Source organism: Cervus canadensis, chromosome 13 (assembly GCF_019320065.1).
Source record: "Cervus canadensis isolate Bull #8, Minnesota chromosome 13, ASM1932006v1, whole genome shotgun sequence".
In the NCBI taxonomy this organism is placed as follows: Eukaryota; Metazoa; Chordata; class Mammalia; order Artiodactyla; family Cervidae; genus Cervus; species Cervus canadensis.
Genome location: NC_057398.1, coordinates 75,482,230 through 75,552,563, shown reverse-complemented (window position 1 = coordinate 75,552,563; position 70,334 = coordinate 75,482,230). Strand labels below are relative to the sequence as shown.

At 49.7% G+C, this 70,334-nt stretch overlaps 2 protein-coding genes and 1 pseudogene across 4 annotated transcripts; all 3 read left to right on the top strand.

Moving 5' to 3' along the window:
• Positions 1-40,313: 40,313 nt before the first annotated feature.
• On the top strand, positions 40,314-53,996 carry LOC122452000 (proline and arginine rich end leucine rich repeat protein). The gene is made up of 3 exons (XM_043485262.1): positions 40,314-40,479; positions 47,755-48,737; positions 51,430-53,996. Exons 2-3 carry the CDS (start codon positions 47,771-47,773, stop codon positions 51,603-51,605), a joined length of 1,143 nt encoding a protein of 380 aa, XP_043341197.1. The 5' UTR covers positions 40,314-40,479; positions 47,755-47,770; the 3' UTR covers positions 51,606-53,996.
• Positions 53,997-54,138: 142 nt separating this feature from the next.
• On the top strand, positions 54,139-66,549 carry OPTC (opticin). 3 transcript variants are annotated; one of them, XM_043485264.1, is made up of 8 exons: positions 54,139-57,082; positions 57,422-57,523; positions 59,002-59,233; positions 59,962-60,097; positions 62,604-62,762; positions 63,456-63,658; positions 65,323-65,418; positions 65,858-66,549. In XM_043485264.1, exons 3-8 carry the CDS (start codon positions 59,009-59,011, stop codon positions 66,026-66,028), a joined length of 990 nt encoding a protein of 329 aa, XP_043341199.1. In that variant the 5' UTR covers positions 54,139-57,082; positions 57,422-57,523; positions 59,002-59,008; the 3' UTR covers positions 66,029-66,549. The 3 variants fall into 3 exon arrangements, 2 of the variants coding, with proteins under 2 accessions (XP_043341199.1, XP_043341198.1); XR_006272562.1 differs by having other exon boundaries at positions 54,139-57,523; positions 65,091-65,418; positions 65,858-65,910; XM_043485263.1 differs by having other exon boundaries at positions 54,139-57,523.
• Positions 57,935-58,020, top strand: LOC122452624 (annotated as a pseudogene).
• Positions 66,550-70,334: the final 3,785 nt, after the last annotated feature.

Here is a 70,334-nt window from a genome sequence, read left to right as displayed (position 1 = left end):
TCTCTATCTTACCCCGGCCCCTCTCTTCCCTGGTCTTCTCCAGGCCAGACCAGCAGACTGGCAGAGAAAGCTAACCAAGGTTTATTTGAGGAGTGGGAAACTTGAGGAGGGTGCCTCACAGAATTTTTTTCTCATTCCCTAGTTTCAGTGGATTGCTCCAGTGAAGGCTATGGTGCCAGCATTAGACTCTAGCAAGATCTGTCTTCCCCTCTCTCCTTGCCCTCCTAGTTATTTGCTAAGCCTGATTGTTAGCTAAATTCAATTCCCAATAGAATCTACCACCTGGAAAAATACCTTTCAGCACACCCAGTGAACAAGGAGCACATTAACAAGAGAAGGAGACCAGTGGCAGGCACTGGATGAAGTGATTCGTCAGTTCTGGAATCTGGTTAAGTCTTTCAGTTGTACCGAAGACATGTTGCTGTGCCCAGCCTGTGGGGCAGACACATGGGCCCAGCCTTAGAATGTGTCCCCAACATTCCACACTCTCCCAGAATCTGAAAGGACTGTGGAATCAGTGGATCATTGCTGCACTGAGTTTCCAGGTTTGACTCTCTTCACAAGCCTTTGCTAGGTGCCAGGGTCACCTTGAAGTTCAGCTCCCCCCATGAACAGAGTCCAGTAGGTCCTAGGAGAACAGGTGGAGAAGGAGAGGAACTCCTGCATTACACGACACTTCTGTGGGAGCTCTCAGCCTAATGGGAGACCCCTGAGCTCAGGAAGTTAGAGAGGAAGAAGAAAGAGGAGGAGGAGGGGAAGGAGAAGAAGAAGGTGAAGAAAAAGAAGAAAGAAGGCTCGTTAATGTGTGCAGTTAAGCATGAACATCAAAGCCACCTTCCATAACCATGAGGAGATAAACTCCAAGATGCGGAGGGATTTTGGAAAGGTTCAGAAGAGAGGTATAAATAGAACAGAGCACAGATTTCCTCAGTCAAGATGGAAAAGGTCTTCTGATTGGTGCAGAAATGGTAGGTATATGGTGGGGTGGGTGCGCAGGGTCGGGGTGTGGTGCCTAAACTCAAAGGGACCCAAGTACACATCCACTCTACGGAAGTACATGAGAGGAAAGAGGATTCCAAGGAGATGTGCATCTCTTTGGACTATATTCTTCTCTGGTCTGGAGTCAGACGATGTGATGGAGTGGTTTGGAAAGAGGTGAGAACGTAAAGTGGAGGGGCCTTTTGAGACAGAACTGGGGCCCGAGTCCTAGATCTGTGTCACGGCCAACCCACTAAATGACCGTGAACAGGTCCCTCTGGCCCTACATTTCAAAACTCAAAGCCAGTACTGGACTTGGGAGAAAGGGCTCCAAGATGGTTGTGCTGTGTCAGCCTCAGGGCAAGACAGAGCACGGCTGTATCCCAGCTCCATCCCAGCCCTGAGCTGCCCGCACCTCCCCTCCCAAGGCCAGGGCCACTAAGCTGGCGGCAAGAAGGTGGTGAAAGCACCATCCATTATGCCTCTGTAGCCACCAAAATGAACTTAGCATGCATTGTTTGACCTTTCATTAAAATCCGAAGGAAACTGATAGACTGCATCTAACAAGATGGGGTTTAACAGGGATCAATGTCAGCACCTGAACTTGAGTTTAAAATCCAAGTGCCCAAGCGCAGAATGATGAGGCAGGACTGAGCAGTGGCATGCATAGGAAAGCTTTTAGGGTTTTTGAGGATGGTAAACTTTGTGTAGCCTTAAGAGCTGGTAAGAATAACCATTCACCCTATGAATGGTAATTTTCACCATGTGCTCAGCACAATCCCAGGTTCTCCTCAGAATAACTTATGGGGTAGGTACCTCCTGATTATTTCCATTTTGCAGAAGAGGAAATGGAGGCACAGAGAGATTCAAACAATTTACCCAAGATCTCATAGCTAGTAAGTGGTAGAGTCAGAGTTAATCTGGACCCAGACTCGATGCTTTGGCATGAAAGCATGGAATTTAGAACAGAGAGACAACAGTCATTCTCTGTGCTAAAAATAACCCATTTTCAGGAGTCTTCTAGTTTGTCTAAGATCAGCACTCCAAGTCTTCATTAGCAGCAAATGGAGCACATTCAAAAGATGGGGTTTAGGAGTGTTGAGGAAAGGAATGTTTGCAAGTGTTACATTCTTCATCTTCACCTACCAGGGTGCTCCAGCCACAATGTGGGGAGGCAGCCTCGATACCACCTTCAAATCCATTCCCCCACATCCACCCATCACCAGCCTGAGTCACACCCAGCTTTTGTCCGTGTGTGCTGAGCCTCTCAGTCATGTCCGACCCTCTGTGACCCCCATGGACCGTAGCTCACCAGGCTCTTCTGTCCATGGGATTCTCCAGGTAAGAATACTGGAGTGGGTTGCCATTTCCTCCTCCATGGGATCTTCTCGACCCAGGAATTGACAGCTTTTCCCACTTTTTCCACATCAGTCCCTTATGTCTCCTGCATTGGCAGGAGGTTCTTTATCACTAGCACCACCTGGGAAGCCCCACACCCAGCTTAACACCCATGAAACCCTAAAAGCTTCCTCACACGTGCCACTTTTAAGCCCTTCCTTCTAATTCCAGACCACGTCTCAGCTTAGCCCATTCTCTCCCCCAGCAGCCATTCCTCCAGCTCAAGTCACTGTCACATCCCCTAGGGCCACTGCTCACTCTCCTACTCACTCCCTTCTTCACCACTTTGCCAGCAAGCAGCTCTCCACACCACAGCCAGAGAGCTCTGAAAACCAAAATGGGACCAGACCACTTCACCACATAAAACCCTTCTGTAATTCACACTCTGCGTTACCTGCAAGCCCGAATCCTAGCTCTGGTTCTACCTAACTCTCCAGGGTCCACTCCCACAGTACCCACTCCATGACCTCTCACCATGTTGCTTTTCTTTTGTTTGTTACATGTCCCAGTTCTTCTTACTCAAGGTGCAAGCTCTTCTCTCTGCCCAGAAAGCTCATATTCAGCCCCCAACTTCTGTAGCTGCTATTCCTTACCCTTCCAGTCTGGGCTCAGGGTCATTTCCTGGTTTAGGGGTGTTATGCCCGATGTCCGAATCCCTGAGCGGGAAGACAGAAGGCCTCCAAGACAATGCAACTCGCAAAAAGGGAAGTTTATTGCTGACTCGAGTCAGGGCTCCTGCCACGTCCAACGCGGTGGTGCGGGGTCAGAGAGCCCCGAGCCCAAGCTGTTACACAAATTTATAGGGTGAGCACACGCCGTTGGTAGTTGGTTTAAGCAGATTGGTTACAAGTTTGCAAAGCAATTTCATTGGTCAAAACTTTCAGGCGCGCAGGACTTTCCTGGGGGTTTCTGCCCCGTTCCTAATTTCCTAATTGGCAAACAGTGGTCAGTGTTAAGCGAAAGCTGATTAGTTGTATCCAGGTGGCCTGATAATCTTAACCACCCAGAAGTTGGAAGGCCTACTCCTTCCTAATCTAAGCTGCCTGCCATGGCGTTACTTCTGCTCGCCTCACAGGGGCTCAGATCTTCTTACCGCTACCCTCCCCCAATTAGTCTCTTGCACAGCTTTCTACTTTTTTCGTTCCTTCATGATACACCACAGTTTGAAATTATGTATTTATTTATGCATTTGCTATAAATTCCATGCACACAGGGACCATTTTGTCCCACACACACAGCACACTGAAGGCCAAGGCACACTGTGAGTGTTCAATGGACATTTCTTGAGCAAATGGAGAGCTTGGCTAAGAAGCGATTCAGGGAGCCATCAGTGCTGTCCGTGGCTGAGGGAAGGCTAGGACCCCTGTGACACCATGTTTCAGAACTGGGACTAACTTACTGAGCAAACACTAATATGGCACTTACTGTGCTAAACACCTTCTAAACAGTAATCAATAAGTCCCTATAAGAGAAAAAGAAAGATATACCCATCTGAACACAGAGTTCCAAAGAATAGCAAGGAGAGAAAAGAGACTCCTAAGTGAACAATGCAAAGAAATAGAGGAAAACAATACAATGGGAAAGACTAGAGATCTCTTCAAGAAAATTAGAGATACCAAGTAAGCATTTCATGCAAATATGGGCACAATAAAGGACAAAAACAGTGTGAACCTAACAGAAGCAGAAGATATTAAGAAGAAGTGACAAGAAAACGCAGAGGAACTATACAAAAAAAAAAAAAGAGCTTAATGACCCAGATAAGCACGATGGTGTGATCACTCACCTACAACCAGACATCCCGGAGTATGAAGTTAAGTGGGCCTTAGGAAGCATCACTATGAACAAAACTAATGGAGGTGATGGAATTCCAGTTGATCTATTTCAAATTCTAAAAGATGATGCCGTTAAAGTGCTACACTCAGTATGCCAGCAAATTTGGAAAACTCAGCAGTGGCCACAGGACTGGAAAAGGTCAGTTTTCATTTCAGTCCCAAAGAAGGGCAATGCCAAAGAACGTTCAAACTACCGCACAACTGCACTCATTTCACATGATAGCAAAGTAATGCTCAAAATTCTCCAAGCTAAGCTTCAACAGTACGTGAACTGAAAACTTCCAGTTGTACAAGCTGGATTTAGAAAAGGCAGAGGAACCAGAGGTCAAATTGCCAACATTCGTTGGATCATCAAAAAAGCAAGAGAGTTCCATAAAAACATCTACTTCTGCTTCATCTTCATTGACTACACTACTTTGACTGTGTGGATCACAACAAACTGTGAAAAATTCTTAAAGAGATGGGAATGCCAGACCACCTTACCTGCCTCCTGAGAAACCTGTATGCATGTCAAGAAGCAGCAGTTAGAACCCAACATGGAAAAACAAACTAGTTCAAAATTGGGAAATGAGTATGCCAAGGCTATATTATCACCCTGCTTATTTAACTTCTATGCAGAGTACACCATGGAAAATGCCAGGCTGGACAAAGTACAAGCTGGAATCAAGACTGATGGGAGAAATATCAACAACCTCAGATATGCAGATAACACCACCTTTATGGCAGAAAGCAAAGAGGAACTGAAGAGCCTGTTGATGAAGGTGAAAGAGGAGAGTGAAAAAGCTGTCTTAAAACTCAACATTCAAAAAACTAAGATTATGGCATCTGGTTCCATCACTTCATAGCAAATAGATGGGGAAACACTGGAAACTGTGAGAGACTTTATTTTCTTGGGCTCCAAAATCACTGCAGATGGTGACTGCAGCCATGAAATTAAAAGACGTTTGCTCCTTGACAATCCTAGATAGCATATTAAAAAGCAGAGACATTACTTTGCAAACAGAGGTCCATCTAGTCAAAGCTATGGTTTTTCCAGTAGTCATGTACGGATGTGAGAGTTGGACTATAAAGAAAGCTGAGTGCTGAAGAATTGATGCTTTTGAATTGTGGTGTTGGAGAAGACTCTTGAAAGTCCCTTGGACTGCAAGGAGATCAAACGAGACAATTCTAAAGGAAATCAGTTCTGAATATTCATTGGAAGGACTGATGCTAAAGCTGAAACTCCAATACTTTGGCCACCTGATGTGAAGAGCCAACTTATTAGAAAAGATCCTGATGCTGGAAAAGACTAAAGGAGAAGGGCACGACAGAGGATGAGATGGTTGGATGGCATCACCGACTCAATGGACGTGAGTCTGAGCAAGCTCTGGGAGATGGTGAAGGAAGGAAGGCCTGGATGCTGCAGTCCATGGAGTCACAAAGAGTTGGAGGCGACTGAGCGACTGAACAATAAAACGTCCTCATAAGAGCCCTATGAGTTAGGTACAATATTACCACTGTGTTACAGACAAGGAAACTGAGACACAGAGGGGATAAGTAACTTGCCCAAGGCTTCCCAGTCACTCAGAGGAGAGTCAGATTTTGAACCAGAGTCCATGCTCTCAAGAACCTCAGTGGGAGGCCAATATGTGCAAGCTTCAGGAACTTTGTCTCTGGATCCACAAAAGACGTTCTCTAAAGGGATGGTTACAGATGCCAATGGCTAGGAGGGAGTTAAGTGTGGACACAGCTGACCTCTGTGACCTGTGAGGCCTGTCTCTCACCTTACACCCTATCCAGGGCTGCTAGGGGACTAAAACGGATTAATGGAAATGAAGATGCTTTGATAAAGTTGGACCGTATTCCCTGAACACAAGGTCACGCCATTCCCCAGGCTGGCCAGCACTGGAATATCAGTGAGGTCTTCTAGTGAGACTGAAGACCAAGAACAGTACCAGACAGTGAAATTGCTTCCCTTCTGGCCCTGCCTGCCCGCCCTCCATTCCTGACCTTCCCCAGTGCCAGGAGGGGAGAGGAGAGAGTGAGGCAAAAAGAAGCAAGGAGGCAGTCAACACAAGGAAAGACAGGCTGTCAAAACAACAACCGAAAGGCCCTCCAAACTTAGAGGTCTGGTCTGTGCTCTGAGCTTTTGGATTAAACTGAAACCCTTTGGCCCATCCTGCCTTGCTGGGCAAAGGGTTTGTTTTCCCAGCAGATTGCTTTAGCCTGCCCGGAAATTTTCCAGCGAGGGTTCAGTGCAGCCCAGAAAGAGGATCTGGGGCAAGGAGAGCTAGTAGCATCCATTGTGTGGAGAAGGCAGAGGCCCTGGGGACCATGGGCAGTTTGTCAGAGCAGCCGGGAAGACAGCCTTGAGCCCTGCTTCTCCTCAAGCAGACGGTTGACAGAGACAGCTGCCGGGCCCAGCCTGCAGGCTCCGTTCGGCTGCGCTGTTTCCGTCTGCCCCAGACAGACCGCCTCGGAAGCTGCAGTGTGGTGGGCAGCTCTGAGTGTGGCTGGGAAGACGTCTGGGTCAGGCAGGGCTGTGTCCAGGGGCCATTGCTCAGCTGCCATCTGTAGACAAATCACAGGACAGGGAGGAGGAGAGAAGGGGTGGAGGTGGCTCCTGGAGCCTTGGAGAGGGAGGAAAGGAGGCTAGATTAGGACAGTGAAGGAAAAATAAACACACAGACTAGAAAAAGGAAAGGGGAAGCTTAAGAAAACAAAACAATGGAGCCATTCGCATCCTCCTGGAGGGCAAGAGAGAGAAGACAGCTTCACTGCTAAACTTCAGCAAAGACTCTGAAAGATCCCAGCTCTCAGGATGCGACCTGCCCACCTTTATCCACTGCCATGTCTTCCTTAGAAGCTGGAAGGAGAGATGGACCCTGAATCCATGGAGGCAAATGGGCTTAGGGACCTCCAGAAGCACTTCTCATCAGACGTTACAAGTTCCCCAGAGCCAGGGAAAGGACAGAGAAGCAGGAGCTGGGAGGAAGGAGAGCAGGACTGACGTTGATTGAGAGTCACAGCGTCGGCTGTCTGCTGACACTCTGTCACTAAGTTCAGAGGCTGGCCCTCATACAGGGGCTCGATCTCTCTCTCACAAGAGAATAATCTGTATATCACATGAGGTCTAATGATAGTTAAGTAGCAGAATCAGGATTTGAACTCATGACTGGCACACATGACCATGATCTTTCCACCAGGCTCCTTCTTGGGAAAAGGCAGTAGGAAGAGGCTTAGTGGTGGTCTGCTACAATGCAAGGAACACTGAGCCTCAAAGTCCAGGATCAAATATCTGGATCTGATGTGCAAGAGATGTCTTGTGACCTTAACAAATAATTTCCACATCCTAGTCTTAGTTTCTCATCTTAAAAGTGAAAGCTTGGGCTAAGTGTCTCTTTAGAGGACCTTTACTATCTCTAAGCATATAATGTTTAGTTGGGAACCTGCTTTCACTTACTGTAGTAGCCTTCTTATTTCTGCTTCTGGTTTTATGTTCTATTCTGGGCATATTCTCTAGGGGTGAGTACCCCTTCCGGCAGAAGGGAGAATTAAGATTGAGAAATTCAAGATTGAGGGCAGAGACAAGAAATTATGATGACACCTTCTCTAAGTGGGTGTGACCAATTAATTAGCCAAATAAGTAAACAATTAAGTATTAAGCCTACAATGTGGCTGGTATAGTGCTTAGTTGGTGATACAAAGGAGAATGAGACTTTTTCTCAAGGTCCAAGGAGCTATACGGGCTAATGGGAAATCCACATCCACCACTGTGATCAGAAATCACACTTGGCTTTATGGAAAAGCTTGGTAAGTCACGCTCGGTTCAGCCCAGGCCCCTCCACTTACAGACGTATGTGAGCCAAGGTCAAGCGTGTTTGGGGCCACACCTTCTCATTTTGTCAGCCTCCTGGATGCTGGCCACCTCTGACATTGGCACCCAGTTTGCTGAAGTTGTAGTCGATTGCCAAACTGTGATTGGCAGTCTCTGGGGGAATCTGGGATAACTTACTCTTGGCCAGGGATGGTGACAGAGGCAAGCGTGGGGCGGTGTGGCCACACTCGGAACTTAGACAGGCTGGACCTGGAACCCGTGGCTGAAAAGCTTGTGCATCTGCACGTCTACTTGTACAACAAAACACAAATAAACATAAGGAATTATAGTCTGCCTCCCCTCCTGCCTCCAGCCAGTGAGCAAGCAAAGGAAACTACTGTTTGTTCTTGTTCCCCGCTGCTGCTCCAGGGGGAATAAAGCCTGGCTTGGATTTCTTATCAGGACTCTGATCAATTTCTATTGATTAAGAAAGCTGAGAACCTTGGTCAGTAACAGGCTGACCAACCTAACTGAGAAAGGGAAGACCTTGGGAGGAAGAGACCGCTGATGTAGAGGCAGGGGTGCAGAGTCTTCCTGCCAGAGGGGGTGAGACTTTTTTCAGGCCTGGAGGAGAGGGAATAAGAGTCTTGTTCCAAGGATTGCAAATAAATACTTGAGTTGCCTGGAGGGTAGAGATAGTACTGAAGTGAAAGGCAAAGCCAGCTTCAGAGGGGCTCAGAAGAGACGCTGGGGCCTGGACTTTATCCTAAAAGTAACAGGGAAGCTGTCCCTCCTCCCTTGTCTAGAACAGCTCTTCTGTGGCCATTTTCCTTTCCTGCTTCTCTTTACAAGGCTCCCAGGTGCCTAGGATACACTTCCTTTAAGCTTGGCCTGGTCAAATCCTGCCCATCCTCCAAGGCCCTGTTCAGATTCCCTTTAGTCCAGGAAGCTTTCTTTGACTACCTCATTTCATTTATTCATTCATTCAACAAATGTACATTAAGCTACTCCAGTGGGCCAGATGCTGTGCTAGGCACTGGCCATGAGCAAGCAGATAATGTTTATATCCTTGTGTAGTCTGTGGAGTTCAGTGGTTTGGAAACTTTGGTGGTATCTCCTCTTTTGATCTCCTCCAGGTACATGGCCTCAGGAGATATGGGTTCAATTCCTGGGCTGGGAAGATCTCCTGGAGGAGGAAATGGCAACCCACTCCAGTATTCTTGCCTGGAAAATTCCGTAGATAGAGGATCCTGCCAGGCTATAGTCCATTAGGTCGCAAAGAGTCAGACACGACTGAACATGTAAGCAGGTATCAGCCAGTGAGGCTGTAAAGACGGTTCTGTGAGCAGTCCCCTCCCTCCTAGACAGACAGCAGCTTACAGCAGAGACCAGGCCTCCTCATCTCTGTACTCTGGGTGTGGCTGGCTCAGTGCTGGGCGCTTGGAGTGCTCAGCCCACTTTTTAGAGATAACTGGCTTTCCAACAGCCTGAAGCAAAGTGGAAAGTTCCCCTGGCTGACACCCACCCATTTCCCTGTCCTCTTCAGTTCCAACGCAGCCCGTCTGCAGAAAAGAAAGACGGAAGCTCCAGCTGAACCTTTGGCCTCAGGACCCAGAAAGAGTATGGAGGGAAGAGGCAACGCCGGGCTGGATGCCAGTCCAGACGTCTCAGGCCGAGCGAGGTTCTCGGTCCTGTGCTCTCTGGAATGTGACATGAGCCTGCCAGGGCGGCTCGGAGCAGCTCTGCCCCAGCCACGGCCTCCTCAGGCTGGACCGGCCACGCTGGCAGCTCCTCCGGGCCTGCTCGCAGCGCACGGGTGCCCCGCGGTGGCCAGAAGGCAGGCTGGCTCTCCTGCTTCCTGAGGGCTCGGGTGTCACCAGCGGAGGCTCACCTGAATGGGGCGAGCCATGGCTGTGGCTGAGTTTCCTCCACTCTGACCTGACCGCTCACCTGGGCTCTCTGGGAACGTTTCTCGCCGTGTGCAAATCCATTATCAGGAGAGGCTGACCTCACCGCTACTGTCTTCCTCCAAATCAGGCACAGACCCACCACCAGCTTGTGGGCACTCCCCAGTGCAATCTGAAAAACAGGCTCCTCAGAGGCCTTTCCAAATGCCCACAGCAGGGCTGGGGCACCCTGTGTGAGATCCCCACCTTCAAGGCTGGGGAAGATGAGACAAGAAACCCAGGCTAACCTGCAGCTTGCCATCCCCATCTAGGCAGAGGCTGGAGGGCAGTCAGAGAGGCTGGCAACTGAGGTGGGGCTGAAGGCTAGGGGAGGAGGGGCTCCCAGGGCCGAGACAGAGCCCTGGAGTCCTGTGAAAGGTCAGTGCACCTCATTTTAAGTTTTAGTTCCCACCCCCCAACATGCTGTGTGCAGCCACCGGAAAGATGGGCGTTACCCTTCCTGAAGCCATGCAGTGGACAGTCCTATCTCTGCGGCTTTGTGTGGGCCCCTCATCTCCTGGGAGCCATGCTACCACAGTCCTACCAAAAAGCCTGAGCAGAGCTAGCCAGAGAAACGCGGCAGGAATATAGGGTCAGGGCCCAAGACTGACCAAGACTGGAGGACATCAGGAGGAAGCAAGGCCAGAGACGAGAGAGAAAGTACAAGAGGGCAGCTTGAAGAGATGAAGTGTTAACAGCGGTCAGGTTAGTTAGTGAACAGGACTGTGTTTACCCACCAGAGAAACGGAGAGCTGAGTGTCTTCAGACCCATTTATTTGCTAGAGGTTGTGTCAGGGCCTTTCAGGCACGTGTCATTTAACTCTCATTTCAGCCAGTCTCTTACAAGAGACCGAAACTTCTGTAAGGAATTTCAGTAACTAGTTTGCCGGCTCCACAGTTCCAAGGCAGATTGTGAATGGCTTCCCTATCATCCAGTCTTCACTGTGAGGAGAGGCATGGCTGGATCGAGAGCAGATAAAAGGAAATCTAGAACTCTGAACACTTAGGACTGAAATCAGGGTCTTCTACTCCAGCTCTGCCTCCAGGAGAAATTAGATTTCAGTGAGAACAACTGGATTCTTTACCAACTGAGCTATCAGGGAAGCCCAAAGAGAACAATGCCATGTCTTAATTAGGTAGCCAACTAATTTTGAAGGGAGGTCCCAGAATCAACCAATCTTCCTTCCCTTCCTCCCTCTAATATTAATTATGGAGCAATTACAAACTGTCGAGCATGGTGTTAAGTCTGAGAAACAAATGCAGAAAAGAACCAGCCCTTGCCCTTGAGGAACTCACGATCCCCTGAGAAATTTCAGAAAATTGAGGGAGATCTTCACATACACACCCTTACTCTCGGGACAACTTTTCCCCATCTTTACTTTTGAGTTCCTCGTTGAGGGCCCTGAAAAGCTCCTGCTTCTCCCCACAGCCCAGCATCTTCTGTTTGGTCAAGCTCTGGCCAAGCCCTCCTTCCCCATCCTCTCCTGGAGCTGCTCCAGGGGCTACGCCAGAGTAGTCAGTGATGCCACAGACAGTTAGTTCTCAAAAAGCCTTGAAACTTTCACATATCTGGGCTCCTTTCACATATCTGGACATGGCTGGGCCTAGGGCAGCCCGAATTCTCCAGGCCCTAAGTCACACAGGCTCCCAAGCCTGAAACATATAAACGTTCCTTTGGCTTTCAATTTCTTCCCCTCACAGTTACTGATCCAGCCATCTTCTTACACATAGAAGTGTTCACCACACCCCACTCTCTCTCTGCTGTGAAATCACAGCACGGCCTCCAGAGAGCCGTTACCCACATGGTCCATTCTCAAAGCATTTACCATCAAATAAACTCAATCTGGCAACCAAAAAAAAAAAAAAAAAAGTTTCAAAATAACTCAAGTTCTTGAGAATCCTATGAGAAGGATCAAAACAATACATCTCAAAATTCTGTTTTTCCTCTCCTGTTTATTTCTCTGTATACCAAATCTGATCCTGTGGTGCTCTTTTCCAAAATTCTTGCCTCCCAAACTCCTCTTCCAACTCTAGGCACATCCCTTCTTCACTTCTCTCCTGATTCTGCAACTCAAAGCCCAAAACACACAGACCCCCACTGGAGAGGTGATGGGAAGATGACTGAGCAAAGCCCTCTCTCCCAGACAAGGGAGAGGGTGAAGCCTGGAAATATTCATGCAATCTTCACTTTTTCGCCATCACAGTAGCTGTCACCACAGATAGCCCTTAGAGATCACATTAAGCCCCAACTGGACAGGACAATTTCTGGACAAAGTGACCATACCAACCTGACTATTCTGGTCAGTCTTGATCTAAATATTCTGTTCCAATTCAAAGCTACAATGGGCTACCATTAGACAATTATCCCAATTTTGAGTTGAGGAAAATACGGTCACCGTATCTCTGGACCCACCTTTCCTCTTAGTAACCTAAATATATCCTGACTGCATTAAATACTTCCTGTATTGCTACAGACTGAAAGTCTGTGACCCTCTTTATCCTAATTGCCAATGTGATGGTATTTGGAGGTGGGGCATTTGGACAATGATCAGGTCACAGGGATAGAGCCCTCATGAACAGATCAGTGCTTCTGTAAAGGAGACCGCAGAGGGCTCCCCGGCCCCTTCTGCCACGTGAGGACGCAGTGAGAAGACAGCCCCTTGTGAGTCAGGAAGTGGGCTTTCATCAGATACCAAATCTGCAGGTAACCTGCTTTTGGATTTCCCAGCCCCCGAAGGATGAGAAATAAATTCTTGTTGTTTATGAGCCACCCAATCCATAGTATTCTGTTGTAGCAGCCCAATGGCCTAAGACACACATTCTTGTTGATTCCATTAGTGTCTGTTTGGTCACCTGGAGACCGTAGGGTCCTTAAAGTCTCAGACCATGTGTATTCTCACTCTGTCCTAAGCCTCATGAATGGGTCTGTAGTAGTTAGCTAATGCTGCACAACAAATTATCTCAAATATTAGTGACTTAAAATGATAATAATCATTTATTACCATTCATTGTTTCTGTGGATCAGGAATCTGAGAATGGCTTGGCTGGGTAGTTCTGATTCAGCTCTCATGAGGTTGTAGTCAAAATGTCAGCCAAGGCTACAGTTTCTAAAGGTGTGATTAGGTCTGGAGAACCTACTTCCAAGGTTGCCTATTCACACGGCTGACCAGTTGGTGCTGGCTATTGGAGGAAATCCTTGATTCCTCTTCAAGGGGAAATTTTCATGTGACCTGAGCTTCATGAACATGGCTACTAGGTTCCAAAGTTGAACATTTTGAGATAGAGGGAGCCAGGCAGAAGCTGAAGTTTTTTGTGACCTAAACTTTGGAAGTCACATGGCATCATTTCTGCTGTGCTCTATTGTTCAAGGCAATCCCAGGACCCTGCTGATTCAAGAGGAAAGGGAACATAAAACCTGCCTCTCACTGGGAGGAGTTCCAGTCATCTGTTAAGGAAAGCTTGTACATGTTCAGCCACATCTGACTCTTTGTGACTCTGTGGACTGTGGCCCTCCAAGCTCCTGTGTCCGTGGATTTCTCCAGGCAAGAACACTGGAGTGGGTTGCCATTTCCTACTCCAAGGGATCTTCCTGACCCAGAAATTGAACCTGCATTTCCTGTGTCTCCTGGGAAGCCCCGGGAGAGCTCATACGATTGGATAAATATACAGATGTAGCCACCTTGGGAGAATAGAGAGCCCCCACATCTCTGGCCCTTGCAAACCCATGACAAATGCTCACAGGTGGGCTTTGTATTCACTGGCACCTGGAACTGAAACAGCCGTGTCACAGGAGGAGGGAAATTAACTCAGAGTCCTACCTATTCACCACTCTCTGTACACACATCCTTTGCATGAACTCTTAGGTGTGCTCCCTACCCTGACCCTCGCCCTAACCACATGGCTTGCCTTGACCAATAGGCTGTCAGTAGATTCGAGTTTAGCAGAAGCTTTATAAGGCCCTTGCATGTTTCTCCTGGGGCTTCTGCACTTCTGCCCTTGCTGTGAAAATAAACCTGAGCTAGCCCATGGAGGATCCCAGACATGCAGAAAGAAATCGATTTGTCTCAACTGTCCCAGCTGAGAAACCTGGCCTACAAATATGTGAGTGGCACCAGGGAAAGTGAGAACCACTCAGCACCTCACAGGCCTGTGAGCTAAACCAACTTCTAGGTTGAAGGCCTGAGTCTGGAGGTTGGTCAGTTATGCTATATATTCAAGGCAATGAGTTACTGACACAGCACTCTGACTATCGCAAAAAGCACCTCGTGAGCTGCGAGCCTACTCTAGGTAAGGCTCAGGGTCTGTCGTAGACAGATTATTGACCCCCAATGTCCACATTCTAATCCTCAGAGCCTGTGAATGTGTCACCTCACATGGCAAGCAGGACCTTGCAGATGGGGTTAAGTTAAGGATCTTGAGATAGAAAGATCATCTTGCGTTATCAGGGTGGGCCCAATTTAATCACAAAGGTGCTTATGCGAGGGAGGCAAGTGGGTCAAAGTCAGAGAGGAGGTGTGATGATAGCAGATTTTGAGTGTGTGTTCCCGCTGTGGAGGGCAGTGCCACAGCCAAGGACTGCAGGCAGCCTCTAGAAGCTGCAAAAGGCAAGGAAATAAATTCTCTCCTAGAGCCTCCAGAAGTAACTCAGTTCTGCTGGAACCTTGATTTTCACCTATAAGACACATTTCAGATTTCCAGCCTCCAGAAGTGTAAGAGAATAAATTGATTGCTTTAAGTCACTTATGCTTATGGCAACTTGTTACAGCAGGAATAGGAAACCAATATAGTGTCTAACAACTACATTCCCTGGAAACAGCTATCACACTATAAGCCTCACATACTCTTCTGGAAAGTGGGGGTGTGTGGTAGATTAAAGATGGCCACAGACTTTGACTATCCCTCTTTTTGAGATCCGGGGTGGCCTTAGTGGTTTGCTTGACCAGTAGAATATGGCAAACGTGATGTTCTGGGACTTTTAAGGCTTGTAACAAGAAAGCTTTCTTCCTCCCAGGTGTCGTAAAACACTCCTTAGTAGCCCAGCCCTCCAGCCCCTGTTCCAAGCCAGGCAGCTGGTTATCCTTGCTCAATTTTACCAAGATGTCTCCTGACACCTCCCCTCCAGTCTCTTCAGCCTCTTTAGGGGGTTTCTAGAATGAAATCTTTGGACAAGTACCCATTGAGCAACAGGACAGAAGTCCAGTTTTCTTCCGGAGTTACAGCTTGGCTCTCCTCTGAGTATCATTCCTTCCACTGCTTCTGGAGGCAGGGCAGAACTGACAGCGCTCCTTGGAGCAATCAACCCAGGCTCTGCCCACGCCTGCCATCTCCCCGGAAGCCAGTGGGTTAGGCCTAGAGTGTGCTGAGGTTGAACAGGTGGGGAGTATAGTTCATCAGAAGGTCTGGGAATTAGAGCCTAGAATCAGAGCTGGACTGGGACGAGGAAGAAGGGAACAAGTTCCTGCCTTTAATTAGAGGAAGTGTTGGTGCATTCCAAAGCTTCCAGTTCATTTACTCCAACTTCCCTTTTCCACAAGCTTTTTGCAGCTACGACCGCCAGGTCTGTATTTGTCAAATGTAGGAATAGCATCACCATTTTCAACAGTGAAATTTTCAACCTTTCACAAAAGATGCTATCTATAATTTTAAAATAGATTTTCCACCTCCCCTCTTTTCAAGCGCTAGCCTAGCTTTTTCCAGCTTTATATGTGTTATGAGTCTCTCTGCATTCTCTCTAGGAAATGGTAGGGTCTAGGAGTTAAGACTGTGGATTCTAGAATCAGATAGACCTGGGTTTAAATCCCAGCTTGCCTCTTAATAGCCATACAAGTGAGTTACTAAGGCTCTGTAAGCCTTGGTTTTCTTTTCTGAAGAATGGAGTGAATTATTGTCCTTACCTCATAGGGCTATTTGAGGAATTCAGTAAGACAGACCACATCAATAGCCTGGCTTACAAGTGCTGTGAAAGTGAAAGTGAAAGTGAAGTCACAGTCATGTCCGACTCTTTGTGACCCTGTGGACTGTAGCTCACCAGGTTCCTCCGTCCATGGAATTCTCCAAGCAAGAATACTGGAGTGGGTTGCCATTTCCTTCTCCAGGGGATCTTCCTGACCTAGGGATCAAACCCAGTTCTCCCGCATTGCAGGCAGACACTTTAACCTCTGAGACACCTAGCACTTGTTATTTAGACTCTCATTGCTTGGTTAGCTCTGAATAAGTCATTACACACTGACTTCTCCCTGGTTCTTTATCTAGAAGACAAGAATCTGGGGAGACAGACACAAAGGACCTTGACCCAAGGTGCTTCTGTTCTCCATTCCTGCTATGGGTAAGGTCAGAGGAGGTGGGCTCATGAGGTCAGACATATACCTAGATTTGATGAGAGACCCTAGGGCTTGGGGTAGCATATCATCCTCTCTGCTCTGTTCATTTCTCTGCTCTAGTGACAGACCTTCTAGCCTCAGTCTCATATTCCAGAGAGCAGCAGAAAATTTATCAAGGTAAGGCTTCGTGAGAGCTGGTTTTAGAGGACACAGCACCATTTAGAGAACTGGGAGAATAAAAATATACGCCCAAGTCCACGTCTGTCGGTGTATTTGAAAGTGGAAGACGCTTGAAAAAATGCAGAACTGAATGATGCATTAACCAGTCACCCCCTGCTTGCAGGCACTCTGACCTGACTCGTGACAAACAGATAAATCCCCAGTTTTCCAGGGGGACATCAGCCAATGGTTTTGGGGCCAGGTGAAATGTAAATGCTCCCCGATGTTTAATGCAAATCCCTCCCCTGAAGCCAGCCTAAGCCCTGTTCTCCCTTCGTGACAGTGAGTGGGCAGTCAGAGGGCCCTCTTCCTCAGCAAGCACATTTTCCAACTCCATGGTTACAGCTCATCCCAGGGGAATTCGCTGAAGGCAGGCGGTTCCAGGGCTCCACCTCACAGAGTTTTTGGGGCGGGGGGACAGGACTCACTTCAGAGGAGCGGGTGAGGCAGCTGTTCCAGACATCAAGGCTGCCGGGGCGTTGAATACGTAAAGGTCAACTCAGCCTGTGTCTGGAGCCTCCTCCGAGTTCCCCTTAGCAGCAGGCACCAAAACACTGTGTTCATGACCCATTACACCAACTGAGGTGGCAACAGCTACGAGATTGCAAAACATTTTCCATCCTCAGCCCCTGTTCTGGTAACTTCACTCTTCATTGCTAATACTTCTAGTCTTTCCATATTTACCTCAGATGAATGAATGACTAGATTCAGAAGGTTTTTTTTTGGGGGGGGGGGCGGTTTTTGTTTTTTTCAGTGAAATGGTTGGAAAATTACTGCTAACACTACCATGATCCTCTTTCTCCTTTCTTTTTTTTTTTAAAAAGAGAGTGGGGTTGGAATAATTTTTTCTTCTTCTTCTAAAAGATACCTAAAGACTTAGGTTTATAGTACAGTGACCACTTGTCTTATATTTTCTCAGAAAGTCCCAGTTTTTTAAAAGGAATTTGTGAAATCTATTCATAAATATGATTTAAATTCTATGAGGCACCATTCACAAACTAATATGTACGAGAGGTGTGCTTCATTTTCTTTCATTTCTATTTTGACTTTTTATTCAATTGGGCTGGCAGAATCTTTGAGAACCAACCTCCTTCCACAAGGTGGTGTCTAATATGCCTAGGTCTGATTCTCAGTGGGCCTGTTTGCAGAGAAAGCCTCCTCCAAGACCTCAGCCACCCTCCATGGTCTTGGTGGGTGTGACTCACGGTGAGTAGATGCCCTGTGTTCTGCCCGCAGTCCCTTCAGGCTGATGGCTCTCTCCGTTATTCTCTGCCACTCTTGGAAGATTCTGGAGTTCCAACCATGTGCCAGAACAAACAGGAGCCTCCATAAGGCCTTTCCCTGAGTTACACGGTCCAGGCAACGTTTCTGTACACACTTGTTGCCTGGAGCTGTCCTGTCGGTGAGGAGCAGACTGCCTGTTCTTGGACCCCTCATATCTCCCTGGGGTTCTTCCCTCTCTGAGGCTCAGTCTGGTTACTGAGGGAAGAAACGGGTGCAGGGCCCGATTTTCAAAAACTCCTCAGTATTTGTGCCCTTTTGTCGCCCTCCACTAACTCTGTCTGAATTTTAGGAGGTGTCCCTCTGGCCAGGGTGGTGGAGTCTCACATTTCTCTCCCAAACCTTGTATCTAGTCTGTATTCTAATCAAGGGGACAACACTGGGCATCGGGTGATTTTTGCTCTGCTGATACCACACTGCCCAAGGTAATGAATCAAGAGATCCCCAGCTTTGGTGAGAAAGGGCAAAAAGAAGAAGACAACAAAGGGGGAGAGCGTAAGTCAACAATTCTGAGAGCTTTCCTGCCCAGCCTGAAGACTCACAGCCCTTTAACATGTTGACCATATGTCTGTATTTTGTATGAGAGCACTCAGTTCGAGTTATTTTATTCTTTAAAAGGAGACTCTTTATTAAATCTGTAGCTAAATTCGTTTTAAATTGCATCCTCTGACAGGAATCTCTATACATAACACGGTAAAGATGGGAGAGAGTGGGAGGCTCCCGCGGTGCGCCTTGCTTTCCTCTGCAGGTGTGTCGCGTCATTCAGAGTGGTGGTGTCCAGGGGTCCCTTGGCTAACCTGGGTTGAAATAAAACAATGCTCAAAAGCTCTTCCCAAGAATAGGGGAGTGTCCCTGAGCAATTCCAGCTCCTGAAGGACAGTGTGTGTGCTCCCTGGTTCCCTAAGCCTGACAGGGCAGCTTGCCCCTCATCAAGAGAACTGTGGAATCCTATCTGCTTCAGGGGCTCTTTCCAAAATGATCTCTCAAGCAGATCATGCCTGAACTTGGAGTAGTCACTCACACCCCACTCATTTCGTTCTCTTCTTGTCCCTTCCTCCAAGGATAGCATCCTGCGTACTAGCATTTCCTAGTATGTAAATAGCTTATAATTAGGGTTTGTTTTACCTAGTGTGGTGTTCTTAATAAAGGTAAGTGTCATGTGTATGAGTCATATCCAAGCCCCATCTGCTTTCTCTCCCCCACCTACCCTGAACCACCTCAGGGTCCTTCCAGCTACCCCCAGGATTTCAGCAAGCCCTGATCAGCAGATGACCCAGTCTCTGTGTCCAGCCTACATTTCTCACTGAACCCCACATCTTTGCACCCATGTGCCTGCTAGACTTCCACTTGGAGGTCAAATTTGAAACATCTCAAATTCAAGTTGTTCAGGATGGACTCCTTAATTTCTTCCATAAACCTGAGGGTCCTTTGCACTCCATATTCTAGTGAGTCATAGTCTACAGGATTTTTGGTCCATGCATGTTTGTGGATGGACTGGGGTGGTGGGCGTGTTTATGAACTTCTTAAAATTTTTTGCAAGATTTTCTGTGAACATTTGCTTCCTGCCTGCAAATAGAGATGGTAGATTTTTCAGATCCTGACTGAAGGGCAAAATGACCCCTGAGCTAGAGAGTCAAGCTCCTGTCTGTTTCTCTGGCTTCATTTTTTGGCAGTCCACTCTGACTCCTAAGCCACACGTCTGAACCTGTGCTCTCGGGCAGTGGCTGACTCTTGGAGTTCTTGGAAAATGCCATCAGTTTCATGTATGCTTGCTCTTCTACTGAAGGGTGTTGCCCACCTTCTTTGCCTGCAACCTTCAAGCAGCACCTCCTCTGGGAAGTCTCCTTTGCCTGGCCCAGGCAGAGCTGATCAGCCTTTCCCTAGTGCCCCACCTCCATATGGCATCCATCATACTGTAGGGCAGCCTCTTGCACCCTGGGTGTGCCTCAGAATCCCCTGTGCAGCTTTCAATGAAATGCAGATGCTCCAGCCTTGCTTCCTTCCCAGAAAATCAAAATTATGGGAGAGAGGCTCCCAGAGGACCCTAGAGCACACTCTGCATGCTAAACCACAGTTGTAGGGCCTTTTATGGCTTCATATTAGTTGGATGCACCAGACTATGAAGTCCTTGAGAACAGGGATCTTGTTTCAGTCACTTCCCCAATCCCTGCAGCACTTGGAACAGTGCAAAAGCACGGTAGGATGAGCTAAGCCTGACCCTGGCCCGCTGGGAGCCCAGTGCCATTCTGGGGATTTCCATGTACAGCCATTTAGCACCTACGATTTCCCCATGAGGCATATCATTGATCCCATTTAGAGATGAGGAAATATTTGTGAATGAATGAGCGAGTGAATCATACTTTATAGAAAGCGGATTGGTTTAAAGAAATCTGAACATGATTTATTTCATAAACATGACTTTTACAGGGGCAAGAAATAGCTCACTCTGCTCTGATCATGCCCAGGGAGGGGAGAACAAGAGAATTCAGGAACAGATGTGATGATTTTCTGGAAAAGAGACCTACTCGGGTAGTGGCAGAACCAGACCAGGGCTGCCAGGAACTCACCCAAGAGGACCCAGCACAGCCCAAGCTGAGCCCACTTCTTCCAGACTGGAGGGGTTAGCACCAGGCAGGCCCAGAGGCCGCCAGCGGAGGGAGGGCAGCGTTCCTGTGTCCTGCCTCCTCCTCGTGGCTGTTAAGAACAAGGCCCAGCCTCTAGCTGCCATTTGCCCTCTAGGGGGCAAAGTGATCAGGAACCTAGTTTAAATCATGAAATTGTTATAAAGCCCTTGCCTACATAGGAAGTAGGCCACTGGGCCCATTCACTGCCACCCTCAAGCTGAACAATGCCTTTGTGATCACAGAATTCTGCTCCTTACAACAGAAGTAATGGGGGGACCACTCCCAGCCAGAGGTTTGTTTGAAAGGGCACGTAGGTTTCAGAAAACAGTGCAGAAATGCGGCAGGCAAGACCCCACTCAAACCACAACCACAGCTCCGGGGTGACCCATCCTTGTTCTCGATCCATTTCCCAAAGCCCTGCTCTTCAAGGACCACCTCCTCCAGAAGCCTTCCCAGAAACTGCACACAGTCTCCTCTCTCAGACACCTACACCCAGCTCAACCCAGGGCCTTCCGTCATGCTGACCTTTCCCTCTCCCCAGGGTGCCGGTCCCAGCTTCCCCAGGGGGACGTGAGCCCCTGAGACCTGCAACCTCCCGTAGGAGCAGCACCCACAGGAGCTCAGGAGCAAACAGCCTGACTGTTCTGCTTACCAACAAGTCTTAAAAGATTAAAACCCTCCCAGTAAAATAACATCCAGCTCTCTGAGTGAAGAATTTGCCCTTACATTTTAATGTAGATTTTAGGGTTGTGCCAGGACAGTTTTCCAAAGACATAAGATGTTAAAAGAGTACTAAACTCTAGACTGAGACCTCTTGGATTTAAATTCCAGCTCTGCCACTTACTAACTGTAAATTCATGGGCAAGCTCCTTAACCTTGCTGTACCTCAGTTTCCTCATCCATAAAATGGATATAATAATAGCACCTAGTGATAGGGCTGGTGTGAAGAGCGCTAAAGAGTTAATCTAAAGCATTTTGGACAGTGTCTGCCACACAAACAGGAGTTCATGATATGATCCTGTCATTAATTAAATTGATGTGATTCTCACAACCCTAGAAAGTAGGTAAAAATATTTCCTCTTCACAGAAGAGGAAACCAGGCTCAGAAAAGTTTTGTGACCTGCCTTAGACAACACAGCTAATACATGAGCACATGGTCACTCACAGCCAGGAATCTGAGCTCCACAGATGTGGCATAAAAAAGCCCTGAAACCCAGCATCCTTACCACGCCTCCATCCCCCCCTCCCCTGGCATTCCTGTGGCCTCCCCAGACATTCTGGAAGCCTCCCAGTAATGGTTGCATTCCCACCCTAAATCTACCAGAGGCTGAGGGGCTGGTGCCCCTCTTGCCACACGCCTTCATTTCTGGCTTGGGCAGAGAGCCACACGTGGACCACTCGGAGCTCAGTTGGCAGTGCTGGTGGGCACTGTGGGCGGGCAGGGGCCACGCCCTCACCTGGCTCCCGTGACCCAGTTTGCTCAGGACCCTAAGATCACCTCCGAGAGTCAACCTGCCGGGCTTTGCTGACGCAGTTCCCCGGCCCGGCGCAGCAGGGTTGTGAGAGCAGGAGGCCTGGACCACAGTTCTCTGCCCTGAGCTGGCGTGCTAAAGGAGCTGTGCCAGGAGGAGGCGGGCTCGGCACCTGAAACGAGCTGCTGACGGAGAGCGGGCTGAGGAGCTTGCTCTGCACAGGAGCCGGGTGTGAGCTGAGAGGACACTGATGGTACAAGGGGATGCAGGCGGGATTCTCAGACAGACGCGACCTGGATGGAGCTTCACCAGCTGTAGCGTGAATGTGATCCTGTCCCAGTGTCCTGGGCCTTGTAACTCACCCAGCCCCTTCCGTGTAAATGTTGCCTCTCTAGGTCTCATAACTACCTCTTAGGTAGGTATTGTTATCTCCATTTACAGATAAGGAACTGGAACTCAGACTTCTGATCTCCAATTTAGGGGGTCTTGCTACGGACTTCACTGTTGCACAACACAGATCTAAGCCGGGAGACCAGGCAGGCCCCAGACTTGTGTGTGAGCAGGCGACACTCGGGAGCAGCCTCTGCCCGCGTTCTGATCGCCGCCAGGTGGGAATGCAGCCTCAGGATTAAAGGGTCTTTGGGTTTTTCCAGAGAAGCTGGAAATCTGGATTTTTAAAATGTGAAATTTTCCATTTTTTAAAGTTAGCAACTAATTTAATTTAGTTTAAAATGTCTAGCGGACTAAAAAAAACAACTTCTTGGGCTGGACTTGTCTAAGGCTGCCAATTTGCAGACTTGGGCCAGCACACTGCCTCTAAGATGCGAATAAGGCTGCGATAAGCCCCATCCTTCTCAATAGAATTAAAATGCTCAAATGACCCGTGTAGGTCATACACATGCAAGTCAACACAAACCAACGATTGGGTAATTATTTACCGGATGCCTGTATATCAAACTTAGTTTTAGGGATACGGGATGTATCTTGCTTGATTGATAAAAACAGAAAAAGCATCAAATTCATGAAATTCACATTCCAATTAGCAGACATATGATAAAGATAAATTTGTAAAATTTTTAAGGAGAAAAATAAGTCAGAAAGAGGACTTAAGTCTTATGCAGGCTTTTTTATTTCAGACATGGTAGCCAGAGAAAGCCACTGAGAAGGTAAAATGTGATAAAGTTTTGAAGTCAGGAAGGGAGGGAGTCATACAGGTACCTGCAGGGAGAACAGACAGAAAGAGAAAATAGCAAGTACAAAAGCCCTGAGGCCCAGGGAGGGTTCTGGAGTGGTTGAGAAACAGGAAGGGAGCAAGGGGGCCAGGAGAAGGGCGAAGAGCAGTATTAGCTATGAGAGACAGGAGAGTGAGGGAGAGAGGGCCAAAGGATCTAGGGCTTCCGATCTCACTTGGAGGTAGACAGGAAGCCATTGGAGTGACAAGGTCATTATTGTTTCCGTGTTGAGGATCAACTGAAGAGAAGCAAGGAAGGAAGCAGAAAGAGCTTTTAAAAGGCTAGTGCGATAATCTGGGTAAGGAGATGGTGGTTCCTGAGGCTGCAGGACTGGCTGTGAGGGTAGTGACACATGATCAGATTCTGGACATATCTTGTGGGTAAGCCCAGTGGTGTGCTGGTAGAGGTTGAACAATAAGCTCTTGCAGGGGGTAGCTAATTTCCATTCCTAACAGTAACGTGAGAGCATCAAGGCTGGAGCACTCCAAGGGGCAGGAAGGTGCCAACTCCACTCTTGCTGGATCAGGCAAGGACCTGGAGGCAGAGATATGCTTCGCCCACCAATTTTGTTCCCCATCTCCTTCTGTGGGATCTTGGGTACCCCTGCCAGGGGGCGATGAAGAAGTATAAGGTGTAGATCTTCGATAGGTGCTATCTGTGTGGCTTTTGACAGGTTGTTAACCTGAATCTCAGTTTCTTTATTTTTAAAGTGGGGATAAAAATGAAAATGGAGATAAAAATGAAAATGAGGCAATATATTAAGGTTCTTAACATATTGCCTGGCACAGAGTAGCCATTTAATGTGTGAAAATTACGATGATGATGTTGATGAAAAGACTAAAACAAGGGGAGCAAGATTAATTTAGGATAGGGTGTGTCTGTGTCTGTGTCTGTGTGTGTGCTCAGTCGTGTCCAACTCTTGGTGATCTGCGGACTGTAGCCTACCAGGCTCTTTTGTCCAAGAAATTTTTTTAGGTGGAATAGTTGTTTAGTTGTTGTTGTGGATCACAAAAAACTGTGGAAAATTCTTAAAGATGTGGAAATACCAGACCACCTTACCTGCCTTCTGAGAAATCTGTATGCAGGTCAGGAAGCAACAGTTAGACATGGAACTAGACATGAAACAACAGACTGGTCCCAAACTGGGAAAGGACTACATCAAGGCTATATACTGTCACTCTGCTAATTTAACTTCCATGCAGAGTATATCATGTAAAAAGCTGGGCTGGATGAAGCACAAACTGGAATCAAGATTGCGGAGGAAGTATCAACAATCTCAGATACGCAGATGACACCACTCTTATAGCAGAAAGTAAAGAGGAACTAAAAAGCCCTTGATGAACGTGAAAGAACAGAGTGAAAAAGATGCCTTAAAACTCAACTTTGAGAAAACTAAGATCATGGCATCCAGTCCCATCACTTCATGACAAATAGATGGGAAAACAATGGAAACAGTGACAGACTTTATTTTCTTGGTCTCCAAAATCACTGCAGATGGTGACTGCAGCCATGAAATTAAAAGACACTTGGTCCTTGTAAGAAAAGCCATGACAAACCTAGACAGCATATTAAAAAGCAGATACTATTTTGCCAACAAAGGTCTGTCTAGTCAAAGCTCTGGTTTTTCCAGTAGTCATGTATGGATGTGAGAGTTGCACCAAAAGGAAGACTGAGCAACTAAGAATTGATGCTTTCGAACTGTGGTGTTGGAGAAGACTCTTGAGAAGACTCACATTGGACTGCAAGGAGATCCAACCAGTCAATCCTAAGGAAATCATCCTGAATATTCATTGGAAGGACTTATGCTGAAACTTCAATACTTTGGCCACCTGATGCAAAGAACTGATCATTAGAAACGACCCTGATGCTGGGGAAGATTGAAGGCAGGAGGAGAAGGGGATGACAGAGGGTGATATGGTTGGGTGGTATCATCGAATCGATAGACATGAGTTTGAGCAAGCTCCGGGAGTTGGTGATGGAGAGGGAGGCCCATGGGGTCGCAAAGAGTCAGACACGACTGAGTGACTGAACTGAACTGAGACCACGGTGGCACAGGTGGTAAAGAATCCGCCTGCCGATGCAGGAGACGCAGGTTCGATCTGTGGTGAGAAAGATTCCCTGGAGAAAGGAATACCAACCCACTCCAGTATGCTTGCCTAGAAAATTCCGTGGACAGAGGACCCTGGCAGGCTACAGTCCCTGGGGTCACAAGGAGTTGGACACAACTGAATATACATACATACACACATAAACACACACATAAATCAGACAAGCCTTTATTCTTAGAAGCAATTAGGAACAAGAAAATGAAAAAATAATTGGAATTAAAGCATCATTTATACATTACATAAATATGTATTTGTAAGGCCTCCACAGACAACAGTTTTCCATTGTTGAATTTCTTTTTCTTAGGGATGGTTTTGGTTACCAATTCTTGTACAATGTTATGAACCACCATCCATAGTTCTTCAGGTACTCTATTAGATCTAATCCTTTGAATCTGTTTGTCACTTCCACTGTATAATCATAAGGGATTTGGTTTAGGTCATATCTGAATGGCCTAATGGTTTTCCCTACTTTCTTCAGTTTAAGGCTGAAGTTTTCAATAATGGGTTCATCATCTGAGCCATAGTCAGCTCCTGGTCTTGTTTTTGTTGACTGTAAAGAACTTCTCCATCTTTGGCTACAAATAATATAATCAATCTGATTTCAGTATTGACCATTGGGTGATGCACATGTGTAGAGTCGTCTCTTGTGTGGTTGGAAAATGGTGTTTGCTACGACCAGTGTGTTCTCTTGGCAAAACTCTGCTAGCCTTTGCTCTGCTTCATTTTGTACTCCAAGGCCAAACTTTCCTGTTACTCCAGGTTTCTCTTGACTTTCTACTTTTGCATTCCAGTCCCCTATGATGAAAAGGACATCTTTTTTTGGTGTTAGTTCTAGAAGGTCTCGTAGGTCTTCATATAACTGTTCAGCTTCATCTTTTTCAACATCAGTGGTTGGGGTATAGACTTGGATTACCAGGTTGTTGAAAGGTTTGCCTTGAAAACAAATTGAGATCATTCTGTCATTTTTGAGATTAAACCCAAGTACTGCATTTCTGACTCTTTTGTTGACTATGAGGGTTACTCCATTTCTTCTAATGGATTCTTGCCCACAGTGTAGATATAAGCATCATCTGAATTAAATTTGCCCATTCCAGTCCATTTTAGTTCACTGATTCCTAAAATGTCTACATTCACTCTTGTCATCTCCTGCTGGACCATGTTCATTTACCTTGATTCATGGACCTAACATTCCAGGTTCCTATGCAGTATTGTTCTTCACAGCATCGGACTTTGCTTTCACCACCAGACACATCCACAAACGAGTACTGCTTCCTCTTTGACTCAACCTTTCTATTCCTTCTGGAGCTATTTCTCCGTTCTTCTCCATTAGCATATTGGACACCTACTGACTTGTGGGGTTCACCTTTCAGTGTCATATTTTTTTGCCTATTCACACTGTTCATGGGGTTCTCAAATCAAGAATGCTGAAGTGGTTTGCCATTCCCTTCTCCCGTGGACCACCTTTTGTCAGAACTCTCCACCATGATCCATCTGTCTTGGGTGGCCCCACATGGCATGGCTCGTAGTTTCATTAAGTTACACAAATCTGTGATGTATGTGATTATTTTGGATAGTTTTCTGTGATTGTGGTTTTCATTCTGTCTGCTCTCTGATGGATGAGAATAAGAGGTTTGTGCAAGCTTCTTGATGGGAGGGACTGGCTGTGGGGAAAACTAGGTGTTGCTCTGGTGGGCAGGGACATGCTCAGTAGATCTTTAATCCAATTTTCTGCTGATAAGTGAGGATGTTTTTCCTCCCTGCACTTTAGCTGAGGCCAAAGTGGTAAGGGCAATGGAGACACTCTCCAAAAGTACTTATTCCAGCACACTGTGTCTCTCAGGACTGCTGCTGCCGGTGACCCTGACCCCGCAGCCAGCCACCATCAACCCATGCCTCCGCCAGAGACTCCCAAACACTCATAGGCAAGTCTGGCTCAATCTTTGTGGGGTCACTGCTTCTTTCTCCTGGGTCCTTGTGTGCACAAACCTTCGTCTGTGCCCTCCAAGAGTCAGCTAAAGGCAAGGGAGAAAAGATATGATATACCCATTTGAATGCAAAGTTCCAAGGAATAGGAATAGCAGGAGAGATAAGAAAGCTTTCTTAAGTGAACAATGCAAAGAATAAAAGAATATAGAATGGGGAAAACTAGAGATCACTTCAAGAAAGTTAGAGGTATCAAGGGAACATTTCATGCAAAGATGGGTACAAAAAAGGACAGAAACAGTGAGGACCTAACAGAAGCAGAAGATATTAAGAAGTGGCAAGAATACATAGAAAAACTGTACAAAAAATGTCTTAATGACCAGATAACCACAATGGTGCGATCACTCACATAGAGTCAGACATCTTGGAGTACGAAGTCAGGTGGACCTTGGGAAGCATCACTATGAACAAAGCTAGTGGAGATGACAGAATTCCAGTTTATCTATTTCAAATCCTAGAAGATGATGCTGTTAAAGTGCTGCACTCAATATGTCAGCAAATTTGGAAAACTCAGCAGTGGCCACAGGACTGGAAAAGTTGGTTTTCATTACAATCCTAAAGAAGGGCAATGCCAAAGAATGCTCAAACTACTACACAATTGCAATCATTTCGCATGGTAGTAAGGTGGTGCTCAAAATCCTTCAAGCTAAGTTTCAACAGTATGTGAACCAAGAACTTCTAGACATACAAACTGGGTTTAGAAAAGGCAGAGGAACCAGAGATCAAATTGCCAGCATTTGTTGGATCATAGAAAAAGCAAGAAAGTTCCATAAAAACATCTACTTCTGCTTCATTGAGTATACTGAAGCCTTTGACTATGTGGATCACAACAAACTGTGGAAAATTCTTCAAGAGATGGGAATATCAGACCACCTTACCTGCCTCCTGAGAAGTCTGTATGCAGGTCAAGAAGCAACAGTTAGAACCTGATATGTAACAATGAACTGGTTCCAAATTGGGAAAGGAGTACATCAAGGCTGTATACCATCACCCTTCTTATTTAACAGAGTACATCATGTGAAATGCCAGGCTGGATGAAGCACAAGTTAGAGTCAAGATTGCCGGGAGAAATATCAATAACCTCAGATATGCAGATGACACCACCCTTATGGCAGAAAGCAAAGAGGAACTGAAGATGATGAAAGTGAAAGAGGAGAGTGAGAAAGCTGGCTTAGAACTTAACACTCAAAAAACTAAGATCATGGCATCCAGCCCCATCACTTTATGACAAATAAATGGGGGAAAAATGGAAATAGTGACAGACTTTATTTTCTTCGTCTCCAAAATCACTGTGGATGACTGCATCCAAGAAATTAAAAGACACTTGCTCCTTGGAAGAAAAGCTATGACTAACCTAGACAGTGTATTAAAAAGTAGAGAAATCACTTTACTGACAAAGGTCCGTCTAGTCAAAGCTATGTTTTTTCCAGTAGTCCTGTACTACAGATGTGAAAGCACCATAAAGAAGACTGAGTGCTGAAGAATTGATTGAGGTGTTAGAGAAGACTCTTGAGAGTCCCTTGGACTGCAAGATCAAGCCAGTCAATTCTAAAGGAAAAACCCTGAATATTAACAGGGAGGAGTGATGCTGAAGCTGAAGCTCCAATACTTTGGCAAAGTGATGAGAAGACCTGATTCATTGAAAAAGACCCTGATGCTTGGAAAGATTAGGGGCAGGAGGAGAAGGGGATGACAGAGGATAAGCTGGTTGAATGGCATCATTGGCTCAATGGACTTGAGTTTGAGCAAACTCTGGGAAATAGTGAAAGAAGGAAGGAAAGCCTGGCGTGCTGCAGTCCATGGGGTCACAAAGAGTTAGACATGACTGAACAATATAACAACAACGACATAAATATGTATCAAGGGCCTACCCCCCTTCATAGCACTACCCCTAATTTTGATATACTTAGATTTATCTATGTGTGTGTTCATTTTTTCCCAGCTCTATTGAGGTATGATTGACAAATAAAAATTATATATATTTGGGTTACACAATGTGATTTTTTTTTAAGGTTGTTTATTTTCTATGTCTTTCACTAGACTGAGCCCTCCAGGAGGGCAGGGACCAAGTCTGTTTTCTTCACAACTGTGTTCTCTGAGCCTAGCACAGTGCCAGCCACATCGTAGGTGCTCAATAAGCATGTGCGGGATGAATGCCAGGCCTGGGCTGGTGCTGGTATACACTGTAAGCCTTCATAGAACTTTTCATCTCAAGGCGAGGCTGGAGTAGCTTAATCCCTCTGAGGGCATTTCTGAGACCTTTGTAAGGCAGGCTGCAGACCACAGGGTTGCAAAGAGTCAGGCGCGACTTAGCAGGCATGCACAAGAGCAGCAGGCTTCAGACAAGGGGGCGAAAGTGAGGAGAGAGAGACCAGGAAATGGAGAAAGACAACAGGGCTGGCACAGGAACCCTGCCAGGGAGGCGGCAAGGACACCAGAGATGGGCTGGGGTGGGGGCACAGGAGAAAGGGCCCAGTGCTGGGCAGAGAAGGCAGCAGGGGGGCCAGAGGGCGGGGGCGAAGCTTGCCAGAGCCAGGCTGTAGAGAAAGCAGCCGGAGCCCCCTGCACCCCCAGGCAGCAGGGGCCTGGGGAGGGGAGGGACCAGCTCCGGGTCACAGGGAGTGTGGAGTCAAGGCTGCCCGGCCCGCACTGAAGGGTCAGGAGAATCCTGGCCAGCTGCAGGGCGCCAAGGCTCTGGGAGGGCTTGGTGAAGGGGAGAATGCTGCTGGAGGGGAGAGGCCAGGGTGACTTCATCCCGCAGCAATGTGGAGGCTAATGAATTTCATATCCCCTCCCTGAACTCAGCCACAGGAGGGGCCTAAGGCTTGAGGAAAGAAGGAGAAGCCAAGGCAGGATGGAGAATAAAGTGAGCCGTCTGAAGAAGAAAAGCAGAGGGAAGGCTGGGTGGGGGAAAGGGAGGGAGCCCAAGGAGACGGGAGGGAGGGAAAGGGCCTCCCGACAACAAAACCACTGTGCGGCTCCACGGGCCAGATGACCGGTATCACTCCTGCGCCTCCACGGGAGGCGACCATCGTAAGTCAGGCTCATAAAGGCCGGTCTGATGGGCGACATAGTCTCTTTCGGGGGAACATCCAACTGCAGGCTAAGGGTGGGGCTAGCTGGCCCCCTGGGAGCCCTGCCTTCCCCCTCCACCCCCTCCTCCCCACGCCGCCTTCTCCCCTCTTTCCTCTTCTCCCCAGAACAAATAGCAGGGAGGTGGCGGCCTGCCCAGAGAGCTACTATATTCAGAAGCAGCAGACAGACAAGCCATGTTCATGACATAATAGTTCTAATGACACCACTGTTTACCCAGCATCTATCTCCAGAACCCAAGGCTCTCTTCAAATCTAAGTTCCAGCTCAGGTGGGTGGAGACTTGTCTGCCTGAACACAAAAAAGGAGGTTGAATTCAAGCCTGAGAGAGGCCAGGTAGACTGAAGGAAGAACTTCCTCACCAGGTCATTGAAACTTAACGTGCTAGGCTAATGGAGACTGAGGGGGTGAAGGTACGATGTGGGGGAGAGTCCTCATTTCTGGGGGTACGCAGTGAAGGCAGAGCCACCACGACCCCAGGCTGCCTCCCCACAGCTGCCCACACCACTTTGCTAACTCCACAGCCTCTCACCGAGCCCTGGCCCATGGAGCAGACAGTAGGGGCTGCCAACCACCTTCCAAAACATGTTTTGCCTTTTTGCCTTCATATTGTGGCTTGGCTCAACTAGGCCTAAAAATTCCCCACACCTGGGGTGGGCCAAGATGGAATGCTCCACCACTAACATCACTGTTTCCAGCCTGAAAGCCGGGTTCTGTCCTCAGGACAGCCTTATGGGGTAGGACAGCAGGCCCTGAGGTCCCAAGAGCCATGAGGGGCGGCTTCCAGGGCCACACAGGGGAAGGACCATCAAGAAGCCACGGTGTGGAGTCTCTGGGGTCTTGCCGTAGAGCCCCTAGTACCACCCTCAGCGTGCCTCCAAGAAAGAGCGTCCACAGTGGTCTTCTAAGACCCGGCCTGAGTGGCCCGATCAGCTTACTGCCAGGAGGTGACTAGATCAAAGGGGTATCATTTGTGCCCAGTGAATTTCTTCCCAATTTGCAACCCTCAGCCCAGAGCTCCCTTGGCTAAATCCTGTTGATGACCGCCAAGGCCTGTGTAAACATTACAAAGGAAACACAGTGTCTCTTGGCAAGGACACTTCATAACAAAGTTCTGAATTCTTCCACAATGCTGTTTCAAGAGCTACAGCCACAAAAAGTATTTATCCTTTACTGTGAATCTCTGGGTTCAGACAGTCGCGATGGGCATTGGTACCCCGGTTGTCCTGTCTGTGTGTGTATCGTTTGTTTTAGACTGAGAGTCCATGGAACACTTCAAATAGGCCCAACGGTCTCCAGCTACCCTCCCTGGGCACAGACTGGGAGAACAAGGATGAAGCCAGTCAAGGCTCGTCTTTCCTACACCATCGACTGGGAGAACCTTCTCACACTGCTACTGGGAGATGCCGATCTGATGGGGAGACACCCCCTGTCTGGGGGACAATCCAACCTGCCGGTTAGACCATCAGAACCACGCCATGTGAAGAACAGAGAAATGAGATCCAAGAACAAACCACGGGCAGGCAGGCACATGCAGACAGAAGGAAGGGGAAATGCAGCACAGAAGGGCTCCAGGGCAGGCCGCCGTCCCGCAGGTGGGGAGCTCTGACACAGGCTCCGGGGCAGCTTGCTGGGTCCGCTCTGGAGAAGCAAGCTGAGGCCCAAGTCAGCTGCAAAGGTGCTCGCTCCCTCTGCATCAGTCTGCTGGCTGTGTCACCAACCCCTGAGGCAGTAGGAGCCTCACGTTCCCAGTGCTGCGACATCCCACGGCAGCACCTGGTAGCACTTCTGAACGTTTTGGGCTGAGAAAGGAGAACTCTGGAACTGAGAACAATGGCTTGTCTTTGCCTCTGGCTGGGTCTTTCCCCTCTGGTGGCATCAGAATCAGGAGGGAGCTCGGTGGGCAGCCACACGGCCCAGCCCCGGAGCCCTGTGATTTGGCGTGAGCGAGGCCAGGGGGATCTTCCTTACCCAGGCATCGAACCTGGGTCTCCGACATTGCAGGCAGATTCTTTACTGTTTAAGCCGCTCTGTAAAATGAGGATAGTAACAGTAGTACCTACTCCTGTGGTTGTTATGAGGATTAAATGAGCTCATGCACTATGAAGTGCATGCAAGGCACACAGTGAGCTCTTGTGAGGGTTCGCTGTTCTGGCCATTATTACTCCTCTGTCAAGGTCCTTTGTCAGGAGCTGAATTCCGACCTTGGAGACCCTCCAATCACACAAAAGAGGTAGACTGGGAAAGGAGCAGTAACTGCACTGTGCGGTAAGTGTAGTGAACCAGCACAAGCAAGCTCACGCCGCCCGTGGCAATCAGGGAGCACATCACACAGGAGGTGACCTTTGCTTTGGGCCTTGCAGGGTGATTAGGAGTGCCCCAAATGGAGAATAAGGAAAGAAGGACGTTTGAACATAGACTGGGCAAGAGCTTAGAGACGTGAAAACCCGGGAATACATGACCTCATGACTCTGGCTCTCAAGTTCTGAGGAATTATGGAAGGAAATCACAATGGCGACAAAGCCAGGTCAAACTGCAGGGCCTCAGCCTCAGGCTATGGCATTTGAACTTTGTTCTGTAAACAACTGAGAGGCACTACAGAATGTCAAGCAAAGGGATTACATGATTAAGTTTGTGTTTGGGAAAATAATACGGATCATGGAAAATAGATTAGAAAGTGAGAGGGCCGCTGAAAAACACACTGGGTGTGTTTTGCATGGCTTGGCAAACACAGAAGAGGAGAAAGGATTCTAGTGCTTCTGGCTGGCTGCCAGATTATCACTGAGGCCAGGGTTCAGGGAACTGACACCTACTGTGCGTCAGGAGGGTGTCAGGCCTCAGGGCTGCAAGTCGGGATCAGATCAGACACAGGCCTCTGGGGGGCTGGCAGAGCAGGCAGAGGGCAAGGAAGTGGCACACTTTCTGGGCTGGGCACACACCAGGGGGTCGCTGGAACATGAGGACAGAGTGTTCCTGGCTTCCCACAGGGTGGAGGAGAAAGCGGTGTCAGGAGAGCGTCCTAGAGGAGCAGCAGCTGCGGCTCCAGGGGGCAGAGAGCGGAGGTGTGGAGACGAGGTCTGCCTGTGGATCTCTGGGTGCTGTGAGACAAGCACGTGACTGGGGTCGAGAGCTTGAGAAATGGGGCTGGAGAGGTAAGGAGTCAGAGCTCCGCCAAGGGCGTGGGTCCAAATCTCTGGTGGCAGCAGCCTTTAAAAATACAGATCTACTTAAATCAGCATGTCGAAGGGGGGCGCCTCAGACATTTTTAAGAACTCTCTGGAGAATCTGACCTGTACCATGGGCTAAGACCAGAGTTTTGGGGTTAGCCACCAAAAGGTGACCTGGTCAGATCTGTGCCTTAGGAAGATCCAGCTGGAGGGGCGAGGCCAGAAGACTCAATCAGAAGTTCTGGTGGTGGTGCAGGGCCGTGGCAGATGAGGGGGGAAGCTACAAAAGCCATTAAGGAAATGGAACTGACAGAACTTGAGGAGTCCTTACAATCTCACAATGAAGGGTGAGAAAGAGAGGAGCTGAGAGTTAGTCTGTATTTTAGGAATGAGAAGTCAGGGCCTAAATCCGTGGTTCTCAACAGTTTCAAGTCTGAACATTTCTTTTCAGCATCAAAAAAAAAAGTGATGATAGTTAAACTTGCATTTATGGAAATTACCTAAGAACACCAGCTACATGGATTTAGAGATCATTTTAAAGAATTTTCATTTTGTTCATCACAACAGCATAGATAAACATGAACAAGGACACTGTAAGCAGAACAAACCGGATTCCAATCTTCAGTTCAGTTCAGTTCAGTTCAGTTCAGTCGCTCAGTCGTGTCTGACTCTTTGTGACCCCATGAACCGCGGCACGCCAGGCCTCCCTGTCCATCACCAGCTCCCAGAGTTTACTCATACTCATGTCCATCGAGTTGGTGATGCCATCCAGCCATCTCATCCTCTGTCATCCCCTTCTCCTCCTACCCCCAATCCCTCCCAGCATCAGGGTCTCTTCCAATGAGTCAGCTCTTTGCATCAGGTGGCCAAAGTATTGGAGCTTCAGCTTCAGCATCAGTCCTTCCAATGAACACCCAGGACTGTTCTCCTTTAGGATGGACTGGTTGGATCTCCTTGCAGTCCAAGGAACTCTCAAGAATCTTCTCCAACACCACAGTTCAAAAGCATCAATTCTTCGGTGCTCAGCTTTCTTCACAGTCCAGCTCTCACATCCATACATGACCACTGGAAAAACCATAGCCTTGACTAGACGAACCTTTGTTGGCAAAGTAAGGTCTCTGCTTTTTAATATGCTGTTGAGGTTGGTCATAACTTTCCCTCCAAGGAGTAAGCATTTTTTAATTTCATGACTGCAATCACCATCTGCAGTGATTTTGGAGCCCCGCCAAAAAAAGTCTGACACTGATTCCACTGTTTCCCCATCTATTTCCCATGAAGTGATGGGACCAGATGCCATGATCTTAGTTTTCTGAATGTTGAGCTTTAAGCCAACTGGTTCACTCTCCTCTTTCACTTTCCTCAAGAGGCTTTTTAGTTCCTCTTCACTTTCTGCCATAAGGGTTGTGTCATCTGCATATCTGAGGTTATTGATATTTCTCCTGGCAACCTTGATTCCAGCTTTTCCTTCCTCCAGCCCAGCGTTTCTCATGATGTACTCTGCATAGAAGTTAAATAAGCAGGGTGACAATATATAGCCTTGACATACTCCTTTTCCTATTTGGAACCAGTCTGTTGTTCCATGTCCAGTTCTAACTGTTGCTTCCTGACCTGCATATAGGTTTCTCAAGAGGTGGGTCATGTGGTCTGGTATTCCCATCTCTTTCAGAATTTTCCACAGTTTATTCCAATCTTACCACTGCCATTATAGCCGTGTGACCTTGGGCACATGAACTACCTATGCCTCTGTTACCCACCTGTTAGATGGTTATTTCAGCAGTACCACATCATGGAGTTGTATGAGGACTGAAGAGTTGTTCAAGTCGAAGACTGGGAAGAAGGCTGACATATAATCACCTCAGTGAGCTTTAGCTATTACTACTACTGTTATTCAGGTTAAAGAAGATGTGTGGATGTGGATGTAAGGACGCCCAAGGATCACATGTGGATGTAAGGACGCCCAAGGATCACATGTGGATGTAAGGACGCCCAAGGATCACATGTGGATGTAAGGACGCCCAAGGATCACATGTGGATGTAAGGACGCCCAAGGATCACATGTGGATGTAAGGATGCCCAAGGTCATGTGCGGTAGTACCAGGTTGGCCTGAGTTGCTCCTGTCCTTTTGAACTTTGCAACATGGCACAAAATTAACCACATATGTCCACATGTCATAATCACATGGCTGCAGTGTGACTATGCCTATGTAAGGCAATGTTATTACCCAATATACCAATATACTATTGCATGGAGCAGGATGCCATTGGTGCCTTATCAGAATCATACCTGAAAGCAAGATGTTAGATCCAGGTGTTGTGACTTGCAAAATGCAATTTTACATAAATATTAAGTTAGGCTGGAATACCAGACCACCTGACCTGCCTCTTGAGAAACCTGTATGCAGGTCAGGAAGCAACAGTTAGAACTGGACATGGAACAACAGACTGGTTCCAAATAGGAAAAGGAGTACGTCAAGGCTGTATGTTGTCACTTTGCTTATTTAACTTATATGCAGAGTACATCATGAGAAATGCTGGGCTGGAGGAAGCACAAGCTGGAATCAAGATTGCCAGGAGAAATATCAATAACCTCAGATGTGCAGATGTCACCACCTTTATGGCAGAAAGTAAGGAAGAACTAAAGAGCCTTTTGATAAAAGTGAAAGAGGAGAGTGAACCAGTTGGCTTAAAGCTCAACATTCAGAAAACTAAGATCATGGCATCCGGTCCCATCATTTCATGGGAAATAGATGGGGAAACAGTGGAAACAGTGGCAGACTTTATATTTTGGGGCTCCAAAATCACTGCAGATGGTGACTGCAGCCATGAAACTAAAAAACGTTTACTCCTTGGAAGGAAAGCTATGACCAACCTCGACAGCCTATTAAAAAGCAGAGACATTACTTTGCCAAAAAAGGTCCGTCTAGTCGAGGCTATGGTTTTTCCAGTAGTCATGTGTGAATGTGAGGGTTGGACTATAAAGAAAGCTAAGCTGCAAAGAATTGATGCTTTTGAACTGTGGTATTGGAGAAGGCTCTTGAGAGTCCCTTGGACTGCAAGGAGATCCAACCAGTCCATCCTAAAGGAGATCAGTCCTGGGTGTTCATTGGAAGGACTGATGCTGAAGCTGAAGCTCCAATACTTTGGCCACCTGATGCAAAGAGCTGACTCATTGGAAGAGACCCTGATGCTGGGAGGGATTGAAGGCGGAAGGAGAAGGGGACAACAGAGGATGAGATGGCTGGATGGCATCACTGACTCAATGGACATGAGTTTGAGTAAACTCCGGGAGCTGGTGATGGACAGGGAGGCCTGGCGTGCTGCAGTCCATGGGGTTGCAAAGAGTCAGACATGACTGAGAAACTAAACTGAACTGAACTGAGACTGGAATTCCAGGATGATGCAGTTGGAGGGTTGGCATCCCAGAGCCTTCGAGAACCCCTCCTTGGAAGGCAGAATGCAATTACCACTCTCCTGAACCTGGCTTCTTGAGGACCTGAAGAACTCTGGAGGTGATGCTGATTGAGCAGCCCCCCGGCTGGTACTGTCTGCTCACACCAGCTGATGATGTAGCAAGACTGCTTAGCTGGCCCACACATCCTCCAGACAGGATCACGGACGGTGAGCGGAAAGGAGCGTCAGGCTCCTCTAGCACCGCTGTGCTCCCCGTGTGGCTGCAGACACGGCTCACTCCTCCCCTCCCAGTCTTTCCCCTCCCTTTGGTTGACAGGTGAGGGCAGGTCTGTGCTAGGGGAGGCAGGGAAGGGAAAGAGCCTATGAGTTCCTTGGCTTCGTTTTCTACAAACCAGAGCCCTGGGGAGTTTCTGAACATACATACAGGGTCATGGCCAGAAATAAGGAGGACTAGGAAGCTTCTTCTCTGAGAAGAAATGAGCCCTGGTTGGCGCCAAGCCAGGGGAGAATGTGGGGTCTGCGGGGCCTGCGGGGCCTGCAGGGCCTGAGCCCCTGGCAACGAGCCAGGAGCCAGCGTGTCTCCAGAAAGGAAATGACCGCCCTGTGGAAGGTTTCTGTTCTGGGCACACAGCCTTAGAAAGTGTCAGAGGTCTGCTAGGCTAGAGGGGCCTTCCAGGACAAAGGGAGTGTCCTGCAGAACTGGAGGGGAAACGCTAACTGCCTACTGACTGAACAGCCCCGGGGGAGGGACAACCAAGAACTGAGATGGAGTTTTCCACTGTACCAGTGATAGGAGTACTCAGATTCAGAAAGGAAGTTAACTTTTAAAAGAAAGTTTAAGTTATAGAATAATTGAACTATCCGATCAATAGACGGCAAACGACACCTGCCACGTGCAGATGAGAAAACTGAGGCTCAGAAAGGGCAGATGAGTAGCCTCAGGCCACTTAGCCAGCATGGAAAGGAGGCAGCCACAGCTGGACCCAAGTGTGTGAGACTCCAAGTCCATTACCTTAAAAATGGGTCAGGAGGGGGCAACAAGCCCAAATGTCCATCAGGAGGGGCCGCTCAGATAACTATGGGGCAGAGAGTGAGGGAGAGCCTTAGGTACCAACATGAGTGATCCGCGAGCTATCCTACAGAGCAAAAATAAAAATGCATAGTTGCTTGTACTTATTGCTTACATGTGCATTAAATAAACCTGGCAAGACACAAGAAGCTGGTATGCCGATTGTGTCCTGAAGAAAACTGGATGATGGAGAGACAGAGGGGAGAAGACTTTTCTCTGCTGCAATCTCTTGTACTGTTTGGAATCTGAATCAAGAGACAGTATTAGCTTTTCAAGCATTTTTTTAAAAGAGAGTGACAGAGAATTTCCTTGTTCAACCCTTTTAAATGTGATGAAACAGACTTCTACTGAGCACCGAGGGTGTGCCAAGCCCCGGGTGGGTGCTGCGGCTTATACCATGACGAGCAAGATGCTGCCTCTACCCACCAGGAGCCACTCACCCCAGGTGACCCAGACCCCCCAGGCTGGGCGGTGGGATAAGCAACCACAGGTCTCCCACAGCTCTTCCCTGTCATGCATTTGCCCAGACCCCCAGCCACCCTAGGCTGGGAGCCTCAGTTGGTGAGAGGTGAGGGTCTGCCCCAGATCCAGCCCTAGTGGGCCTGACCACCAGGAGCCAGTCTGAGCCAAAACTGCCCCAGGCCACACGGCAACTTCCCAGCAGAGTCTCCAGGCAGGGCTGTGGAGAGGTGGGAGCCTGAGCCACCTCCCTGTGGAGAGGATCGTACACAATCACACCCTTTCTTCCCTTGCTTTAAGCACTCATTGCTTATAATCAAGCAGCAGTCGCTGAGCAGATCAAATAAGCATTGAGCCCCGGAGATGAGATTTCAGCCTGGGTGGGAAGTGTGAGCAGGTCCTGACTCTGGAAATGTGTCTGTGATCTACCACATCGGGGAGCCCCCTCCCTCCCACATTGCCCTTCCTGCACTTTCCTGCCCCCACATTCTGCCCCCTTGACTGCACTTCCTAGGAGCAGGCGGCAGCAGCAGCAACCCCGGTGTCTTGACTTCCCACCATTCTCCCCAGCGGTAGCTTCATATTGTCCTTGATACACCAGGAAGAGATAAATACCTCCCTCGGGGTCAAGCTACACCAATTGTTGTCCCCAAGATTCAAGAAAGGGAAGCTCTTTCTGGAGGAAAAGTACAAGTGTCCATGGAATTCTCCAGGCAAGAATACTGGAGTGGGTAGCCAGCCATTCCCTTCTCCAGGGGGTCTTCCTGACCCAGGGATCAAACTTGGGTCCCGCACATTGCAGGCAGATTCTTTATCATCTGAGCCATCAGGGAAGCCCCTTTCTGGAGGAGCTACCTCTTTCTGGAAAAGGCTAAGGGTCTAGCTGTATGAAGTCAGTGAATCACAAAATGCTCTCCCTCCCTCTCAATGCTTCCAATGAAGCTGTTCTCCATGGACCTGATGATAGAAAATGTAAACATAAGCAAGTTTTCTCAGTCGTCAACTGTGGCAGGAAGTTTTGATGGGTTGCTACTTAACACTTAACTGCAGGTGTGCTACAGTTTTTTAATTGAGAAAAATTCTTAGAGGTGAAGGTCTTACCTGAATGTGTCTCCTGGGAAGACATGGACAGGGGAAATTTGGGTTTCCCCATTTACCATGTTTGATGACCATATAGCACCCAAACCTCTCCTAAGTGTGATATACATGGAGAAGCTGAAAGAAGACACTGACGTTGTCTGCACGGACAGTGACTTTAGGTCTCACATAAAATCTTTATTCTGCCTTACTTGGCAGTGCAGTCCCAGGCCTGACTTTTCCCTCTCCGGTTCTCAGAGAACCTGGCAGCCAGACCACGGCTATCTTCCATGCCAGCTCACCCAGAGCAGGACTCCATCCCCCTAGCAACATCCTAGAGAAGGTGACCTAGGGAAGGACCGTCCCTGTTTAGAAAACACACCCCCACCCCCTACATTTGGGAATTCAAGAGCAGAGGAGTGAGGGGCATCAGAAGCAAGGTAGTTGTCAGGAGGAGGAATGCAAGACTGGTGCTGGATCCAGCCATCCAGTTCTCGCCTGCACAGAGGTTGCTTTCATTCCTTTTCTTCTGTTAATTTGGCCTGTTTTCCAAACATGGGTCAAACAACCCTCCTCCCAGAAGCAGCAGCAGCAGAAGGAAATGTTATTAAAAACGGGTCCGTTAGTGGGCATGGTGTGTGGATGGAGTCTTTGGGATTTTGGCTGCCAAATAAAGACTTTATTGTTGTCATTCCTCCTCTCCCAAGCTCCCTCCCTCTCTTCCCTCCTCCCTTCTTCCCTCCTCCCTCCCTTCCTCCCTTCCTCCCTTCCTCCCTCCCTTCCTCCTCCCCTCCCTACTTACAATCGGCCTGGCCCTCCCCTAACCTAACCTCCCTACCCCAATAGGATCTCGTGGAGGAAGAGTCAGGCAAACACAAGCACGCACACACCACTGGGAGACCAGAACCTCTGGCTGGCTCTCTGCTGCTACAGCTCCACTGCGGGTGGGGGGAGCAGAGGCAGTCTCGCCTCGCCGGAGACAAACCAGAGCTGAGAGGAGAGGCAGGTGGTTCAGGTAAGCCTAAGCCGTCTGGAGGAGGAAGGCTCCGGTCTCCAGCCAGCTCCTTCCCGCCCCATTCACGCCAGGTTACTGCTCTAGGCTCTGTGCTCTCCTTCCTTCCACCCCTCCTTCCTTCCATCCCTCCTTCCTGTCTCCTTTCAAAGGAGCTCAAATCAGTCTTCCTCATTTCGTCTCCAGCCTCTCCCTTCTCTTCATCATTCTGCACCCATGTATTGGCTTGTTGCAAAAGTTAAACTTTCTTGGTACAGATGTGTACTGTAGCACAGAGTTACGAGGCACGCAGTATTTCTCAACATCAGGTTCCCATAGAAACTCCGCTCTAGAACCCATTTTGCTGCTCCTTTGATGTTTTGTCACACGCTGTCACAGGCACACACACGTGCCACACAGATGCTGCACTTTCACTTCACACACACGCACATGCACACACAGTGTGAAGGCATCCTGTCCATTCACCCCCATTCTGACGGCATTTGGTATGCAGAGATAGAGCACACAGTGACAAGACCCTGGCCGGAACACACACAGGCACGCGCACACACACCGCACCTAAGTTAGAGAAGAGAGAAAGTGCGTCTTCCCCCCGAGGTGGCAGAGCCAAAGAAATCATGTGTCCTGAGTGCATGCAGAGCAGGAACAGGATGAACAACAGCAGGGGCTGGAAAGATTTCTTCGTTCTTTAGAACTTAATTGGGTGGGAGAGAGAAAAAGCAGCTTTCCAACCTGCACAGTGTATTCCCACAAGCTCTGACTTTCTCTGCCTCGCTAGTCCAAACCACTTTTCTTTTGGAAAGAGAGAGAAGAAAGCAACCCTACTCCGAAGCCTTAGAGGTACTAACTCCCAGCACTGGGGGTATTCATTTCTGTTTTCGGCAGGCAGCCAGAAAAGAATTCTCTTTAAAGCCACTTCAACATAATCCCACTTTGGCAAGGGCTCCCTATGGGAGAGGAAAAAAGAAGTAGTTCCTTAATCAGTCAAGGGAGGGGAAAACTGAAGTGGGAAACTGAATTTTTTAAATAGGGTGGACCCTCTCCATTTCCCCAGCTCATTCCTCTTCAATTATGCAGAGTGCTATCCCAAGGCAAGAAGGTCATGGTCTAAGAGAGAGTCTCCAAGTATGGTTGGTCTTCGAAATCACCTGGGTGGCAGGGGAGGGTGAGAGGTGCTCACTAGAAATACAGACATCTGGACCCTTTGCTTTAGACCCACGGGATCAAGACCCAAGAATCTGCTATTGTTTCAGGACATGAGAGGCAGCTAGGGTTTGAGAATCTGAACCAGAGGCCTGAGGGAGACGTGTGTGGGACTGAGGAGCCCAGGACTCTGGCAGTGTTAGCTGGGCAGACGGGCTGTGTGGCTTCCCGGACAAGGACTGTCTGATGGAGCAGCTTCAGAGTGTTTCAAGAGGGCCACCCTCTTCTGCAGAGTAGAAGCAAGCACCTGAGGGAACAGGGAAGACCTCCTGTGAGCTCTCCGCTTCTCTTCTTGTAAGCACTGGGAGCTGTGTAATGAGGGAACATTCCAGAAAGCAATTTCCCCCAAGGTAGCTCCAAAGAGCTTAGGCTTCCTCCTACCTGCTAATCTGCCTGCCTGGGCCCCCAGGGGCACTGTGCAGGGCTCCTCCCCACCCCTTTTAGACTCCCCCCTCCTGCCCAATAACTGCCTGCTCTGGCGGGACCGCACAGAGGACCGCGGAACCATAAGGTCTGCACTCCCTCTTCACCTCCCTGGGGGCAACCCCACCTCTTGGGCCTCTGGGGGAAGCTGGAAGGGATAGGTACCCAAGGTTGGGAGGGGAAGTCATGAGTCACAGCGGGACTCCACAGCCAGCTGAGGACAGCAGCCTGCAGTGTCCCTGGTCAGCAGCTGCTGCAGAAAGGCTCAGGGATGGGAGCGGGTGTTAGTGAGGGGGAGGGACAGAGTGAACATTCCCCAAGTGGCTGGGGGCATCTATGGCTTCCCTAATTATTTGATTCCGAGACCTAAGTGTGGTCTCATAGGCCTGAATGGGAGGAACTTGCTCTGGGTAGGAGAGCTGGTGGAAATCCAAGTAACCATCTGCAAGGACCAGCATTCAGTGGAGGGAACGGCTGTTCTCTGGCCAAGCTGAAGGGACAGAGACCCCATTACTTTGAAATAATGTCCATAATAGCTTAACATTCACCGAGCACTTGCTTTTTGCACATTTACTCACTTAACCTTCAAAATAATCTGATAAAAATATGTTAGTACACCCATTTTACAGATGAGGAAACTGAAGCTTAGTAGAGGTAAGAGATTTCCCAAGAATACCCAGCTAAACAGCTGAAGCACTCAACACATCAGACAGATTCTTGTAGGCTTTCTTCACATGGTGAAGCCAGGGAATTGAGGCAGAGAGAAGGACACAGTGAGGAGCCAGGCCGTGAGAGGACAGAGCCATCCCACCCTAAATTCTTCCCCTTGCCTTTAGAATGGAAAACTTGTTCTTCTGGACTAGTGGCCTGAGGCCAAAAAACACTGTGTTTACACGTTGCCTTGTGGTAGACACTGGGGAGACAGATGGTTTCTCCGTTAGAGTGTTAGATTTATTTTTAGCTCTTTTTGATCTGCAGCACATTTTAAAGTCGCTTATCACGTTTACTTCTGAAATTAACCCGATGAGGAACAGAGGGGCAGGGAAGATTTCTTTATCTGTGCTTTACAGGTAAGGGAAGTGAGGCTGAAAACAGGGTCATGTCACTGTAGGCAGTGGTGGCTGGGCGGGGACCCCACACCCTCTGTCTAGTTTGCACCATGATGCTCTCTTCACCTTTGCCCCAGTCAGCCTTACTCCTATTCTGATATCACTCCCCAAGAAAGGGACAGTGAGTCAGTGACTTGCTGAATTCACCGTGCCTCCATGCTAGCCCTTTCCTCAGACCCCACAGCGCCTACTTGGAGGCCTTGAAGAGTCTCAGGCAGCTGAGGTGGGCCTGCCTCACTCCTCTGTGGGCAGCTGTGCCGAGTACCTGATTCTCCTGGCTTCCAACTCCCTGGTGGGCTTCAGGAAGACACAGAGAACAGAATGGCTTTCAGAAGTCTGAGTTTTGGACAGAAGGAAGGAAACCAAAAAAGAGGGTCCTCCCAACGTCCATGGGCACGGCTCTGGCAGGGGCAGCCCCGTTCCAATGGTAGGGTCACTACCTGGGTTAAGCCACGGAGGCTCAGGGGTAATAAGTTAGATATGAAATCTGACAAGAACACATGAAGTAGTGTGGAGTCATCTTTCTTTAACCCAAGGAGACACACCCAACCTCACTCTCAGCTCAACCCCAATCCCAGGCTCTCTCCATACAAAGCCTATTACCTAGGATTTGGTAAACCCATGTGGGCCTCAACCCAACCCTGCCCTGATGCTAAACAATGCAAGGGTCCTGGGAGTCTGAACCTTAAATGAATGAATTTATGAGCTAAACAGGGACAGGGCTATCTCACTTTAAAAATCAGAGTCTCTTGAGAGGATACATTCTTTTGCAAACAAATACATGAATAAATGAAACCCCTGCCATTTGCAGAGATTTTATGCTCTATGACATGCCTTCATGTGGATGATCCCATTTGATCCTCACACAGTTGAGGGCCCTGGGCCTGAGGAGGTGGGTCAGAGCCAGGATTCAAGCTTAAGTCTCTAATACTTGAGACTGAAATTTGAATTTAAAACTCTCTTAGGAAATCTTCTCAAATGGGAGAGTGAATTTTGGGTTGGTCAAAGCAATTGCTTTCCGCTCACAAATGAGCAGCTTTTTGAGAACAGGTGTTGGTGAATGGTGTTACAGGAGGTCAGTGGTTATAAGTGGTCCACATGCATTCATTGATCAAGCAGTGAGCTCGGCCCAGCAGAAAGTGGGGAGGTGTGCTTGTGAAAGCATAAGAAATTTTAAAATCACATACACTTACAATCCAGCCTAAGGGAACTTATGACTGGACAGAAGGTTCTGGAAGACAGGAAGGTGTGACTTCGGGCTTTGTGCGAGAGACTATAGCTCCCTTTGGAGTCCAGGGACTTCTGTCTGTCCCAGATTCTGGTTTGGAGACTTAGACTGTGGGGCCAGCCCAGACTCCATCAGGAAGGAGCACTGTCGCATGAGAAAAGCCTTAGAGATGAGCACTGCTTCCTCAAGGAAGGAGCGTGTGCACACACACTCAGAATGGTTCAGCCCCAGGGCTAAGAGCAGGGGAATTCAACAGACCTCGTTTCTCCAAGGAACAGGCCCAGGAGCTTCTCCTCCAGAACCTTCTCTCAGTTCTGAAAGGAGCTTGGCCAGCCCCCAGAGGTCTGGAGCATAGACAGATCAGAGGGTGGGTGGGGAGATAAGGGAAGTTCCCAAAGGGTCTGGCACAGGAGATGGCGACAAGCACAGCCTCTGTTCACGGGGATGGCAGGGGTGGGAGGCACGCCCGTCGGGTGGAGCTGTGACTGACCGGCGGCTCTGACACGCCTGAGCCAAGTGCAGCCCGGGCCCCGAGTCACCAGGAAGCACCCCGCGCCAGGGCCAGCTGCCTGCGTCACAGCGGCAGCTCCGCACGGACATGACTTGCTCCACTCAGGGCCCAGGGCCTGGTAAATGCTCCTGCTGACCAAGGCAGCGAAGGGGACAGGGCTCCGCCTGGCTGGGAAGCCTTGCTGGGGCTTCTCACTCCACAAGAGACCTCTTGCTTATTGTCAGGCTCCCAGCTGGTCAAGAAGTAAAAAGTGCCAAAGCAAAAAATATTCAAGGTCACAAAAACTGAGGCTTTTAAAAATGTTTGGTTTTAGCACACTAATGTAATGCTTTAACCCCATTTAAAATATCTGTGCAATACTGTTGTGCTATTTTCAAGAAAATTACACAACTTCTAACATTTTCATTGATAGTTCACCAATTACAAGTGGTGTGGGGTCTGGCAACAAGACTCAAGTTTAGTTTTACAATTAGTTTTTAGTTTTAAATTAGTTTAGTTTTACAATTAGTTTTTCACCTCAGTCTTTGTGGTGTGTCCCCAAGATTGTTACATGGGCAACTGGAGATAAAGCCAAGAATCTAAGTGCAGCATCCTTTGTGATAGGAGGCCAGGGGAAATGGCCCCTGGGCCCCCTTGAAGAGGTCTGCCCGGCAAGAGGCCACCTTAGAAGGAGGAGGAGAAGGAGAGAAGCTGCAGGGCGGCCTCCTCCCCCTTCCCTCCTTCCTTTCCACGCTTTCCCCCGTGAGGGCCCACACACGCACACCGAGGAGGGGCGCGTGCCCCTGCTCACACGTCTGGCACAGGGAGAGGAGTGTCTGTGCGGCGTGTGTGGGCTGGGTGTCCAGGGCAGGGGTGTAACAGGCCTAGGTGGACTCCCTCGCCCCTCCAGGGTAAGCCCTGCCCTCGTCCCTGTTTCTTGTCACACTCGGCTCCTTCCAAGGAACAGACTCAGGCTAAACATCTGGTGAGGGGCTTCTACTGAGCTAGCTTTGAAAGCTAGCAGGAAGCCAGTACTGGGTCACACAAGGGAAGAGCTGAGCCGATGTGGGCTCCAAAGAAAGAGGGGGAAAGCCTGGAGCAGGGGCAGTGATCACAGGGTCCAGATGCAGCTGAGATCCAGCCCCCTCTCTCTCAAGGAGCCCCGAGAAACCTGCATCTCCAAAGTGTCCCGGGCCCTAGGAAGGGGAGGGGCAGGCCACCGCAAGTTGTGAAGAAGCAGCAAAGAGGGCCATTGGAAGCAACGTGGAAACAGAAATCCCGGAGGAGACCAGAGGGGCTGCCACAGGGACCTGGGGAGGGGAAAGGACAGGCAACCCGACAAGCTAGGGCGGGAAGTCTGAGAGAGACGCCAGTTTTTGTCTGCAGCCTTGGGTCTATCACAGTTTCCTCAGCTTTATTTGACTCAAACCACATGGCCCTATCTGAAGCATCATCAGAACCAATGGGAAGGGCAACCCCAGAGCATCCTTCAGCAACCTATTCCACTATGTCTCTGAGGCGGGTGGGAAGTTCTTTACATCCCACCCCGATACCATCAACTCCAATGCATATGGGAAGCAGCAATACCAGATCAGAAGAAATGAAAGTGGTTTCCCTGCAGCTTTTTTAAAAATTGAAATATAGTTGATGTACAATATTATCTAAGTTACAGGTGTACAATACAGTGGTGTACAATATTTAAAGGTTACACTCCATTTATAGTTATTATAAAATATTGGCTATATTTCCTGCGTGGTACAATATATCCTAGCTTATTTTATACATAATAGTCTATACCTCTTAATCCCCTATCCCTCCCTATATTGCCCCTCTCCACTAGTAACAACTGATTTGTTCTCTATACCTATGAATCTTCTTTTTTTTTGTTACACTCACTAGTTTGTTGTATTCCCCCACAGCTTTCAGTTGTTTCCTTGTTTATTTCCCCAGGAGCCTCCACATCTGGGGAGAAATTCTTGGTGTGTGTCCAGCTGGCAAAGACCAGCATTCTCTAAGCTCAGCCCTGGGGAGGAGGGGTGAGCAGGGGCAGACGCAAGGGGACCACAGCACTTCCTTCCCAAGAGCTTGCTGAGCCCACGGAGATATAGGGCTTTGTCCTGGGTCTGCTGTTATATAGCTTCCTGGCCTTGACAAGCTACTGCTCCCCTCCAGTACTCAATTTTTATAAATAGTTGAGTCTGGACTTTGTGAATTTCAAAACAGTTTTAGCAATGCTACATTTTTTTTTTTTTCAAATGAATGCTTCAGCTAACCCTTAATATGTGTAGCAGATTTTAAAACCACAGAGCTCCTCAGGTTGGCACAGGGGTGAGTTGGGGGGTCCCCCAAGGCCATCCTCTTAGTCTCCCTCCCTCAGGTGGACTCCACAGAAATGGGGCACAGTTTGAAAACCACTGAGCTATGGAACCAGTAAGGACCCTTCCAGATGTAATACCCCAGGACTCTACGGCTCACATATCCTCACATCCCTCCTATAAGGGGAGAGATGATTTTCTCATGCTGAGGACTAGAGTGGTTAAGGGTGTTCTCCAGGAAACCCTGGGGCTCCTGATTCATAGCTCAGAGTGCATTCTGCCAAGACGGCTGACACCCTAGCACATCAGCAGCTGGGCCTCTGCAACAGGGAGCCAGACACTCAAACCCCTGCTGCTTTTTCACCTGCTGGATACAGGCCAGCAAGGAGATGCTTCCACAGGTCCCCCCCGCAGCTGCCCGAGCCATCCCGGCCGGTTCCAGCTGCAAAGACACGTGCTCTTTTTACCGAGGCCCAGCAGGTCGATGACCTTCCGCGTTCCTCCCCACAGGTGCGTCGCCTGGATCATGAGGTCATCCCTCTGCTGGCTCATCACACTTCTCATCTTGGCCTCAGCGGCCCAAGGCCAGCCAACAAGACGACCAAGACCCAGACCGAGGCCCCGGCCCAGACCCAGACTCAGGCCTACACCCAGCTTTCCGCAGCCCGATGAGCCAACGGAGCCTACAGACCTGCCTCCCCCGCTCCCCCCAGGCCCCCCATCCGTCTTTCCTGACTGTCCCCGGGAGTGCTACTGCCCCCCTGACTTCCCATCCGCTCTCTACTGTGACAGTCGCAACCTCCGAAAGGTCCCTGTCATCCCATCCCGCATCCATTACCTCTATCTCCAGAACAACTTCATCACTGAGCTCCCAGTGGAGTCCTTCAAGAACGCCACGGGCCTGAGGTGGATCAACCTGGACAACAACCGGATTCGAAAGCTGGACCAGAGGGTGCTGGAGAAACTCCCCAGCCTGGTGTTCCTCTACATGGAGAAGAACCAGCTCGAAGAGGTGCCCGCGGCACTGCCCCGGAACTTGGAGCAGCTGAGGCTGAGCCAGAACCAGATCTCCAGGATCCCGCCCGGGGTCTTCAGCAAGCTGGAGAACCTGCTGCTGCTGGACTTGCAGCACAACAAGCTGAGCGACGGCGTCTTCAAGCCCGACACCTTTCAGGGCCTCAAGAACCTCATGCAGCTCAATCTGGCCCACAACACCTTGAGGAAGATGCCCCCCAAGGTGCCCGCCGCCATCCACCAGCTCTACCTGGACAGCAACAGAATCGAGGCCATCCCCAGCGGGTACTTCAAGGGCTTCCCCAACCTGGCCTTCATCCGCCTCAACTACAACCAGCTCTCGGACCGGGGCCTCCCCAAGAACTCGTTCAACATCTCCAACCTGCTGGTGCTCCACCTGTCGCACAACAGGATCAGCAGCGTGCCCACCATCAGCAGCAGGCTGGAGCACCTGTACCTCAACAACAACAGCATCGAGAGTGAGTGCAGGGCTGGGGGCGGCACGGGGCGGGGGGCGGGCGGCCGGCTCTCCCACCTCGGCGCTTCCACGCGGGCCTCGTGCCTGAGGACGCAGAAGCACCCAGTCCGGCACATCCTCAAACCTTAGTCTTTCCACTTGCAGCCCACGTGACCTCTCTGGGAAGTCTCCTCATTTCTAAAATGGCTCAAAATGTATACGAAGATTTACTAGTTTAGTACGGATAAAGTGCCCAGAATACCATGCTTGGAGGGTAACAGCTTTTCTGCCTCCAGCCCTTCTCACCAGCCCCTGCTCCTTTGCCCTCCAGACCTGTAGGTAAGGGAGATGTGAAATACAGTCCTGGACATTCTCCTAAAGAATGGTGACATTTAAATGCTGACTCTGGAATGTCCTGGATCTGTCTACTGCAGCTGTGGGAAAAGAGGCTTCCTCCCAAGCCTGAGCCTAGGTTTTAAAGAGTCTGTAAAAACATACACAGAGAGGCAGTTCTGTGTATACTATGAGTGGCTGGTGGTTTAGTCGCTAAGTTGTGTCTGACTCTTTGCAGCCCTGTGGACTGTAGCCTGCCAGGCTCCTCTGTCCATGGAATTTTCCAGCAAGAATGCTGGAGTAGGTTGCCATTTCCTTCTCTAGGGGATCTTCCCCACCCAGGGATCAAACCTGGGTCTCCTGCATCACAGGCGAATTCTTTTACCAATTGAGCCACCAGGGAAACCCCACACTTAACAGCATTCGACTGGGAAAGACGTGGCAGTCAGAAGAACATGTCTGTATGTCGATGCTTTCTGAATCTACCTGGAAGGCTAAAAGATTTGGTCATAAAAGTCAGTACACTCAACGCAGAATTTGCCTAAGCTACATTTACAGGGTCCTGGGTTTTGGATAAAAATTGTAGGTCATAAAAAAGACTGGAAGTGACAGTTTTGCCCAATCAAAAACATCAGATCTGAGTAGAGCATCAACAGAGCAATTTAAAAACAAAAGCGAGAATATTCTCTGGCTCCTGGACAAAATCAGGCTATATCCACAAGACGAATGCAGCAGCTGTAGGAATGGAGACCAAGGAGAAAGAGAAGAACCCTAAGATGATATTAGGAATCCTTAGCTTTCAAGCCAAAGGATGAGAGGGAGATTTTTTAATTTCTATAATCTCGAAACAAGTGGATGATAGAACAGGCTCCTCTGAGATAATTACACAAAGGTAGGGGAAGGCTTCTTAAATCTTGCAAGAAAGAAATTCAGAAAAAGGCAAAACTGTCTCATTTTACCCTGCAGGTAGCAAACTGATGGAACACATTACTCCCATGAGGCTGTATAGGCCAAAAATCTAGACAGAAAGGATACCTTGATTAATAAATGGTTGACAAGTTTCTACCAGATTGTGGATAAAAACAGGCCGCAGCGGGAGGGGGGCGGTTATCCAACCTTCTGAGGTTGAAGACAGAAAGATTTCACCCACTCTCACCATTTCACAGATTTCAGAACAGCGCATCAGGGGGGTAAAGTCCAAAGCCACAAAGGTCATAGGAAGAAAATTCATCTATGTCAGGGCTCTTTCTGCTACTGCAATGCTGAAGAGAGAAGAAAGCAGAGAGAGGGAAGATGAAGAAGAGGATGAAGGAGATGAACAGCAACCAACCACCCACCCACAGAAGATAAAAGAAGCAAGGCTTGGGGAGGATAGAAAGCTTCATTTAGAAGAGGGTATAACTCACGTCATCTAACAAAAGGTGAAGGGGAAAACGGAAACCCATCTTCCATTTGAAAACCTACCTCCATTTGCCCATCTCTTACCTTTCTAGCTCACTTTCCCCAGAGTCAGTCATCACTCCAGCATCAACGGCTCCATCACGTCCTGGGGCCCCGTGCCCCTCCCTGGTCCCCCTTTCTCTTCGTGTCATCCCTAGTTCAGAAATGTAGCCATCTTCTGCCCACCCTCAAGCCTCAAATCCTATTTATAGGAAAACCTCCAGGGTAATCCATCCCCTGCTGGCTTCAGATCTTGGTTCCCTCCACTGTTTCTCCACATGTAGCCAGATTCATCTCTGTACAGTATAAACCTGATCGTAGGGCCCTTCCAGATTTAGCTCCCCCCCCCCACCCCCGGGACACTAGTTCATATATCCCACCGTCCCTCTCATAACAGCAGTCCTGCTCAGTGACGTTCCTCAGACTAGAAATCAGAGACCCCATCCTTAGTGAAATATCTGAAAGTCTTCTATAATTGGTGGCCAAAACTGGAGCCCCTCCAGTTTACTCTACTTAGTATACCATGTTGTACTGTTTACTGGTTCCAAACTCTGCCACGAGCTTTTTGCCCTCCACAACATCATTGAAATAGGTCACAGCATCAGAACACCATCCCCAGGTCTCTACGTGTTAATCCTATCTTTGAAGGGTCAGCTCAAAGTTCACTTCCTCCATGACTCTTTAGAGTGAGTTTACAATAACAGTTGTTGATCAGTTCCAACTTAGTTCATTTTACAAATGGGTAAGCCAAGCCTGGAGGTTAGGGTCAATCACTCATGGTCGCATGTTCCCGAGAACTGGTGAGACAGTTCCAGAGAAGTAATCTCTAGGGTCCTTATCCTTGTCCACCCTCTTCTCCCTCCACGTTTTGACCTCTAGCCCTATGTGGCCTGACCCCCTGCCCACCTCTCCTGCTGACTTCTCCTTTTCTTTCTCCACAGAAATCAATGGGACCCAAATTTGCCCCAACAATCTAGTTGCCTTCCACGACTTCTCCTCGGATCTGGAGCACGTGCCACACCTCCGCTACCTGCGGCTGGATGGGAACTACCTGAAGCCGCCCATCCCGCTGGACCTCATGATGTGCTTCCGCCTGCTGCAGTCCGTGGTCATCTAGGCCCTCCTGTGCCCCTGGAGCTCCTCCAGCCTCACTGAATGCCCACAGTTTGTTTGCTCTGTCTCCTTTTCTTCCTCCCAGCTCTGCCTTTCTTACCCCACCTTCCTGAGTCAGAGACAAGCCACATACTCTGCTGCCCCTGCAGCTTCTAGAACAAGATTTCCAAAGGCTTGATTTGGTCCACCCAGTTCAAAGACACCCACTGTGCACCCCAACTTCTTTTCCCAGAAGCATAGGTGTATGTCTAAAGACGTCCCACTCTCTTCCTCCCCTCATCACTCCTGGGTTAGCCTGGGCCATGGACTGAAATCTGGTTCTCGTCCTGGCCAAAGCAAGCAGAGAATGATCAGGGGCAGCCTAGACATGAAGTTTGGAAAGTTCTGCTGGAAACTCCTCTACTGTGGGCAGCTCTGACCCAAACAGACTGAGGAACTCAGGTCTCCTAGGTCAAGGATCCCATCTTCCTTGACTGCCCTGCCCCGTTCACGGGCACCAGACAGGCACCCACCCTCTGCCAGCTTGGGTTCTGGAAAGGAAGTGCAAGGGAACGGCTGAAGAAGGGCACAGGCTCAGAGATGCGCACGGGGACCCACTGCTCCTTCACAGGGTGAGACGGGCCCCTTCTTGGCATGCAGCCTCCTGGCTGAGGCTCTGTGCCAACAGTAAGTGCAGGGAGGAACATTCCAGGAGAAGAAAGGCCCCAAAACCTAGGAACCAGCCAGTGGGAGAGGGTCAGAGCCCAGGATGGCCCGTGTGGGTGCAGATGGCCCCGTGGCCGCTGGACAAGAGGCCCAACGCCTGAGGAGCAGCATCCGCGGGGAGGGCACAGAGCCACCAGCCCTGCCCTGCCGTGCGCTCCTGTCCCTCCGTTGCTGGAAGCGGCTCCTGAGAAGCTGCTCGAGAAGGGGCGGGGAGCCAGAAACCTCCCAGAGCCCACTTCTGCCTGTGCAGCGGCCTCCCCTCTCAGCCAGGCACTGTAGTGACATCTGGTGGCGGCACCGCCCGGTACATCTGTAGGTCTACTGTAGAGCTGGCCCCTGTGTCCTCATCATCACTCTGGGGCGATCTGCCAAGGTCAGAAGTTGGCCTCAAGTTCCCACTTGAAAAGCTGTGGGTGATACGCATGGTCTCTGTCCTCTGGGGTCTATAGGGCACTCAGGTATAGAGGCACCAAGATAGGGGAACTGGTTCCCATATGAGCGAACCCAAGAGGGAAACTTCAGGAACCCAGAAGAGGATATGGCTTGTTCCCCTCTGCCCTCTCACCTTGCGGGTCCCTTCTGCTCTCTGCTTTCAGGTGGTAGACTGAGGAGGTGGCTACGGTACCCCTCCAAGGACCCTCTGGAGCTCATGTTCCCCACGCAGCTCCACCCTCTAGACCATGTTCTAAGGCAGGACAAGTCCTAAATATTATCCCCTTCCTTCGCAATAATTTATTCCCTGTATGGACTATCCTTCCCCCAAAGTTTTCACACTCACTGCCCCCCAATCTGGCCCGGGGGGAGCAGTGTGTGAAAGGCCTCTAAGGGAAGCCTGAGTCCCGCAGAGCCAACTGGCCTTCATCTCCCCCTTCCTCCCTCTAGTGGGTGGAGCTGCCCCCCTACCGCCCCCAAGTGTACGTTGGTGGGACTGGGGGTGAGGGTGTGTCCTAGAAATGAATAGGACACAGTGCCCACTCTCAAGTTAGGTTGAGAAAAGTTCCAGAGGTATTTAAGAAATTGGATGAAGCCAGCTCCCTAACTTCAAGAAATCTCCATTTTATTGTAATTTTTCTCTTTTGCTAATTTACAGAAAATAGGCCCGTTTCATCAAGTTCCTCCCCATGTTCCCATCCAACTGCTTCATTCTTTGCAGCTGCAGCTGGTTTCTCCAAAGCTCTTGCTTAAAGTCAAGATAAATTGTAGCCAAGGTGCTACGGCTTGGATAAGCCCCCTTGTGTGTCTTACTCCCACCTTGCACCCTCAGCCCCTCTGATAATCAGCACAGCACCTAGGCCTCCTCAGGGAGGAGGGGTCATTCCCCTGCTCCTGCAAACCTGAACTGTTTTGTTTCAGTAGCAACAAAATCACCATCATCCCATTGCCCTGTCGAGAATATGCCGGCTTCCTCTATAGCTCCCTGCAGCTGTAAGCCAGAGGAAATGAATTGCCTGTAGAATCACACACACACACAACACGCTGGGGTCCCCTGGGTTTAAGGAGGCTGCCTCCTCCATATACAACTTCATTCTCTCAGTGCTGTTGGCATAGGCACATACAGATGTGTAAGTAGGTGTGTATGTGTACTCTGTACCTACATCTATTCTTTCTTGAAGATCATAACAACTTTGTGAAACAACTTTCACATTCCATCACGCTTCACAGCAGAGAAAATAAAGTGATATGAAAAATGTCCTGCTTGAATTTGACAATGTAAACAGGTGAGAATAGTACCTTAAATTCATCTTGCCACCCTCTCCCCCTGCCTCCAACCTTACTACCTCTGAGAAGACTGGTAGAGATAGGATCCTATTCCTAAGAAACTCTAGGGAAATGATTCTGAAACCTTTTCTTGGTGAACTTCCCCCATTCCTAAACTCAGATAAAAAAATCTGGCAGCTACATGTGAAGCCCAAAACTCCAAGTTCTTTTCAACCCACAGATACTACTAGATGGTTGAGGGTCTCCCAAATGCTCAGTACTGAGACAGACACAGAGAGACACAAACCAGACTCCATTCCTAACCAGACAAAACTTACAGACTAGTTGAGGACCGGTAGTATAAGATGCACAGAACAGTGTGGCAGAGGTATATCAAGCGCAGTAGGCAAAGGGCCAACCACTTCATCTGGAATGGTCTATAGGCCATGCAGATACTCACAGAGGGGCAAGATCAGGATGCCCTGGAACCTCTCTTCAGGTGAAGGGTTTGTTTCAGAACCAACCTTGTAATCCTCCCGGACCACACTACCTTCTTTTGGATAAAGAACTGCCAGATACTGTCCCACTCCTGCTACCTTGCCTCCTAAATTTCTGCCTCAGTTCCATTCAGCAAGTATTCAGCGTGTATCAACTGTGTGCAAGGTTTCCGGCTAAGAATTCAAGCACAGGTAATATATACCCCCTTGCCCTTGAGGAATTCATAAAGGGAAAACCCACGAATTAGTAATTGCATGTCTTAAGTGTCTGCAATAATGCTGGGTACAAAAAGCATTGTGGAGAGGGTCTCTTCTTCTGCCTGGGAGAAACCAGAATGGTTCCTATCATTTGCGCTGGATCTTAAGATTTGAATCAGATTTTGCCAGGTGGGAGAAGGAGGAAGAAGCACAGAAGCAGGAAAGAAGGGAACCAGCTTGAGAAAAAGATCAGAAGACATGGAGTCTACCGTGGAGGGGGGCGGGGGGGGGGGGGGTTGGTGGTGTGTCTGTGTTTGTGTGTGTGTGTGTGTCTGAGAGAAGACGAATGATTTGCAGTCATGGATTTATGTGGCTACAAGCCCTCAGCAGGAAATAGACCCCTGCTATCAAAAAGCAGGGGAGTTCCAGAAACTTCCACCTCTGCCTCTCTCTGTGCCCAGGAACAGGGAAGCAACAGGATCACCCTGCCCCAGACCTCTGTCCCCAGGGCCTGCCACCTCCACTCCATCATCACGCCTCCTGCTTCTCCTAACGAGGCTCGGATTAGAGCGGCTCTCCGGGGCTGAGCTGCCTGGAACAACAGCAGGACAGTTAGAGGGTTCCCATGCAGATCATTCACACACACCCCACAGGCCCTCATACACACGCACGCACACACACCATGGACCGTCACTCACACACACGCACACACACACCCACACACACCATAGACACACAGACACACACCATGGACCCCCACACACACGCACACACACACCATAGACACACACACACACCATGGACCCTCCCTGAAATCCATGGTAACCAGACAGCATGTCGGGTGTGTGTGTGAAGCCGAGAGTAGAAGGGGTTGAGCGTCTAGAACTTGAAGCCTGAATCAGAAGCGGCTCAGCCGGGGCCTGCGGAGCAGGGAACTGGCGCATGCGCGGCAGGACCAGAAGCGGCCGAGAGCGGGAGCAGGGCTTGCAGGGGCCACAGGCAACGACCAGAGACCAGAAGCGTTGGCGGTGCGGCCCGGGGGAGCGGGGCCGACTGCAGGGGAGAGGAAGGAGCAGTCACACCGCTTTCTTCTCAGGGAACAAGCGGTGCGGCAGTGGACGGGTGACGCCCCGCTGACTGGAGTGGGCCGGTGAATCTGAACGCAGAGCCTCGGCTGTGGAGAAGGTTGAGGACCGCCCACCGCATGCGCCGCCCGCTTCCTGGGCACCTTCCGGGCTCCAGGACTCTCCACCTGCAGAGCCCTCTGTGTCTCTCCTCGTGCCAGAGGCTGCCGGGGGATCAGGAACAGATTTTGCTCTGGAGACAAGGTTCCTGGGCTGGGAAAGACCCCTCCATTCCAGCTGGTGCCCAGGAACACTGCAAGCCAGGCTCTGCCCCTTGGGCCAGGCTATTAGCTCTGCCCCTTCAGGTATATTGCCGGGGCAGAGATGAGTTCTGCCAGGGCCATCTGTTCTGAGGGCACAGAGACGCATGGCCTCAGGACTTCTAGGGTGAGGCAAAGAAGGCAGCTGCTGCTGCTAAGTCAGCTGTATCATTGTATCCGACTCTGTGCAACCCCATAGATGGCAACCCACCAGGCTCCTCTGTCCCTGGGATTTTCCAAGCAAGAACACTGGAGTGGGTTGCCGATTTCCTTCTCCAAAAGAAGGCATATGAATTAAGGATTTAGGCCCTGACTCTGGCTCTGTGTGATCTTGGGCAAGTCACCTCTCTTTGCTGGGCCTCTGATTCTCCACCTGTACTATAAAAGATTTGGATTAAATGATCCTAATGATTAATTAATGATCCTGAGACCCATGCAGCTGGGATTCAGTACATGATTAGCAGGAGGAAGCAGAGAGAGGCGCATTATGTAAGAACCTGGGCAAACCGTGTACACAGGCTGGCAGAATCAGGAGGAGGGTGTCTGAGCTCCTTCCCACCACCTTCAGCAGGGGCTTGCCTAAGGCGCCAGGGAAAGAAGAGTGTCTCCCGAGAAGTGAGTCTTTGGTAAGGACCCCGGAGTGGGGAGATTCTCCTCAGACACCTGAGGGCCCCACACGATGCTTTCTGGTATTTATGATCAGGAAATGCTTTTCTAGGGCCCAGCCTTGTAGGTCCAGAGAGTTTCCTATATCTTCCTCTCCATCATTGTCTGAGAGCTTGAAGCTGGCTTTCAAATTCTACTGTATCCCCTGTCCATCTCCTCTTTGAATCTTTCTCCCTGTGGTGATTTTTGTGCACTGATAGTCCCATATTAGAGGTTCAGGTGGCAGGTAGTGGTGCTGGTCAGAGTACCTCAGCTGAGCCTCTTTAAATATTTGAATTTCATCTCTGAAACCAAAGCCGCCTCACTCTCAGGCTGGAGAAGACAGCGGGAAAGGTGAGCTCCATCCCTCCACAAAGCCCCACGGCTGCCTTCTTGGAGAGCTCAGGATCTGAGGGGTGGGTGTCCCCTGTAGGGGTGGTAGCCACTTGCCCCCTCAAAGAGAGTGGGCCAGGAAAAGAGACAGATGGCAGACAGAGAGAGGAAAGGATGAGGTGGGAGGTGGGAGGGGTCCGTGTGGGGCTGGGAGGGGAGGGCTGGGGGGAGGGAGAGAGAGAGTCTTTCCAACCAAGCAGATGAGTGACGTGAGGGACCCGCTGAGGAAAGAGGAGAAGAAACGGCTGGGCGTCAGGAAAGAGAGAAGTCATTGGCTTGACTCGCTCCCGCCCTCCCCAGGCAACCTTCTACCCAGGCCCCTCGGAGGGTCAAAACTTCTCCATCAGAGTTCCTGCCTGTCTAGAAGCTGTGAGGCTCCATTTGGAACCCAGAGTCCACAGGGTAAGGTTACAGGCTTTAAGGTATTAGGCCTGTTGGTGCGCAAATGAGGGCGAGTGAGGGCGGAGGGGAGCACTGGGCTCAGTGGGGTGGGGTGTTGGCTTTGAGGTTGGAGGGAGGCAGTAACTCTTATTTAGGGCTTTCTTCTTCAAGATTTTTTTTATTATATAATTTGGTTTGGAGTAAGGTATGGGAGGTTAGTTGAAGAGACAGCTCTTGCTACAGATGGGGGCTTACTCCCTTGCCCAGCTAAAATTAAGAAAGAGGGAAAGTGTTCATTTTAGCAGCATATACATATATATATGCTACACACACACACACACATTTATCAGTGTAATTATGACTGATTCGAGTTGTATGGCAGAAACCAACACAACATTGTAAAGCAATTATCATCCGATTAAAAAATAAAAAACAAAATAAAATTGGAATGATACAGAAGATTAGCATGGTCCCTGCACAAGGATAACATGCAAATTCATAAAGCATTCCATATTTTTTATAACTGAATCACTTTGCTATACAGCAAAGATTGGCCCAACACTGTAAATCAACTACAATCTTAAAAATTGAAGGAAAAAAAGAGAGTCTCCTAGACTCGTGCAGCTGGCTTTGGGGAAAGGTGTGTTATCAGAAATACACCAGGTACTTCATACCCACACGACACACATTCCTTGACCCATCTGTGCATATGTGGATGAACATGCATGAACATTTGAACTCATCTGTACTGAGATACCTACAGAACTTTCTGGGTGTGTAAAACCATACACAAAGAGTTCTTTTGTTTCTGTAATCTTTTGTTTCTAAAAAACTGCATTCATAAATATATTTTAAAGCTAACATTCTTTTCTGTAATCAATTCTAACTGGAATCAATTTTTAAGCTTATGTTCCCTAAATGGATTAGGCATTCCTGGAACTAGGCTTGCCCTACTTATTTCTGTGCCCCCAGAGACAAATCCAGGGCCTGGGACTATTAAGAAAGCTCATAAATGTCTGTCAGGCAAAGGCACGAATGAATGAATGATCCTCTTAAAAACCACAGGTTTCCTTAATGGTGAAGTTTCTCTAAGTCTAGTGTAGTGGCTAATTGTTGTACTCTGAGTGGGTGACTGTATAAGAGAGCGCATATGTGTATGCCTAGTTAGTAGGGAGTTGTGTAGACAAGGGGACACGCATGAGTGTGTGTGCTGAGATGAGTAAATGAGATTTTGCCAGGTGCCTGCACATTCCTGCACGCGTGAATAAATATCAGTGTGTGGCCGAGACTAAAGCGGGGGCTGACAGGAGACATCCCCTGGGATGTAGCCCCAGCCCGGAGGGAGCCTGCACTTGCAATGAAGACCCTAAGTGTGTGACGAACGGCTTAAGGGTCTGCAAGCATGGGGGTGGGAAGTGGGATGAGTTTGTGAGCTGTTCCCCCAGGACTGGACACCTTAGTGATTCGGCTCCCTTCTCATTCCATTCCTCACCTGCCAGGACCCCCATGAAGCTCCTGGCCTTACTGAGCCTTCTGATCCTGATGCTGCAGGAAGCAGGGACAGCATCTCTCTCAAAGGAGGAGAGGGAAGAAGACCAGCCGTATGGGGAAGGCGATTCCTATGCCGTTCTGCATCTGGGGGACTATGTCCTGAGCCTGGACAACTATGATGAGGTCATTGATCCAAGCAACTATGACAAGCTCACAGACTACGGGGATCAGCTCCCCCAGGTGAGGGCCATGCAGCAGACTCACTGCATTCTCTGAAAGAAACTGGGAACCAGAGGCCTGGTCCCTCTCTACCTCGTAATCAGCTGTCTCAAGCTGCCATCTTTCCCTGGGAAGTGGAAATTGTTGTTCCTCCACAGGAAACTGTCACTTACATAATGCTAAGAAAGAGGACACAAAACTTCACATTTTTAGCAAAAATTGTGAGCCTTCCCTTGGAAGTCACACATCCCTCCCTCACTGCGTCTTCAAGTGAGACCATAAAGTATATCTCACTGGAACATCAGCAGTGTCCTCACATTCTCCTAGAAAAAAGGAGCGCCACAGCTTGCCCTAGACTGCCTTCCATTCCGAGGTCCATTCCTCAGCCCTGTCTGCCTTTGCAGGGGCTGACATGAAGATTGCATTCATTTGCTGTGTGAGCTGATCCCATAGGCAAGGGAAGGTCCCGGGTCAGGGGGTCTGGAGATCGGTCCCAGCTCTCCCACCAGCTTGGCCGCCTGCTGGCCCCCTGAGCTCAGGCCCTCCCTGTCTGGACCTCCGTTTCTGCCTCCATAGCGTGATGAGAGACCAGACGCTCAGAAAGTCCTTGCTTGTCACACTTTCTGCCCGTCCCGCCCCCTTCTCCACAGGGCCTCTCTGTAAGCTTGGAATTGGTTGCTGAAGTTCCCAGACTACAAAGCGAAATTCCTCTCAGGCAAAAACTGACTGACTGCTTGCTGTGTCTCCAGGTTAAAGGGACCGGCCTGGCTTCTCTCACCAGGACACGTTTTACTCAGAGCACAGAGGTTGCAAGGACACTCCCTTCAAACCCCACGATGGGCAGGCCTCCAACACTAGGCCTGCTGGCTGCCCCGACCGACCTTGGTAAGTTCACAGGCACAGTCTCAGTAGCCACAGGTCACAGACTGGGTAGCCACGACTGAACACCAGGGGTGCCAAAGAGGAGGTCGTCGGGTGGAGAGCAGAGGGTCAGGGAGAGAAGGGGAAACGGCCATGGGGTGGAACGTGGGAAACAGAGGGAGAGGCTGACTGTTCCTGATGCTTCTGCCTGAATGCACAACCTGGATGGAAGGCAAAGAAAGCAAGAACTCCCCTGTGCCTAGCAAAGCCACCTACCTTAATTAACGGCATCGCTGGGGGAGCAGGTTGAGTGGTAATTAGATTAGAGACAATTAAAAACCTGTACAGAAGAATAAATAACTTTGTGGCTGTCATTTGGCATGGGGGCAAATGAAGAATTTATTTTGCTTTTTAGCTTGTATTCCCTCCCTAGCATCTTCTCCCCCACTCCCTGAGGCCCTCCTGGAGACTCAGATGCTGGCATATCCATCAGTAGGGGGTTGGCACTCTGCTGGGGTTCAGAACTGAGGCACAGGAGGATGCAGTTAATTCCGGAATTGCTTGTTCTCAGTTCCTATTCTTCTCTTGAGATGTTTGTCTTGAGTGGGTACAGGGTAATGAGGCATCATTAGAGAAAACACTTCAGGCAGGAATCTATGACCTCCCAGGCTTAAAGGGCCTCAGCTGGACCTGCCATCCAAGGCCTGGGGATAAGTACACTGTCTATCATGGCTGGTGAGGAAAAGCTGTCTCTTAATCTTGAGTCTGTGTCACTACCAACAGAGTTCCTGTTCGAGCTAGACTAGCAGTGATCTTTAGTAACCTCTGTCCTTTCTAAGAGCAAGAGATAGAAACTTTCTGCAGTATTCAATAAAACCTTCCCAACTTGTTAAAGCCAGTCTGAGCTCAGTGGCCTTAAGTCTCATGACCACTGGTCATAGACTGAGAAGAGGGGAGGGATGTTTCCCAACAGAAAACTGAGATGCTGATATCGTAAGAAGGGGAAATGAATCCTAGGCAGTCAGTGTCCACTCCACCTTGACTTTATTACACTTTTTGGAGCCACCTAGAACCTAATTCCTCGCCCACAAGGCAGGTGTCAGAGTCAGCAGCCATTGGCCATTGCGCTGGCTTTGTATCATCTGCAGTGCACTTTTGGGGGCCAGAGAGAAGCCCCATGGAAAGGAGACTAATACACCCACCTCTGTGGTTGCATCTAAATGTCCTAGAAATACCCACATAGGCCCGGAAAAATCTACACAGGACCCGGGTCTGATGGAGGCACTAAGGGCTTGGATTGTAATGGTAATAATTGAGGGAGGCTCTGCTTCTCTCAGTCAAAGGCTGAGTGCCAGACCTAAGCAGCCAGCAGCACTTCCGGGGGCACTGTGACAGTCGGTCTGGGTGGCAACCCGAGAAGACACAGGTGACCTCGGCTCAGACACTCCCTGGCCAGGGCCCTTGGTCCCAGAGGCTGAGGGAGTCTCACGGAGGTGTGTGTGGGGAGGTGTCTCCCATTGGCCCCAGAGGCCAAGGGCATCTCACAGGGATGTGTGTGTGTTTGGGGGGTGGGGGGAATGCGGTGTCTCCCATTGGTCTCAGAGGCTGAGGGAGCCTCATGGGTGTGTGTGTGGGGGGGGGCACTCCCATTGATCCCAGAGGCTGAGGGAGTCTCACGGGTGTGTGGGGGGGGGCACTCCCATTGGTCTCAGAGGCTGAGGGAGTCTCACGTGGTGTGTGTGTGGGGGTCTCCCATTGATCCCAGAGGCTGAGGAGTCTCACGGGTGTGTGGGGGGGGGCACTCCCATTGGTCTCAGAGGCTGAGGGAGTCTCACAGGTGTGTGGGGGGGGTGCTCCCATTGGTCGAGGCTGAGGGAGTCTCACAGGTGTGTGGGGGGTGCTCCCATTGGTCTCAGAGGCTGAGGGAGTCTCACAGTGGTGGTGGGGGGGCGCTCCCATTGGTCTCAGAGGCTGAGAAAGTCTCACAGGTGTGTGTGTGGGGAGGGGCACTCCCATTGGTCTCAGAGGCTGAGGGAGTCTCACAGTGGTGTGGGGGCGCTCCCATTGGTCTCAGAGGCTGAGAGAGTCTCACAGGTGTGTGTGTGTGGGGGGGGCACTCCCATTGGTCTCAGAGGCTGAGGGAATCTCACGGGTGTGTGGGGGGGGGGGCAGGGAGTCTCCCATTGGTCTCAGAGGCTGAGGGAGTCTCACGGGTGTGTGTGTGGGGGGGCACTCCCATTGGTCTCAGAGGCTGAGGGAGTCTCACGGGTGTGTGTGTGGGGGGGGGGCACTCCCATTGGTCTCAGAGGCTGAGAGAGTCTCACGGGTGTGTGTGTGGGGGGTGCTCCCATTGGTCTCAGAGGCTGAGGGAGTCTCACGGGTGTGTGTGTGGGGGGGCACTCCCATTGGTCTCAGAGGCTGAGGGAGTCTCACAGGGGTGTTGGGGGGGCTCCCATTGATCCCAGAGGCTGAGGGAGTCTCACGGGTATGTGTGGGGGGTCTCCCTTTGTCTATCCTCCACCTGGACCAGGCCTGCCAACCTGTCTGATCTGCGTGTGCCTCGGTTCCTCTGTGTACTGTGACGACACGGACCTGGAGAACATCCCTCCCCTTCCCCAGACGACTGCCTACTTATACGCTCGGTTCAACCGCATCAGCCATATTCGGGCTGGAGACTTCAAAGGGCTGAGTATGTAACATCCTGGCAAAGAAAAGAGTGGGTGGGCAGGGGGAACCCCTCGGTTCTTTCCCTTGCCACTCAGCCACACTGAACAGTCATTAGAGTGCCCCACCCGTGTCGGCCCTTCCCTGTGGCTTTCAGTCTCTCCAGCTTGGAAATTAGTCTAATTCCTGGCCTTGAAGGTTTTTCTATGGCAGAAGTGACCTGTTCTTGTTTTTGCTCCACAAAGCTCTGGGAAGCTGGGGAAGCAAAGCTATGAGCAAGCTTATGTTTTCAGGCTGTCCTAGCAGCTGTAGCTCTCTGCCCTCCTGGCCTCTGGACAAAACCAGGCTAAAGCTGGTCTCTAACCCAGATTCTACTGCTAATTGCTGACAGGCTTCCCGGGCCTCAGAGTTCTTTTGGATTCTTTTGTTAGTTTGTGTAAACTAACAGGTAGAAGTAGGATGGATCCAGGAATTCCTGCACCTGTTGGGTCTTACCCTTGGAAGCTTTTTTCCAAGCCAATCCACACAGGACAGAACACTCCAGGGGAAGGTATCATGGAATCTCCCAGGTTTATCAAGGTCTTCCTTCTGGTTTGACCCTGGCGCAAGTGGAGCCCTGGCTCGCCTCCCCTGTGCTGAGACAGGAGAAGGGTGTGGGCAGCTCCAGCAGGAGCAAGGGGAGATGGTGTGTCCCTGTGTTCTGCTCTGCACCTCTTAGCAAAACTGAAGAGGATTGATCTCTCTGGCAATTCCATCTCCTCCATTGATGACAAGGCCCTCCGCCTGCTGCCTGCTCTGCGGGATCTGATCCTCCCTGAGAACAAGCTCGCAGCACTGCCTGCGCTGCCCACCAGTATCGAGGTCCTGGACGTCCGCATGAATCGGCTCCAGAGCTCAGGGATACAGCCTGAAGCCTTCAGGGTGAGCCAAGGCCTTGCATCCCCGTCTACTGCATGCCACCCGTGCCCACAACGACACAGACATGCACCTGGCCCTCATGGAATATCTCTGTCCCAATCCTGCTCTGGGGCATGAAAGTCAAATGTCATTTTCTTTTTTTTTTTTTTTAATCTTTTGCTTTTATTTGCATTTATTTTTTGTGGCATTTATTCCCAGGCCATCAGTTTTTGTTTCTTCGGTTTCTTCTGAAAGGATATCTTTTTCTTCTGTGCAAACTTCCTCTTCTGGTTTAGGAACAATCTGTTCTTTTTCAGTAAGGGTCATCTCAACGTGGCAGGGGGAGCTCATTTCTGGGTTGATCCAAGTCCCGAGCTGCATCTTCGGGGCTTTGTTCCCATGAGATGCTGAGTGACCAGGGATCTAAGCCTTTCAGTCCAGCATTACTCTCTGCATTTCTGAGCACATGCAGTAAAAATTCAGCATTTTTTGGGCCACCAACCCTGCATCCAGCCCCACCCCTTGGACTGGGCACACCTACCAGTTCCACCATTGTAACAATGGAATGGTGGCCCATATTGCTTCTGTAAAGTGACATCTTTCAGATAACTTGGTAGCCTTTCAGATATGCATACCCTTAATGACCTAGGCAGTTTCACATAAGTTCTTAAAGTGAACAAGAAGATTTAAACCTCTTGATTTGCATGATTTTGTGGGGTTTTCTGGGTCAGGCGGATAGAGAACTGTTTTTAGAGCTCACCTCAGGCCACTTACCAGAAAAGCCAAGCCCCATTTTCTTCATCTACGCCATCAGCAACTCCCCCTCTCCCTGTTGGGGCACCTGGCCTCTTGGGTTCTTTCTGTGCACCTGCTCATTCACCTCCCTGTGCCCCAGTGTTCTCCACACACTCACATTCTGCTCCCCAAACACTTGGACTGACATGTGACTTGACTTGGAATTGTACTGATTCCTGCTCTCACTCTGCGTATCTTTTTGTTTTCAGAACCCACCACTAACTGACCAACCATTGTCCTTCTAGGAGCAATTTCTCAAGAGAGACAATCTGGTTGGTCCCTGGCTGGCCATTTTCAACAGGAAGGGCTAACCGCATGGCACAGATACGGCCCCCTGGGCTGCCCATTCAGCGGTCCAGGGAGCCCTGGGGCAGTCCCAGTGGGGGACAGAGAGAGCTGTGAGTGAGGCTGACACTCCAGCTGTCACACTCACACGCACAACTTTCTCCATCGTGCCTGTGACTCTCCTCACGCTGGTCCGAGTATCTTCCAGCCGTGCTCTCCATATTTGGTCCAGATTTAGCATCTGGAGATTGTTTTTCTTTTCTGGAGACTTTTCACTTGGGAAAGTCCCTTCTGATAGCAGGGGTGTTGAAGCTGGGCCAGAATGTCCTGCTGGCCTGCTTCCCAGCCGTCCTTGCCCCTTGCTTGCTCCTTCCAGAGTCCCCCTGACACTGCTGAGCCACTTCATGGCGCTCAGCTACAGCAGCTGTTCTTTCTGCATCCAGTGGGAGGAGATGAGCCGTCCCTGAAGCACCCAGCTTAGGACCCGGCACCTGCCTGAGGCCCAGGAGACGGGCCCAGGAGTGAAGGAATGGGGTCACCTCAGCACCCCTCACTCCTAGGGCCCCACAGAGCCCACCAGCCCCCCGCGTCCTTTGCCTCCTCCCCAGGCACTGGAGAAGCTGCAGTTCCTCTACCTGGCCGATAACCTGCTGGACGCCATCCCCCGGTCCCTGCCCCTGAGCCTGCGCTCGCTACACCTGCAGGTGAGCGGCTGCTCCGGGAACAAGGGTGTTGAACGGCACAGAAGGTGGAGGTCAGATTGCAGGGAGCCCCCTTCAGCAGTGGTGGGTCTCCGTCACTGAGAGCTCGGAGACCAGAGTTGGTGCATCTCACTCAGGCCACTGTCTACAGCCTCTGTCTCATTCCTTCCCCTTCCTGCCCTTTAAAACACTTCCCCTCCACGTTCTTATCCCACCTCACGCAGTGCTCACCCCTGCTCCCCTCCCCCTCTCCCTCACCCCTTCTCCGTCCTCAGTGGGTCCCCGGCCTCCTTCCTTGGATGTGGCCCCGGCCTCTGGGCCTCGGTGTCTCCAGTTGCAAAGGGGAGGAGGTGGGCTGGTAGGGAGAGGCCTGAGCCCGCCTCCGTGCGGCCTGAGGGCAGACTCACCAGGCAGAGAAGCGTCACAGCTGTGTTCTCTCCAGAATAACATGATAGAGACCATGCAGAGCGACGTCTTCTGTGACGCCGAGGAGCACAGACACACCAGGAGGCAGCTGGAAGACGTCCGCCTGGACGGCAATCCCATCAACCTGAGCCTCTTCCCCAGCGCTTACTTCTGCCTGCCTCGGCTCCCCACTGGCCGCTTTGTCTAAGTCTGCCTGCCTCCTAAACAGCGACCTTTCATCCAGGCGTTAGTCAGCCTCAAGATCCAGTGGCAAAAACCCACTGCTTCCCCTCCCTCAACACACCCACACACACACACGCACGCACGCATGCATGCACGCACACGCGCACACACACACACTGAAATGTCCTCCAGGAGCCAAATTTACATCTCTCCATCCTCTTTCCTTAACACCTTATGGCTCCTGGATCAAAGAACAGAGATGTCTGCAGCAAAGCTCTTTCCCATATTCCACATTCTTCCTACCCATACAGAAGGACAAAAGAATCACGTAAGAAGCAGAGGAGGAACAGAAAGAGAAGAAGAAGGGGAATAAGCAGTCATGTGCTGGAACCAGTTCTTACTACTAGGCTTGCAAGAACTGATTATTAAATTTTCCAGAATTTTTCAAGCCAGTTGTTAAATGCAGTCATTATTAAAAACTAAATCATATAAGCTCACAATTAAATATTTTATGTTGAAAACAAATGCAATAAATACTCAAACTCATCACTTCCCAATTATTTTACTATGTTATACTATTAACCATGTTCTTGAACTTATTTATGTCTGTGGTATCTGTAGTGGAAATACTATATAATGACATGCTTTTAGTGACATCACACTGGTAGTTTGAAATTGGCCATGGTGGGAGTATTTATACCACAGAATTAGTAAATACTACATATTAGGATTTTATCAGCCTGTTCTTAAGCCTTTGCCAGCACCGCTGAGGACGAAAACAGCTGTTTGAACTAGCCTCCCCCTATCTCCAGGCCACCCCACTGGGGGTAGGGTGGGGTTTCTGGGGCTTTTGAAAGTTCCTTGCTTTTCCTATGCCGAAGCTTGCTGTTAGACATGGAGGGAGCCTTTCCATGTTTAGCCACCAGATGGCAGCCTTGTACAAAGATAAATAAATAAATACAGCAATTACTCATCTGCAGCTTTCCTGGATTCAGGGCGGGGCCCACTGTGCTGGGAGAATGGGAAGAAGGGCAACTACGACCTGACCAACTTACTCCTTGAATTATAATGGTAGGAGAGATGTCATCTTTCTTCTTATAAGGACTTTGTGGGCAAGGGGGTGGTAATAGATGAGTGCTTGGCATCAGGTATTCATTGGAGCATAGAAGAGGGGTGTATGTGCTCAGTTGCTCAGTCGTGTCTGACTCTTTGCAACTCCATGGACTGTAGCCCTCCAGGCTCCTCTGTCCGTGGGATTCTCCAGGCAAGAATACTGGAGCGGGTTGCCATTTCCTTCTGCAGGGGATCTTCCCCACCCAGGGATCAAACCCACATCTCTTGCATCTCCTGCATTGACAGGTGGGTTCTTAACCACTGAGCCACCTGGTGAGACAGGCAGCGCATGTATTCATTCAAGCAAGGGTTTTATTGGGCACCTACCTGCTATGTGCAGATGATATGCAGCAGACATATTCCTTTTCTTCATGGAACTTAGAGTTGAGTGTGGAAGACACGTGTTGGACAGATAATCACACAAGTAACCACACTATTCAACTCATGATAAATACTGTAAAAGGAATATACAAAATGCTATGAGAACTTACAGAAGGGGGACACAGGTTAAGGGTCCAAGAGACCTTGAAGAATCAATGTCTAAGCTGAAAGCTGAAGGACTAGGAGCCAGCCAAGCAACCACTCAATGCCCCCAGGTGATCCTCACGTCTGGATGAATGGGTGTGTCTTGTGGTCCACATGGGAGGGGACCCATCTGTCTGCCTCCTCCGCCTCTGTCTAGCACTTCTGCAAGCACTGTGGATGCTCAGGCCAGTGCTGTAAGCAGACCAGTCAGGGACTATTATTCACATTCTTCAGATGAAGACTCTGAGAACTAGAGCAGACTCCACACACAAGCTGCAAACTGTGAGTGGGTGGGAAGGGACCCAGTTTAGTCGCTGCTGTCTGCCCTCTCTCTCCCTGGGGATCCGAGGATTCCAGGACCCAAGGACCTCTCTCTCTCATCCCCCAGTCGCATCCTCTCCCTATCCCACACTATTTGATTATGACAAGGCCTTGGCATGCAGCAGCTAGAAACCACAAGATCCCTGGGTGCAAGAAACCCTGATTTGAAATAATCCAGTAAAAAGAACCAAAGAAATCTTCCAGAAGTGGGGCTCTCAGGTACCAGAAACTACATCATACCCTTACACTCTGAGGTTAATCCGTGCTAAGTAAAGAAAGGCATCTGACCCCTGTTCTCATGTAGCAGAAGTGGACTAAGGATTTCTGGACTCCTGGAATCTGCCAGATGTGTATTAGGAGTTTTTATGCACATCAACTCACTTAGCCCCAAGCCACACTCTAGTTAATAGAGATGTTGATCTCCATACTGTGGACGGCAAAACAAGCTTATGGAAGGGAGGTACCCACATCCACACAGCTCATAAGTGGCAGGGCCAGGATTCAGACCTGGGGCCCTCTAAGCACAGGGAGTCTTGTTCTCACAGCACACAGCGCAGGCACTGCTGTCTGTCGAGGCCAGCCCAGCAGGCAGTTTCCTCCCTGAGGCTCAGCCTGCTGTGCGGGGTAGAATTTCCCAGGGGCCTGCTGCCTCTGCAGCTGCCTCCTAACTAATCCCCTATTTTTGGCTAGGGAAACCCAAGGAACAGAAAACATGCCCTTATTGGCCGCCCCCCCTCCCCCACAGAAATTCTAAACAGTGCATCTTTGGGCCCTCCCGTGACCCAGGGAGCAGGGAGGGAGGAGAAATCCCAGCAGCTGTTGCATCTTGACTGAAGGAGCTGGGGGCTCTTCTCCAGGACCTAGAGAAGCTAGGGTTGGAGCCTGGCAGGGGAAAGAGAGGGTGTCTTTTTATCCAGACTGAGGGTCTCCTGTCCTGAAGAATGGAAAGACGATGGGAATGAGCCCCCACTTCAGGAAAGGGAGAACAGAGTGGAGGGGACTGCAGGAGGTCCAGTCAGGCAGGGAGGCACCTCACTGCTGACGCCGATGGACAGGGCTGTGTTGGCTTTAGATCCACCTCTTCCAAGAGCCGGTCTTTCCTAGCCTCCCTTGTGCAGGTCCTCGGTGGCAGGCAGCACCGTGCTCCACCGTGGCACACTTGGCAAGGACCCATGCTCATGGGAGGCTCCTGGTAGCCCTCCTGCCAGCCCTGAGCAAAGGGGAGCACCCACACCACCGCCCCCCACCCTGCAACACCCCCGTGGCCTTCAGGACGGTTCTAGCTCCAGGCAGGCGCCCTGACCAGTTCTGTGACTGTCGTGGGAAGAGGCAGAGCAAAGAGGGAGCGTTTGCAGTGACCACCCTGTCGGCCCGCCTGTCCTCAACTCCACAGCCAGCCCGGGCTGGGAAGGGATGGATGGGGAACGGAAGGAGGCAGGCATGCTTGAGGGGCTAGAGCCAGAGAGGGTTTCCTCACCCTGACCTTGCCCTGCAGCTTGTTTTCCCTTAAATTTCCTCCCTGAATAATAATCTCTTATGATTATGTTGTAAATTGGCACTTTGCAGATCTCTTTGACATATGGGGTTGAATTTATAGTCCCTATAACTCTGTGCAGATGGTATTATTATCTCTGCTTTACAGATAGAAAATGGAAGCTAAGTGATTTGCTCAAGAGCAAGTTGACTTAACAGATGGGAACACAAGGGGGAGTGGGGGAGACAACCTTCACTTGGGAATTCCTGCAGAAGAAATGGAAATCCCAGCCCCACCTACTGGAACCATGGATCGTGTCCCCCTCCCCACTCCCCAAGAGCTCTCTGAAAAGCAAAGAGAGCATTTCCCAGACTGGCAAAGTGCCTGCCACCTGCAGAGCTGCCGGCCTGCACACGGATGCTGCACCGGAGGTGATGAGAAGGAGATGGCTTCCGCGGACCTCAGCTCGGAAACCTCCAGGCCTCAAGGACACGCTGCATCCCACCCAGCAGGTGTGCGGACAGCCCAGCACCCATGTGCTCCTGTGTCCCTGCTTCAAGCCTGAAGGAGGGAGGGCCAGCAGATGTGGGCCCGCCCACCCCCCCTGCTGTCTGGCTCTCTCCCTCTCTCCTCCCCCAGGCCTGCCCCTCCCAGCTCCACACACTAGACACCAGCTGGTTAGGCCTCTCCCCTCTTTCAAGGTCGTCTCTCTCAGCTGGTCCAGCTTCCCATCCCCCGGAGCCACCATCTCACAGACTGCCTCCTGCGGCTGCTGGCAGCTTGAAGAGGGTCTGCATGTGGAGGGGGGCTGCTTCTTTCCCCACAGCTTCCGTGTCTCCCTGCTCTTCCAAGGTGATAACGCAGCCGAGTGACCACGTCCTGACTGTCTCACTGCTCA

Coding starts and splice junctions, on each gene's coding strand:
- LOC122452000 (XM_043485262.1), top strand. CDS start 47,771: ATGAGGTCATCCCTCTGCTGGCTCATCACACTTCTCATCTTGGCCTCA. Junction 48,738..51,429: donor CAACAACAACAGCATCGAGA/GTGAGTGCAGGG, acceptor CTTTCTCCACAG/AAATCAATGGGACCCAAATT.
- OPTC (XM_043485264.1), top strand. CDS start 59,009: ATGAAGCTCCTGGCCTTACTGAGCCTTCTGATCCTGATGCTGCAGGAA. Junction 59,234..59,961: donor ACGGGGATCAGCTCCCCCAG/GTGAGGGCCATG, acceptor CTGTGTCTCCAG/GTTAAAGGGACCGGCCTGGC. Junction 60,098..62,603: donor GGCTGCCCCGACCGACCTTG/GTAAGTTCACAG, acceptor CACCTGGACCAG/GCCTGCCAACCTGTCTGATC.